This window comes from Nomascus leucogenys, unplaced genomic scaffold, assembly GCF_006542625.1.
Source record: "Nomascus leucogenys isolate Asia unplaced genomic scaffold, Asia_NLE_v1 001122F_53209_qpd_obj, whole genome shotgun sequence".
Classification (NCBI taxonomy): domain Eukaryota; kingdom Metazoa; phylum Chordata; class Mammalia; order Primates; family Hylobatidae; genus Nomascus; species Nomascus leucogenys.
Window position 1 is genome coordinate 1 of NW_022096924.1, and position 53,291 is coordinate 53,291.

The following is a 53,291-nucleotide window of genomic DNA, read 5'->3' on the forward strand; positions in this document are numbered from 1 at the left end:
CCAGAGAGGTCATGGGGGTTGCCCAAGGTCACACAGCTAGCAATAAAACCTGTGAAGCGGCAGAAGAGAGGTGTGGGGAGCATGGCGTTCCCTACTTCCACCCACCTGCGTTTTCCTCGTCCTCCTGCCTGCTGGGGTTCAGGGCCATGACCTGTACAGTCACAGAGTTTCGAGACACGGTTCCACCACTGTGTCCTGGAGGCCACACCTTGTGGGTCTGCATGTGTTTCTTAACATTAGACTTCTGGGCAAAGGCACGGCCACATGCAATGCACTGGAAGGGCTTCTCACCAGTGTGGCTGTGGAAGACAAGCTTGTCAGTGCCCTCCTGCAGAAATGGGGACAAGGCCTCAGCCCAGGAGCTCACAGCCACAAGGAAGGCCCAGAAAGAACATCCAGATGCCACTTGCCACATTCTGACACCACGGGGACGAGCCCCCTCGCTGAGGCAGGCAAACCAGAGATGGAAAGACCCTGGGTTCCGGGTCACATTACTGAGCTGCTCATCAACAAACCCTGGAGCCGCCCTCCTCTGGCCATCTCATACCATGAGAGAACATTTCCTAATTGTTCAAGCCCATTTAAATGAGGACTTCTGGCCTGGCACAGTAGTTCACGCCAGTAATCCCAGCACTTTGGGAAGCCAAGGCAGGTGGATCACTTGAGGTCAGGAGTTCGAGACCAGCCTGGCCAACATGGTGAAACTCTCTCTGTACTAAAAATACAAAAATTAACTGGGTGTGGTGGTGGGCATCTATAATCCCAGCTACTCAGGAGGCTGAGGCAGGAGAATCGCTTGAACCCAGGAGGCGGAGGTTGCAGTGAGCCAAGATTGCGCCACTGCACTCCAGCCTGGGTGACAGAGTGAGACTCCATCTCAAAAATAAATAGGGACGTCTGTCATTTGAAGGAGAAAACATTCGAGTTGTCACAGCATAGCACTTGTACCACAGTTTAACATTTTTCTTCCAATCAACTCACTTTTTTAAAACTTAAAATAATTTTATGGCTCACATATGTAATTCTAGCACTTTGGGAATTCTGAGGTGGAAGGATCACTTAAGCCCAGCAGTTGGAGGTTACAATGAGCTATGATCATGCCACTGCACTCCAGCCTGGATGACAGAGTGAGACCTTGTCTCTAAAAATAAAATAAATGAAAATAAAATAATCTTTAAAAAAAAGCTTCCTTTTGTTATTCTATGTGGAAAACCACTTGTCATAAAGTAACAAAAAAAAAAAAAAATGCAAGATCTAGGGCTATACTGTCCCATGAGGTAGACATAAGCCATATGGGTCTATTTAAATTTAAAATTCAAGCCCGGCATGGTGGCTCACACCTGTAATCCCAGCACTTTGGAAGCTGAGACGGGGAGAATCTTTGAGCTCAGGAGTTCAAGACCAGCCCTGGGCAACATGATGAAACCCTGTTTCTACAAAAAATGCAAAAATATAGGTAGGTGTGGTGGAGCGAGCCGTGTGGTCTCAGCTACTTAGGAGGCTGAGGTAGGAGGATTGCTTGAGCCTGGGGAGGTTGAGGCTGCAGTGAGCCGAGATTGCACCACTGCATTCCAGCCTGGGCAACAGAGCAAGACCCTGTCTCAAAAAAGAAAAAAAAATTAAATTCATTAAAATAAAATAAAATACAAAATTCAGTTTCTCAGTCTCACTAGCCACATTCCAAGTGCTCAGCAGCCATGTATAGTCAGTAGCTACCATACTGGACAGCACCAGTTTGAGCATTTCTTTTTTTTTTTTTTTTTTTTTTTTGAGACGGAGTCTCGCTCTGTCGCCCAGGCTGGAGTGCAGTGGCGCAATCTCGGCTCACTGCAAGCTCCGCCTCCCGGGGTTCACGCCATTCTCCTGCCTCAGCCTCTCCGAGTAGCTGGGACTACAGGCGCCCGCCACGATGCCCAGCTAATTTTTTTCTATTTTTAGTAGAGACGGGGTTTCACCGTGGTCTCGATCTCCTGACCTCGTGATCCGCCTGCCTCGGCCTCCCAAAGTGCTGGATTACAAGCGTGAGCCACCGCGCCCGGCCGAGCATTTCTTTTTTTTTTGTTTTTGAGACAGAGTCTCACTCTGTCACCCAGGCTGGAGTGCACTGGCACGATCTCGGCTCACTGCAATCTCCGCCTCCTGGGTTCAAGGGATTCTCCTGTCTCAGCCTCCAGAGTAGCTGGGACTACAAGCACCCACCACCATGCCCAACTAATTTTTGTATTTTTAGTAGAGACGGGTTTCACCATGTTGGCCAGGGTGGTCTTGAACCCCTGACCTCAAGTGATCCACCCACCTCAGCCTCCCAAAGTGCTAGGATTACAGGCATGAGCCACCGCGCCCAGCCCAATTCGAGCATTTCTATCGCTACAGAAAGTTCTATTGGACAGCGACAGCACTCGTGTAGACCAGTTCTCAACTGAAGCCAGTTTTGCCCTCCAGGGAACATTTGGCATTTTTGATTGTCACAGCTGTAGCTGCAGTACCACTAGCATCTAATAGTTAGAGGCCAGGGATGCTCCTAAACATTTCACGATGTGCAGGTCAGCTCCCTACAGGAAAGAATGATGTGACCCCAGATCCAAAATGTCAGTAGTGCCAAAGCTGAAAAACCCTGGTCTAGATAGAAGCTGTTGCCAGCCATGGCTGGAATGTGAGATTTGTTCTCTCTCTCTCTGTCTCTCTCTCCCTCTCTCTCTCTCTCCTTCTGTTATAAGAGATGAGCATGTATACCAAAGGTGTTAAAGACCAAATTATACCAAACTGAGGTTTTCTCTATGACTCCCTAAGGACTGAAATTGCAAAGGGAATAACTTTCCCACTACATTTTTCAGAACTTTTCAACCCCATATCCATGAACCACCAAAAATCATCTCATCAGCCGGGCGCAGTGGCTCACACCTGTAGTTCCAGCACTTTGGGAGGCCGAGGCGGGTGGATCACCTGAGGTTGGGAGTTCGAGACCAGCCTGACCAACATGGAGAAATCCCATCTCTACTAAAAATACAAAATTAGCCGGGCGTGGTGGTGCATGCCTGTAATCCCAGCTACTTGGGAGGCTGAGGCAGTGGAATCACATGAACCCAGGAGTCAGAGGTTGCAGTGAGCCGGGATCGCACCATTGCACTCCAACCTGGGCAACAAGAGTGAAACTCAGTCTCAAAAACAAAAAAAAAAAATCATCTCATGTACCAGTGCATCTCACTGTGTGAGAAATGCTGAACAAGCCCACCCTCCCCTTCCACAGATGGAAAAACTAAGGCCCAGAAGGGATTACTGCATGGTTAGTCTGGAGTGAGCAGAGAGCTCACAGAGTCCTATTTGCAGAGTATGGCAGCCCTGGTAGGCCAGCCTGTTCTGCAGAGGGGAGGCCTGAGACAGCACTAACACATCTGTGAAGCCCCTCTTGGTTCAGTGCTTTTCTTCCCCTACACGGCCCATCCCTGACCTTCCCAGTCTCTATGGGCAGGTCCCACAGCTTTCACAGGTCCCTCCCACAGCCTCTGAGATAGAAGAGGGAAAACCACCCGACCTGGACTACAGCCTGAACACGCAAGTGCAGCCTGGGTCACCCCACAGGCTAGGGGCTGAGAAGGGAGTCGCGTTTCCAGCACAGATGGTCCCAGCCACACCTGCCCAGGAGCCACCTGCCTCACCACGCATGTGTACCTTCGGATGTGCTGCTGCAGGTCAAAGTTTTTGGTGAATGACTTGTCACAGTATGAGCACTTGAGTTTCTGGGCCTTTGGCTTCCCTGCAGCTGAAAGACAAGTGGAAGGAGGGGACAATGAGGCTAGGGGTGCAGCTCAGGGTACCAAGGGCAGCCTCTGGCTACTGTATCTGAGCCAGACAATGTGTACCCCAGGGAAGTCTATGCCCATGCACAGGCCAGGGAGGAGACATGGGAGAGCTTCACAGGGCCTGGAGAGGAACGCCCAGGACATGCTCCAGCTGGGAAAGCAAGACGAATCCTTCAAAGGCTCCCCTCTGCCCTACAATCAAATCCACCCTCTTTGCCATGGCCCACAGCACTCTGTATCCCCTCACTCCTGACAACCTCATCATTCTCTCCATCCAGCTGCCGTGGACTCCTAGCTAACCTTGCTAACCTTAAAAGACTTCAAGCATGTTCCTGCCTCCGGGCCTTTGCACCTGCTGTTCCCCCTTGCCTGGAATGCTTGTCCCACAGATACCCACATGAATAGGTGGAATCATTTTCCAGCCTCTCCCTAGTTATTCGCAATCATAAGACCCATTAACCTCCTTCCTGGAGCAACCCAGAAATATTTATTTATTTATTCCCTGTCTGTCTCTTCCATTAAACTGAAGGCAGAAGGAATCATAGACCAAGAGACTAGATTCCAGTGCCTGACATGGGGCCTGGCACACAGATGCTCAATACATCATTGTGGAAGGAAGGAAGGGGAGGAGTAGTTGACTGGAAAGCTGCTGAAAATTTTTCAATTTCTATCCTCTCCATCTGCTGCCTGCTCTGACACCACCTCCCACCCCATACTTAGCATCTGCATTAGGATGGCAGATACTACTGCTTGCCTAATATCCACTCTCTCCTTCTTCACTCCTCACAAATCCCATAATGGGAGTATCAATGTCCCTAGCCAAAACAGACATTTCCCAGCTTCTCTTGCAGCTAGGTATGGCCATGTGACTAAGTTTTCATCAATGAGATATGGGCAAAAATATCAAACAGAACTTCTAGAAGCTGGGAGAAGCCCCTTTTATCCTTCTCTTTCCCTTCTTGTTACTGCCTGGAATATTAAAGTGATGACTGGAGCTCCAGCAGCCATCTTAGACAATGAGGCACCAGGATAACTGATACCATGTTCTGGAGGTGGTGGAAACAGAAAGATAGAAGAAACGAGGGTGCCTGGTGCCCATGCAGTCACATGATCCCCAGATTGTCTGGCTTTGGCCTTGACTTACACATGAGAGAAAGAAAATTCTATCATTTTGAAGTCATTGCTATTTTGAATTTTCTATTACATGCAACCAAACTTGAACTACCATAAAAGGGAAGACCAGAACCAAGCAGCTTGTGGATTGGCCAATGTTGAGGAAAGATGCCCATGGCAGGCTGGGGGCCCACCTTCCGGGAGTCCCCTGGCACCTTTAGCCCGTCGGGTCTTCAGCATTGGTGGAGAGTCAAAGGTGGCCACCGTGCCCCCGGTAGCGCTGGTCATGGGGGCAGCGGGGTTTGGTCCTTTGGGTTTGAATCCCTGTTTGCCAGGGCTGTACACTGTGGGGTGGGATATACTGGAGGCTCCACACACTGGTTTGGCACCTAGAAGGACAACACAGTCAGGGAAAAAGCCCTGCCAGGGGAGGGGAAGAGCTCCCAGCCAGGGGCACTCTCCCTGCCTCCCTGGTTGACCTCAGCCACTCTCCCCTACATCACCATTACAGCCCCTCCACCTGGCCCGGTCACCCAAGCCACTCCCAAGCCCCCTTAGAACTTCATGAAGCCAGGAGGCCAGAACAGCTATGGAGCCAGGCTGCCTGGGTTCAAATCTTGACTCTTCCACTTAGCACCGAAGTGACCTTAGGCATCTTTTTAATTTCTGCCTCAGTTTCCACATCTGTAAAATGGGACTCATCATAGTACCCCTCTCATGCAGTTACTGTGAAGATTAAATGAAGTAACATATTAAGGGCTTAGAACAGTGACTGGCACAGAGTGAGCACGCAATACACATTAGCTGTTATTATTTGCCATGTCTATTCTTATCAGTGGTACTTTGCCAGCATAAGAGAACTAGGTGGCTGGACATGGTGGCTCACATCTGTAATCTCAGCACTTTGGGAGACCAAGGTGGGCAGATCACCTAAGGTCAGGAGTTTGAGACCAGCCTGGCCAACATGGTGAAACCCCGTCTCTACTAAAAATACCAAAATTAGCCAGGCATGGTGGTGTGTGCCTATAATCCCAGCTACTCAGGAGACTAAGGCAGGAGAATCACTTGAGCCTGGGAGGCGGAGGTTGCGGTGGGCCGAGATCGCGCCACTGCACTCCAGCCTGGGCGATGGAGTGAGACTCTGTCTCAAAAAAAAAAAAAAAAAAGAGAGAACCAGGAAGTCAGAGGGGTCTGTGCTCCCCCAGCTGCTCCACTTCCTGACTGACACTACCCAATGCCAGAGTAGCAGGCTTCTCTTCACTGAGAACTGAAGCCACAAGAAATTACCAAATGAATTCTGAGGCATTCAGATTTTTCTTGCTCTATTGCCCAGGCTGGAATGCAATCATGTGATCTTGGCTCACTGCAGCCTTGACCTCCCAGGCTCAAGCAACCCTCCCGCCTCACCCCACTAAATAGCTGGGATAACAGGCACACACCACCACGCCCAGCTAATTTTTGTGTACTTTGTAGAGACAAGATTTCACCATGTTGCCCAAGCTGGACTCAAACTCCTGAGCTTAAGTGATCCACCCACCTCGGGCTCCCAAAGTGCAGGGATTACAGGCGTGAGCCACTGTGCCTGGCCTATTCATCATCCATTGGTCTTCCTGAGGTGCCCTATCCAAAATCTCTAGCCAGGCACAATGGCTCATGCCTGCAATTCCAGCACTTTGGGAGGCCGAGGAAGGAAGATCACTTGAGCAGAAGAGTTTGAGACTAGCCTGGGCAACATAGGGAGATCTCATCTCCACAAAACATTAAAAAAATTAGATGGGCAAAGTGGTGCATGCCTGTAATCCCAGTTACTCAGGAGGCTGAGGTAGGAGAATCACCTGAGCCTGGGAGATCGAGAATGTGGTGAGCCGTGATCATGCCACTGCACTCCAGCCTGGGCGACAGAGCAAGACACTGTCTAAAAAAAAAAAAAAGAATTCAACTCAGCAAAAAGCCCAAAGTTGAAAAAATATTTCAGACAAATACAAATAAATAGAAAGCTACAGTTGGAGTAATAAAATCAGACAAAGCTGAAAAAAAAGTAAAAAAAAAAAAAAAATGATAAAATCTGGGCGGGTGTGGTGGCGCATGCCTGTAATCCCAGCATTCTGGGAGGCTGAGGTGAGAGGATCACTTGAGGCCAGGAGATGGAGACCAACCTGGGCTAAAGTGAGACCCCATCTCTAATTTAGAAAAAAAAAAAAAATCCCTCTGGAGAAATACCTTGCCTGGTTTCTATTTTCCTGACCAAACCCTAACCAATACAGCACTCAATAAATACTTGTTGGGCAGGGTGCAGTGGCTCATGCCTGTAATCCCAGCACTTTGGGAGGCCAAGGCAGGCAGATCACCTGAGGCCAGCCAGGAGTTCGAGACCAGCCTGGCCATCATGATGAAGCCCGTTTCTACTAAAAATACAAAAAAATTAGCTGGGCGTGGTAGCTCACACCTGTAATACCAGCTACTTGGGAGCCTGAGGCACGAGAATTGCTTGAACCTGAGAGGTGGAGGTTGCAGTCAGCCGAGATCACACCACTGCACTCCAGCCTGGGCGACAGAGTGAAACTCTGTCTCAAATAAATAAATAAATACTTGTCACGTGAATAAATTCAGCCATCACTCAAGGCAGTACTGAGTAATTAATGTGACTGCCACTGGCATAGGCTCTTATTATCCTCAACAGCTTTTCAGGAGAGTTCCCATTTTAGAGGAGTGCAGACTGAGGTCAGACAGTCCAATGTAAGATATCTACTCTAGGAGTACTCTGCTAGGTGCTAAGGATGCAAAGTCTAATAAGACTCAGACCCTGCCCTCAAATACTCTCATCTACATGGAAAATCAACAGCAGCAGCTCCTTCTGTGCTGGTCCTCTCTGGGCTGGTCCCCTCTGACTACCACCAGCCACCAGCATTATCTCAGCATCCCATTAACTTAACTTTTTCTCAATGCAATAAATTCCCTAGAGAAGTTTGTTCTATGCTCCCAGGCTAGGGCAAATCCCCTCGCAGGCCCTCAGAACATCATGTGAATGCCTTGTGGTGGGATCTTCCCACTGGTCTGGGCTCTCTTTCCATAAAGAGACTACCTGAAAGGGCATGTCTGTGGCTGGATTCTATGGTGAGTCTGAGTTAGTGTGATTTCTAGTGCAGGTGGGTTGTAACCATATGCTCTAGCACTGGTGTCTTGGAAGGTTCTATGAACTCAGTGCATTTCAAGTAGACGGCCTGTAACTTAGAGCTCACTGGCAGGGAATTAGTATGGTACATTGATTGTATTATGGCACCAATTCTTTGCCCCTCCCTGTACCCATGCCTTTGCAGTGTGACTTTGCAGTTCCTCCCATCAAGAGGTGGCATCTATTTCCCTACCTGCGCTATCTAAGCTGGCCTTGTGATCTGCTTTGGCCAGTAGAAGTGATTCTGTGTTCTTACAAGCCTAAACCTCAAAAGGCCTTGGGCATTTCTGTCTGCATTTTTGCACCTCCACCATGGCCATGAGAACCTAGCGGAGGATGAGAGTCACACAGAACAGAGCTGAGTCACGCCACTTGTCCCAGCCCAGGCCACCCTACAGCAGCTGACAGCCAGCCAACGTTCAGACATATGAGTGAGCCCAGCCAAGACCCGCAGTTGCCTAGCTGGCCACTGTAAACACGTGAACAATAAACACTTTTGCTATATGCCACTGATGCCTGATGGATATTTCTTACCCAGCAATAGCTAACTGATACACCTAGCTTATTAAAAACTGTGAGAGACACTCAGGCAGATAATTTTTTTGAATCATTTTTCTTTTTTTTGCCCGAAAAGGTAGGCATTCTCTGACTGTTCTGAGCATTACCTGCAGGCAGCTTATATTTCTGCTATAACCTGTACTCCATTCTACCTTCTCATGGCTTGCATCTTACATGTGTGGGTGTGATGCTTTGATTAAAGTCCTTCTCCCCTGTGATGTGGTACACCCCATGAAGGCCGGGACCAGGTCTGGTTTTCATGGTATCCCCAGCACAGTGCCTGGCACACAGCTGGTGCTCAGGATGGGTCCGGGTTGGCCATGATGTCCATGACCAGTGTCTTCTTCCACCCTGCCCCCTCTGCTCACCTCCAGGGGTGGGTAGGGCTGCATCCCCAGCGCCTGGATCTCCACCGTTCCACTCCCAGGCAGGGGCGCGGCACCACTGTACACCTCCACCACACCATTCCCACTAGGGTTGGGACGCCCAGGGGGCCCAGGCTCTGGGGTGGAGGTGGTGGGGGCTGAGGTGGTGGCGGTGGGGGCAGTGGTGGAGGAGGTGGAGGAGGGGGGGGAGGCTGGGTGAGGTAGCTGGGCACAGAATGCATGTTCAGGCTGCTCTGAAATCAGAAAAGAAAAAGTGTTACAGCCTCTTGATACCAGTTGTCTTATTTATCGGGAAAGAAGGACATTTGCTTTAGCCAGCCAAGTAGAAAGAACAGCTACTCACCAGGCAGCTCAGGAGAGGGGCTAAGAGAGGTTGGGGAAACAAAGTCATGGGAGAATTCGAAGGAAGCCTCAGCTTGGTGCTGCTATCCCTTTTCCCTATGAAAGTAGGCAAAAATGGCCGGGTGCGGTGGCTCACGCCTGTAATCCCAGCACTTTGGGAGGCTGAGGCGGGTGGATCACGAGGTCAGGAGATTGAGACCATCTTGGCTAACGGTGAAACCCCATCTCTACTAAAAATACAAAAAATTAGCCGGGTGTGGTGGCGGGGGCCTGTAGTCCCAGCTACTTGGGAGGCTGAGGCAGGAGAATGGTATGAACCTGGGAGACGGAGCTGGCAGTGAGCGGAGATCGCACCACTGCACTTTAGCCTGGGCGACAGAGCAAGACTCCGTCTCAAAAAAAGTAAATAAATAAAGTAGGCAAAAATGACCTCATTCATGCAGAAAAGAGTTAATATAGCAGCCTAATGTTGCTATCTTAAGAAGGGCTTCCCTTTACAACTTGGACCCAGCAGAATGGCTCCCACAAAGAAGGGCGTTGAGAAGAAAAAGGGTCATTCTGCCATCAGCGAGGTGGTGACCCGAGAATACACCATCGACATTCACAAGTGCATCCATGGAGTGGGCTTCCAGAAGCGTGCTTCTCAGGCACTCAAAGAGATTCGGACACTTGCCATGAAGGAGATGGGAACTCCAGATGTATGCATTGATACCAGGCTCAACAAAGCTGTCTGAGCCAAAGGAATAAAAGAATGTCCCATACTGCATCCGTGTGTGGTTGTCCAGAAAACATAATGAGGATGAAGATTCACCAAATAAGCTCTATACTTTGGTTACCTATGTACCTGTTACCACTTCCAAAAATCTACAGACAGTCAATGTGGATGAGAACTAATCGCTGATCGTCAAATACCTCAAATAAACTTATAAAATTGAAAAAAAGAAAAGTGGGGGCTTGCTTGCAGCACTAGCTCGTGACTGGGATCTGAGAACCTGGTTTGTGGGACACCTCATTTGTTGATAAGGCTTGTTTTGCCCACCTGGGCACTGTTCTATTGTACCAGATTACGTAGACTGTTTGGACAAAATATGTGATTCATGGTGAATACTTCCTTTTCTTCTGGGAGTCTGGAATTTTGGTCATGGTGGCTGGTCACCTACATGACCAATCCCTAACAGAAACCCTGGCCTTGGGCTTGGTGCAGTGGCTAACTCCTGTAATCTCAACACTTTGGGAGGCTGCGGCGGGTGGAGTCCAGGAGTTCGAGACCAGCCTGGGCAACATGGCAAAACCCCATCTCTACTAAAAATACAAAAACATTAGCCAGGCATAGTGGTGCACACCTGTAGTCCCAGCTACTTGGGAGGCTGAGGTGGGAGAATCACCTGAGCCCAGGGAGGTGGAGGTTGCAGTGAACCAAAATTGCACCACTGCACTCCAGCCAGGGCAGTTGAAGTGAGACCCTGTCTCAGAAAAAAAAAAAAAAAAAACCCTGGCTTTGGAGTCTGAAGTGTGTTTCCCTGGGCAGAAACACGGCACCCATGTTGCTACACTTCACTGCTGCAGGAAGAAGTATGTTTTGTGCAACCTCTCCCCTCCTCCCCAAGACGGAGAACTCTGGATTCCTCCAGGTTCCACCTGATGTGTCTTTTTCCCTTGCTGATCTTGCTATGTTCCTTTGCTGTAATAAACCACAGCCATGAGTACAACCACCTCTGAGTCCCGTGAGTCTTTCGAGAGAATCATGAATGTGTGGGTAGTCGTGAAATGCAGTCAGTAACTTCTAGAAATTCATGCTACAAAAAAAATCAAGCAGGTGGGCAAAGATGTCTGTATATGGATGGTGACTCCAGCCATTTTCATAACAGCAAAAAACAGCAATGACCTACATGTCTACACATAGAAACTTGGCTAAACAGAAGATGGCCTATCCATATGGTGGAATCCTTTGCAGTTGTTAAAATGATGGTACTGCTGGGTGCAGTGGCTCACACCTGTAATCCCAGCACTTTGGGAGGCAGAGGAAGGAGGATCGCTTGAGCCCAGGAGTTCAAGATCAGCCTGGGTAACATAGCGAGATTCTGTCTCTAAAAAAAATTTTTTTTAGGCCAGGCACGGTGGCTCACGCCTGTAATCCCAGCACTTTGGGAGGCCAAGGTGAGCAGATCACCTGAGGTCAGGAGTTCAAGACCAGCCTGGCCAACATGGCAAAACCTTGTCTTTACTGAAAGTACAAAACTTAGCCAGACATGGTGGTGGGCACCTGTAATCCCAGCTACTCAGGAGGCTGAGACAGGAGAATCGCTTGAACCCGGGATGCGGAGGTTGCAGTGAGCCAAGATGGTGCCACTGTACTCCAGCCTAGGTGACAAAAGCGAGACTCCATCTCAAAAAAAAAAAAAAATTTTTTTTTTAAATTAGCCAAGTATGTTGGCACCATGTATGTAGTCCCAGCTCCTCAGGAGGCTGAGCAGGGAGGATTGCTTGAGCCCTGGAGTTTGAGGTTACAGTGAGCTATGATCCTACCACTGTACTCCAGCCTGAGTGACCTGAGCGAGACGCTGTCTCAAAAATAAAAACATGATGCTGGTCAGCATTTCATAAAGGACATGGGGTCCGCTTCTTCATTGTATTCCTTGGGTTCCACAGTAAAATATGTTTGGGAAAAAGAAAAGTCTCGGTTGAGAAAATCAAAAGGATTTCTATATGGCAGAAAGAATCCAGGGACACAGCAAGGGGAGAAGTAAAACACCTCCACCTTAGGCTCCTTTGGCCACAGATCCTTTTGTATTGAAAAATCCTGGCCAGGTGCAGTAGCTCACGTCTATAATTCCAGCACTTTGGGAGGCCAACACTGGAGGATCCCTTGAGCCCAGGAGTTCAAGATCAGCCTGGACAACAAAGGGAGACCGTCTTCTCTACAAATTTTTTTTTTAAATCCCCAGGGAGCTACTGTGCATTTTCTATTTTTCTAATGGACATGGTACACTTGTTAAGAATAAAAACAAGGCCAGGTGCGGTGGCTCACACCTGTAATCCCAGCACTTTGGGCCAAGGCAGGTGGATCACCTGAGGTCATGAGTTTGAGACCAGCCTGACCAACACAGTGAAACCCCATCTCTACTAAAAATACAAAAATCAGCTGAGCGTGGTGGCGCACACCTGTAATCCCAGCTACTCAGGAGGTTGAGGCAGGAGAATTGCTTGAACATGGGAGGTGGAAGTTGCAGGGAGCCAAGATCGCACCACTGTACTTCAGCCTGGGCAACAGAGCAAGACTCTGTCTCAAAAAAAAAAAAAAAGAACAAAAACAAAAACAAAAGTCAGGCTGGGTGCAGTGGCTCACGCCTGTAATCCTGTAATCCCAGCACTTTGGGAGGCCAAGGTGGGAGGATCACCTGAGGTCAGGAGTTTGAGACCAGCCTGGCCAACATGGTGAAACCCCGTCTCCACTAAAAATACAAAAATTGGCTGGGCACAGTGGCTCACACCTGTAATCCTAGCACTCTGGGAGGCCGAGGTAGGGGGCTCACCTGAGGTCAAGAGTTCGTGATCAGCCTGACCAACATGGAGAAAACCTGTCTCTACTAAAAATACAAAAAAAAATTAGCTGGCTGTGGTGGCACATGCCTGTAATCCCAGCTACTCAGGAGGCTGAGGCAGAAGAATCACTTGAACCCAGGAGGCAGAGGTTGCAGCCAAGATCATGCCACTGCACTCCAGCCTGGGCAACAAAGTGAGACTCCTTGGCCGGGCGTGGTGGCTCACACCTGTAATCCTAGCACTTTGGGAGGCCGAGGTGGGCGTATCACGAGGTCAGGAGATCGAGACTACGGTGAAACCCCGTCTCTACTAAAAAAGAAAAAATTAGCCGGGCACAGTGGCGGGTGCCTGTAGTCCCAGCTACTCGGGAGGCTGAGGCAGGAGAATGGCGTGAACCTGGGAGGCGGAGCTTGCAGTGAGCCGAGATTGCGCCATTGCGCTCCAGCCTGGGCAACAGAGCAAGACTCCGTCTCAAAAAAAAAAAAAAAAAAACAAAGTGAGACTCCATCTCAAAAAAAAGAAAGTCAAAATAGCTGCACTGTATTGACAAAGCCCCACATGTTCTGGGTCCCCACCTAGACGTAGCAGCTTCCCCATCTACAGCATGAGGAACAAGGGAAAGCTGATAGCCTCCCTCAGCAACAGGGAGAGCTGGGGCCAGGCCCCCTTTATTCTACAAGATTCTGAATCTGCAGGAGTTAACGTAAAGGTCTGGAATCAAGACCCTGTGAGAAGCCCACACCTTCTTACCTGCACAGGTGGGGGTCCCTGGGGCATGGGCTGGTCCAGGGATGTGAAGGCCGACATGGCAGACATAAGCACATCATCGCTCACCAAGATGTTCCCCTGCACCAGGGTCTGGATCAGTGGGGACGGGGGCACTGTGATGTATGTGGAGATCTGGACAGTGGGAGAGAGAGAATGAGTGAGAGAGACAGAGTGTGTGTGTGCGCATGTGTGCATGTGTGGACATGTCAGGCTCTGTAAGTAAGCCGAGGGCATGGCACAAAAGATCCAGGTTCTGGAATCCCACAGACCTGGATTCCATTTCTACCTCTGCTGTACCCTGCTGTGTGACCCTGGGCAAGTCACTCTACCTCTCTGTGCCTCCATTTAATAATCTACCGAATGAGGAGGATAAGACTAGGCATGGTGGCTCACAACTGTAATCCCAGCATTTTGGGAGGCTGAGGCAGGTGAATCACTTGAACCCAGGAGTTCAAGACCAGCCTGGGCAACATGGTGAAATCCTGTCTCTACAAGAAAAATATAAAATTAGCTGGTGTGGTTTTGCACGCAGCTGGTGTGGTTTTAGAGACTCTGTCTCTAAAAACAAACAAACAAAAACGGAAAGAAAGAAAAAACAAATGAGGAGAATAACTCACATCTCTCTGCAAAGTACATACCCTATGACTCAGTAATAATACTTCCTTGTATCAGCCGGGCACGGTGGCTCATGCCTGTAATCCCAGCACTTTGGGAGGCTGAGGCGGGCAGATCACGAGGTCAAGAGATCAAGACCATCCTGGCCAACGTGGTGAAACCCCATCTCTACTAAAAATACAAAAAGTAGCTAGGCGTGGTGGTGCATGCCTGTAATCCCAGCTACTCAGGAGGCTGAGGCAGGAGAACCGCTTGAACCTGGGAGATGGAGGTTGCAGTGAGCTGAGATTGCACGACTGTACTCCAGCCTGGCGACAGAGTGAGACTCCACCTCAAGAGAAAAAAAAAAACTTCCTTGTATCCACGCTAGAGAAACACTGAACACATGTCCACATGAAGTCCACAAGTATCTTAGGTCAAGAAGAATATCTGGGCCGGGCACGGTGGCTCACGCTTGCAATCCCAGCACTTTGGGAGGCCGAGGCGGGCGGATCACGAGGTCAGGAGATCGAGACCACGGTGAAACCCCGTCTCTATTAAAAATACAAAAAAATTAGCCAGGCGTGGTGGCGGGCGCCTGTAGTCCCAGCTACTCGGAGAGGCTGAGGCAGGAGAATGGCGTGAACCCGGGAGTCGGAGCTTGCAGTGAGCCGAGATTGCGCCACTGCACTCCAGCCTGGGCGACAGAGCGAGACTCCATCTCAAAAAAAAAAAAAAAAAAGAAGAATATCTGGTGCAACGCAGTGGCTCATGCCTGTAATTCCAGCACTTTGGGAGGCCAAGGCAGGCAGATCACTCGAGGTCAGGAGTTCGAGATGAGCCTGGCCAACATAGTGAAACCCCATCTCCACTAAAAATACAAAAATGGTGGCGGGTGTCTGTAGTCCCAGCTACCTGGAAGGCTGAGGCAGGAGAATCACTTGAACCTGGCAGATGGAGGTTGCAGTGAGCCAAGACCAGCCTGAGCAACAGAGTAAGACTTTGTCTCAAAAAAAAAAAAGGTAAGGGGGGTGAGGGGAATATTTTCTACTAGCAAAACTCACAGTCAAGCAGTGAGAAAAATGACTATGTTTTATGCCAGAAGATGCCTGTTTCAGTCTATATGTCCTATGGGTCTGCGGTGAATGCTTCATTGTGATGGCAGAAATGATACCTATACAATGAATGAAGATAATGTTCTAAAGGGATAAGGAAAGAAAAGGAAGCCAGTTGAAAATCTGACCCCTTGACCTGGTATCCTGAGACATGCCCAGCATCTTTTATGAGGGATCCTTTAGTCTCTCTGTGAGCCCCTATCCAGGGTGTCTTTGCTCCAGAACCGTGTTTTTGGCTGAGGACTCTGGAAGCTTCCCCAGATGCCTCCAGCCTGGTCCTCTGCTCTGGCCTCTGGAATTGGAAATCTACATTGTCTACTTCGTCACTGCCTCCGTTTAAAGGTCGGCAGGCATCTCCACTTCAACATGCCCAGCTGAACTCCTGACATCTGCCCAAAACCTTCTCCTCACAGCCTCCTCCCTTCAGTTAGTGGCAACTCTAAATCAGGAGTCCCCCATGACCCTTCTTGATCTCACACTCCTCACCCAATCAATTCACAAGTTTTATCAGCAACACCTTCAAAGTATTTCTAAAATCTCACACTTTCTCACCACCTCCACTGCCAACATGTTGGTCAAGCTACTCGCATCCACCGCCTGGATTTGCGCCACAGCCCCTCAACTGGTCTCCTGGCCTTCTCTCTCGCCCTCCCTCAAAACCTATTCTCTGTCCAGCAGCCAGAGTGACCTGACTAAAGTCACTATGTCCCTCCTTTGCTTGACAGCCTCCAATGGCTCCCATCTCATTCTCAGTAAAAGCCCCAGTGGCCGGGTGCGGTGGCTCATACGTTATCCTGGCACTTTGGGAGGCCGAGGCAGGGAGATCACAAGGTCAGGAGATCAAAAATATCTTGGCCAACATGGTGAAACTCCATCTCTACTAAAAATACAAAAATCAGCCAGGCGTGGTGGCACACGCCTGTAGTTCCAGGTACTCTGGAGGCTGAGGCAGTAGAATCGCTTGAACCCAGGAGGTGGAGGTTGCAGTGAGCCGAGATCGTGCCACTGCACTGCATCCTGGGCAACAAGAGTGAAATTCCGTCTCAAAAAAAAAAAAAAAAAAGGCCGGGCGTGGTGACTCACACCTGTAATCCCAGCACTTTGGGAGGCCGAGGCAGGCGGATCATGAGGTCAGGAGATAGAGACCATCCTTGCTAACATGGTGAAACCCCGTCTCTACTAAAAATACAAAAATTAGCCTGGTGTGGTGGCGGGCACCTGTAGTCCCAGCTACTTGGGAGGCTGAGGCAGGAGAATGGTGTGAACCCAGGAGGCAGAGCTTGCGGTGAGCTGAGATGGTGCCACTGCACTCCAGCCTGGGCAACAGAGCAAGACTCAATCTCAAAAAAAAAAAAAGCCATAGGCCGGGCGCGGTGGCTCACGCCTGTAATCCCAGCACTTTGGGAGGCCAAGGCGGGCGGATCACGAGGTCAGGAGATTGAGACCATCCTGGCTAACACAGTGAAACCCCGTCTCTACTAAAAATACAGAAAATTAGCCAGGCGAGGTGGCGGGCGCCTGTAGTCCCAGCTACTCTGGAGGCTGAGGCAGGAGAATGGCGTGAACCCCGGGGGGGCGGAGCCTGCAGTGAGCCGAGATCGCGCCACTGCACTCCAGCCTGGGCGACAGCGAGACTCTGTCTCAAAAAAAAAAAAAAAAAACCGCCAGACCCTACACGATCTGCCAAGCCCCTCCTGCTGCCTCTCCTAGCACCTCCCACCTTCCTACTTACTCACTCAGTCCCAGCCACTCTCACCTCCTTGTAGTTCCTGGAACAAACCCAGCACACTCCTGCCTCAAGGCCTCTGCATCTGCTGATCCCTGCACCTGGCTCCCGCTTCCTTCCCCAAACCAGCCGCCGCATAACTCATTCCCACACCTCCTTAGGTCTATCTGGTAAGTTCTTCCTACTTATTTAAGTAACTGCAGAAATTATATAGTACTATTGTTTTAGATTTTAAAAATAATAATATATTATCTACTTATTATTCTACAATTTGATTTTTCATACAAAACCTTTTACTTGCTATATAGTATTCTTCCTGGTCACCTCTTCACAGAGCCCTTCCCCAAGCACCACAGACAATATGGCAAAACCTCCCATCCCCGTCTGGCATCCCCTATCTCTCGGCATTTAACATGCTGAAAACAGTACATGTGCACCATCCATCTCGCCCCACTCCACAAGGGCAGGGACTTGGTCTCTCTTATCCATTGCTATAGCCCCAGTGCCCGGCACAGCGCCTGAGCATGATAGGCCCTCAAAAAAGACATGTTGAATGAATGAATGAACAAATACCTGGCGATTGGCAGGAGTTGGGGCCTGCTGGACCGCTGTGGGTGCTGCCGAAGGTGTGTAGATGCTGTTGGTGGCCAGTGAGACTGTGGCCAGGGCGGGGGCATTCCCCTGGCACTGTTCCCGTTTGTGGGTCATAAACACTGGCAGCGAGTTGAATTGCTTCTTACACTTCCCGCAGAGAAATACATCCTCGTCATCTGGGATCATACGCGCAGGGTGGTGGGAAGAGGCCACAGATGAAGGTAAAGTAATGAAAACAAAGCCAGACTATGTCAAGGGGCATCACAATATGAGACAGAGAACTGCAGCTGACCACAAGCAGCAATCTGGGAGGCATGCTGCGACTTGACATGCAGGTGTCAGCCATCAACTATGTGCTTCCTGAGAGTTTTCGAAACCACACAGGTGGGCCAGGCGCAGTGGCTCACGCCTGTAATCCTAGCACTTTGGGAGGCCAAGGTGGGTGGATCACCTGAGGTCAGGAGTTCGAAACCAGCCTGGCCAACATGGCGAAACCCCGTCTCTACTAAAAATACAAAAAATAATGAACTGGGTGTGGTGGCAGGTGCCTGTAATCCCAGCTACTCAGGAGGCTGAGGAAGGAGAATAGCTTGAACCCAGGAGGTGGAGGTTGCAGTGAGCACAAATCGAGCCACTGCACTCCAGCCTGTGTGACAGGAGCGAGACTCCATCTCAAAAAAAAAAAAAAAAAAAAAGAAACCACGCAGGTGGCCAGGCACAGTGGCTAATGCCTGTAATCCCAGCACTTTGCGAGGCCTTGGAGGGTGGATCACCTGAGGTCGGGGGTTCAAGACCAGCCTGGACAACAGGGCGAAACCCCATCTCCACTAAAAATACAAAAATTAGCTGGGCATGGTGGTGCGCACCTGTAGTCCCAGCTACTCAGGAGGCTGAGGCAGGAGAATTGCTTGAACCCGGGAGGCAGAGGTTGCAGTGAGCCCAGATCGTGCCACTGCACTCCAGCCTGGGCAACAGAGCGAGACTCCATCTCAGAAAAAAGGAAAAAAAAAAAATCCACAGGTTCCTGCAGGGATGGCCATATGCAGCCAGGTACCAATTAATTAGAAATCAAAAAACAGTAAAGTATGTTCACTACAAAGTTGAGAACTCCAGAATCTTTACCCTGTCTGAATTTATTCATCAGTCCCCAAATGAGCCACCTGATCATACTCCTCCATGCCTTTGCATCCACCGTTTGCCTTGCCAGGCTGCCTCTCTGAGGACAACTTGTTCTGCAAGGCTCAGCTTGACTGTCACCTCTTCCAAGAAGTCTTTTTTTCTTTTTCTTTCCTTTTCTTTTTTTTTTTTTGTTTTTGTTTTTGTTTTTGTTTTTGTTTTGAGAGAGAGTTTCACTCTTGTTGCCCAGGCTGGGATGCAGTGGCGCAATCTCAGCTCTCTGCAACATCCGCCTCCCATATTCATGTGATTCTCCTGCCTCAGTCACCCCAGCAGCTGGGATTACAGGCATGCGCCACCACGCCCGGCTAATTTTTGTATTTTTAGTAGAGACAGGGTTTCACCACATTGGCCAGGCTGGTCTCGAACTTCCTGACCTCAAGTGATCCACTCACCTCAGCCTCCCAAAGTGCTGGGATTATAGGTGTGAGCCACTGCACCAGCCTCTCCAGGAAGTCTTTCTAAAGCCAGCGGCTATAGTTCCTTCCTCTGGCACACCTGTCATATAACAGTTTTCTCATCAACACCAGACTGTGAGTCCCCTAAAGGAAGGACATGTGTCTTATTTATCACCATAACTACAATATCTCCTGGACACAGAGGAGGTTCTCAATGGATGTTTGTTGAATCAATGAAAAACTAAATGAATGATTAACTACAGTTAACACCACCCATTGCTGAGGGCCTACCACAGCTATGCGCTCACTGTGTCAAGCACCCAACATGTGGTAGCAGAAATGTCTAATTGTTACTCAATTCTAACTGTATCCTTTTTTATTTATTTATTTTTTTAAGAGACGGGTTGCCAGGCGAGGTGGCTCACACCTGTAATCCTAGCACTTTGGGAGGCCAAGGTGGGTGGATCACTTGAGGTCAGGAATTTATGACCAGCCTGGCCAATATGGTGAAACTCCAGCTCTACTAAAAATACAAAATTAGCTGGGCATGGTGGCACATGCCTGTAATCTCAGCTACTCAGGAGGCTGAGGAAGGAGAATCGCTTAAACCCAGGAGGTACAGGTTGCAGTGAGCCGAGATCACACCACTGCACTCTAGCCTGGGCAACAGAGCAAGACTCTGTCTCAAAAAAAAAAAAAAAAATTGGGCAGGGCGCGGTGGCTCACGCCTGTAATCCCAGGACTTCGTGAGGCCGAGGCAGGCGGATCACCTGAGGTCACAAGTTCGAGACCAGCCTGGCCAACACAACGAAACCCCGTCTCTACCAAAAATACAAAAATTAGCCGGGTGTGGTGGCAGGTGCCTGTAGTCCCAGCTACTCAGGAGGCTGAAGCAGGAGAATCACTTGAACCCGGGAGACGGAGGTAGCAGTAAGCCAAAATCATGCCATTGCACTCCAGCCTGGGCAACGTGAGCAAAACTCCGTCTCAAAGAAAAAAAAAAAAAAGAGAGACAGGGTCCTGTTGTGTTGCCCAGGCTGCAGCACAGTGGCTATTCACAGGCATGATCATAGTGCACACCACTCTCAACTTGTATCCCTCTTATAAAATAATACAAATTTCAGTGGGAAACATGGCTTCATAGTCAAATAATATATTTCCTAGGCTTCTCTGCAGCTAGGAATGTCATGTGACAATTCTCACCAATGGGACAACAATAGAACTATACCGTATCTGCATCTTCCTCATAAAAGGAAAAGGAAAGGGCATGGACAGGGCACTGTGGCTCATGCCTGCAATCCCAGTACGTTGGGAGGCTGAGGGAGGAGGATCGCTTGAGCTCAGGAGTTCAAGACCAGCCTGGGCAGGTTGAAAAAAATAGAGACCCTGTCTCTATTTTTTTTTTTTTAATTAAAGAGAAGTTTTTTGGCCAGGCATAGTGGTTCATGTCTGTAATCTCTGCATTTTGGGAGGCTGAAGTGGGTGGATCACCTGAGGTCAGGAGTTCGAGACCAGCCGGGCCAACATGATGAAATCCTGTCTCTACTTGGCCAGGTGGGGTGGCTCACACCTGCAATCCCAGCACTTTGGGAGGCCGAGACGGGTGATCACGAGGTCAGGGGGTTTGAGACCAGCCTGACCAACGTGGTGAAACCCCGTCTCTACTAAAAATACAAAAATTAGCTGGGCGTGGTGGTGGGCGCCTGTAATCCCAGCTACTCAGGAGGCTGAGGCAGACGGATTGCTTGAACTCGGGAGGCGGAGGTTGCAGTGAGCCGAGATCGTGCCACTGCACTCCAGCCTGGGCGACAGAGCAAGACTCCATCTCAAAAACAAAACGAAAGGGTATGACTTCCACTTCCCTCTTTCTTCCCTTCATGTTGGCTGGAATGTGCCAATCAAAGTGGGAGCTACAGCAGCCATCCTGGGCTGCAGCTTGAGGGCAGTAGAGCCACAGGAAAGAAGGAGTCTGAGTTTTTTTTTTTTTTTTTTTTTTTTTCTTGAGACAGGGTCTCGCTCTGTCGCCCAGACTGGAGTGCAGTGGTGCAATCTCGGCTCACTGCAAGCTCCGCCTCCCGGGTTCACGCCATTCTCCTGCCTCAGCCTCTCCAAGTAGCTGGGACTACAGGCGCCCGCCACCACGCCTGGCTAATTTTTTGTATTTTTTAGTAGAGACGAGGTTTCACCGCGGTCTTGATCTCCTGACCTCGTGATCCGCCCGCCTCGGCCTCCCAAAGTGCTGGGATTACAAGCGTGAGCCACCATGCCCGGCCTGGAGTCTGAGTCTTACCATGCCCACACCAAATGCCCAAATGCCCATCAGGACTTCACATAACACAAAAACAAACTTTAATCTTGTAGAAACCACGGTAAACTTCAACAGCTAGAACCAAATCCCAAGTACTCTCATAAGATTCCTATGAGGCAGAACAATTGTCCCCATTTTACAGGTGTAGGAAGTGAACCACAGAGAAATTAATTCACTTGTCCAGGGTCACAGAGCTAAGAACTATAATAATTCAAACCCAGCTATTGATCTCCCTGTCCCTAGTGTGATTCCCAAGTACACAAAAATGTTTGTGGAATGAATAAATGAACACAGTCTCACGTAGAAACTTCCAAAAGAAGGCCCTTACAGGCCGGGTGTGGTGGCTCATGCAGGTGATCCCAGCACTTTAGGAGGCTGAGGTGAGCAGATCACCTTAGGTCAGGTGTTTGAGACCAGCCTGGCCAACATGGTGAAACCCCATCTCCATTAAAAATACAAAAATCAGCCACGCATGGTGGCACACGCCTGTAATCCCAGCTACACGGGAGGCTGAGGTATGAGAATTGCTTGAACCTAGGAGGTGGAGGTTGCAGTGAGCCAAGATCGTGCCCTGCACTCCAGCTTGGAGGACAGAGTAACACTCCGTCTCAAACAGAAAAAAAAAAAAAAAAGGAAGACCCTCATAGGCCTGGCCAGTAAACAGGAGAAATTCATGCTCAGCCTATTCTTTCCACAGAAGGGAGGCTGAATAATCACTTCCAGGGCAAAGGCACAGGCATTGTTGTCAGGCATTGGGGCCCTTAGCCATTCCCTGCATCATGATCCCATCTCCCCACATTTACTAAGCAATTGAGAGTGGTGTCCTCAGAGCTAAGCAGAGAAAGCTGTGAGCCCAAAGATCCAGGCTGGGAGGTGGGGGAGAGGTTCAGACACCAGAGCAGGTCCTGGGGACCACAGCAAGCATTTCACTCCCACAGCCCAGCACGAGCTCCACCTACTCTTCACGGGCAGCCATTCACTCTCCCACCGGTGAACCTGAGCAGATACTCACCCAATGGCTGGATAGCAGGGGGCGCGTTGACACTTTGGCCTGTCGGATCAGGGACTGCTCCTTGGCCATCCAATAATGACTGGACAGCCAGAACGGTCTGATTGTCCATTCCTGAAAACAGAAATGCAGCCTCTTTGGAAGGCAGGCCCGGCATCATGCTCTGACATCACCCTTACAAGCCAGACCCATGGCAAAACCCCTGTGGCGGCTGGGTACGGTGGCTCACACCTGTAATCCCAGCACCATGGGAGGCTAAGGCGGGAGGTCGCTTGAGCCCAGGAGTTTAAGACCATTCCAGGCAGCAACATAGTAAGACTCCACCTCTACAAAAAAATACAAAATTTAGGTAGGCTTGGTGGTGCATGCCTGTGGTCCAGCTACTAGGGAGGCTGAGGCAGGAGGACTGCTTGAGCCTGGATGGTCAAGGGTACAGTGAGCCATGATCATATCACCTCACTCCACTGCACTTGCTCTTGACAGAGCAAGACCCTGTCTCAAGCAAGACAAAACCCCATGGCAAGGATGGCTGGCTATGCCCCAATATACATTCTCTTCTATTTCCATTGTGAGACAGCCCAAGATTTTGGACTACAAAGATGGCCCCCAAATAAAGGTTACACTTCCCAGGCTCTCTTATAGTTACGGAATGACTAAGTTCTGGCCAAAGGAATGTAAATGTGCTATGTGGCAGCTTCTGGAAAGTTTTCTTAAAACTGCCTGATATGTGACCCTCTTCTTTGTCCCATCCTCCTTTCCACTTTTCAGAATAAGAATATGGTGATAGCAACTCAATCCACCATCCTGGATCATAAGGACAACCTTAGGATCGTAGGATAAAACGCTGGATGGAGCCAGGCGCGGTAGCTCACACCTGTAATCCCAACACTCTGGGTGGCCAAGGCGGGCAGATCACCTGAGGTCAGGAGTTCGAGACCATCCTGGCCAACATAATGAGACCCTGTCTCTACTAAAAATACAAAATTAGCTGGGCGTGGTGGTGTGTGCCTGTAATCCCAACTACTTGGGAGACTGAGGCAGGAGAATCACTTGGACCCAGGAGGCAGAGGTTGCAGTGAGCCGAGATCATGCTACTGCACTCTAGCCTGGGCAACAAGAGTGAAACTCTGTCTCAAAAAAAAAAAAAAAAAAAGCTGGATAAATCCTGGGCCTCTGAGAACCTTGTAGAACACAGCCATCCTCCTATCCTAGACTGCCTTCCTCTGGACTTTCATGTGAAAGAAATAACCTTCCAGCCTGTTGAAGCCACTGCGACGTGGGGCCTGTCTTACTCATGGCTGACTCTAATCCTAAGCGACAGAGTCCCTCCAGAAATCACGTTAGCCAGTCTTCCTCATGCACACCCCGCAACCCCACAAATCTGTGTGCACGCAGGCGTCCTTGCCTTCCTTATTTCTCAATGTGTGTCTGTCTTTTTTGTTCTGCAATAAACAATAGACTCTGAATTGGTGGCTGGGGGATCGAGAAACTGACTTCTTCCATGTTTTCTAATCAGTTATCACCGTTGAAGTTCACAGTAGTACACTGTTCAGCCATGTCACTAGCCGGATGACAGGCCTCCTCACATCTCAGTGGCCACCAAGGCACACTGCACTCCTCCCAAAAGACTCAGATGGTGCCTCCTCTCTATGACCCCACAGCCGATGCTCTGCCTCCAACTTCTCAGCTCTTATCGGGATGTCTGCCCCAGCTTCTAACTGCAATGCAAATTGAAACCACCAGACCAGCTATCTCTGGCCGGGCGTGGTGGCTCACGCCTATAATTCCAGCACTTTGGGAGGCAGGGGCGGGTGAATCACGAGGTTAGGAATTCAAGACTAGCCTGGCCAAGATGGTGAAACCCCCTCTCTACTGAAAATATAAAAATTAGCTGGGCATGGTCGTGGTGCCTGTAATCCCCGCCACTAGGGAGGCTGAGGCAGAGAACTGCTTGAACCCGGGAGGCAGAGGTTGCAGTGAGCCGAGATCACGCCACTGCACTCCAGCCTGGGTGACAGAGTGAGACTCCGTCTCAAAAATAAAATAAAATAAAATAAAAAATTGAAACCATCCGCTCCTGCAGCCAAACTGAATCCATGCTTTCCCTTGTCACAATGCAGGCTGTGTCCCTCCTGACGCCGCCAGCCCTCCCCTCCATATCCTCCTGCTCCTCAGAAGCCACTCTCCACCAACTCTCACCACACTGTGCCTGGGAACCATCCACAGCTACACACGATCAGTCTCTCCAGAGTGCCCTCCTGCAAACTCATGTTTCCATCTCTCCTCCCTTCAATGGCAAGTATCCCATGAGGGTCACCTACACCCTCTATCTCTTCTACCACCTTCCAGTTCTCCTCCCCCACTCTAGTGGGCCTTAAGCCCTCCACCATCTGGAACCACCTTTGAAAAAGTTGCAAAGTGAGAAAATCGTAACAGTGAAAGACACCTGACCTAACGTACTCCCATCTTGCCTTTAACCTCCAAACTGCCCTTAGTAATCCCTGGGTTTGGGCCAAGATAACTATGGAAGAAATTTAGTTTACAGTTTAAATGATAATAGCCCTTCCCCAAAACTAACCCTCCTTTGTAAAGCTAATGAAAGACCATGAGGTTAGGAGGATAAGGGGAGCCTAAATTCTGGTAAGGTGTAGACATAAATATTACCAGCCATTATTCCAGAGATCACAAGATGTGCAACTTCCCCAATTACTCCTGCAGATAATATCATTATCATTATTATTATTTTGAGATAGGATCTCCCTATGTTGCCCAGGACGGTCTCAAACTCTTGCGCTCAAGGGATCCTCCCACCTTGGCCTCCCAAAGTGCTGGGAATACAGTCATGAGCCACCACACCTAGCCAACTTTTTTTTTTTTGAGACGGAGTTTCACTCTTGTTGCCCAGGCTGGAGTGCAATGGTGCAATCTTGGCTCACTGCAACCTCTGTCTCCTGGGTTCAAGACTCTCCTGCCTCAGCCTCCCGAGTAGCTGGGATTACAGGCATACGCCCCCATGCCTGGCTAATTTTGTACTTTTAGTAATGACAGGGTTTCTCCATGTTGGTCAGGCTGGTCTCGAACCCCTAACCTCAGGTGATCCACCTTGGCCTCCCAAAGTGCTGGGATTACAGGTATGAGCCACCGCACCTGGCCCCAACATCATTATTATAGAACCTAAGATTGGCCTTTTGAGATATCTTTTCAGATTTTTGCATTTCTGACAACCAGTGCCTCCACCCAGACCCGCCAATGAGTCCTGCAGCCCCACCCAGAAGCAGACTCTGCATGTAGGAGGACCATTTTCCACAACCCTATGATTGCACCTTCAACCAATCAGCAGCACCCATTCCCTTGTCCCCCAAACTATCCTTGAAAAAACCTAGTGTCTGGCCAGGCGTGGTGGCTCATGCCTGTAATCTCAGCATTTTGGGAGGCCAAGGCAGGCAGATCATGAGGTCAGGAGATCAAGACCATCCTGGCTAACATGGTAAAACCCATCTCTACTAAAAATATAAAAAATTAGCCGGGCATGGTGGCAGGCACCTGTAATCCCAGCTACTTGGGAGGCTGAGGCAGAAGAATGGCGTGAACCCAGGAGGCGGAGGTTGCAGTGAGCTGAGATCGCGCCACTGTACTGTCCAGCCTGGGCAACAGAGCGAGACTCCGTCTCAAAAAATAAAAAATAAAAAATAAATAAATAAATAAAGATAAAAAACCTAGTCTCTGAATTTTCTAGGAGGCTGATTTGAGTAATAACACAATTCCAGTCTCCTGTTCAGCCGGCTCTGTGTGAATTTAACTTTTTCTCTATCGCAATTCCCGTCTTGATAAATTGGCTGTATCTGGGCAGCAGGCAAAATGAACCCACTGGATGGTTACAGTTCCACCAAAACACTTTCCCCATCATCACCAAAGACCATCTGGCAGCACCTGCCACTCCCTGAAACACTCTGTTCTTGGCTCCAGGGCACAGCCTCCCTGGGTCTTCTCTACCTTTCTGTGCCTCCTTTACTATCCTCTCCTGGCCACCCCCTAAGTGTTTCCATTTTGCGGAAACACTTTGTCCTTTGTTCCTTTGTCTGGACTCTCTCTCCTCTGCCTCTCATGCTGTCCCTGGGCAGTCTCACTCACCCCAGTCTACTTCCTTCCAATATCTGGAGTTTCAAGCCTGGGGTTCAAGCTCTCCTGAACAAACTTCAGTGAATCTTCTACCATTTTATGCAAAATTGTGAGTGTTTTAGCATTTGTGTGCAAATCTGTATACAAATGTTCATAGCACTTTTAGGTATAATAGTAAAAAATTTAGCCTGGGCAACATGGTGAAACCCCGTCCCCACTAAAAATAGAAAAAATTAGCCGAGTGTGGGGGCGCGCACCTGTAGTCCCAGCTACTTGGGAGGCTGAGGCAGGAGAATCGCTTGAACTTGGGATGTGGAGGTTGCAGTGAGCCAAGATCATGCCACTGCACTCCAGCCTGGGCAACAGTGAACATTTTGAGATGGAATCTCCCCATGTTGCCCAGGTGAAAACCTGGTGGTCTTTCAATAGCTTTACAAAGGTGGTTTAGTTTTGCGGAAGGGCTATTATCATTTAAACTGTAAATTAAATTTCTGCCGAAGTTAGCTTGGCCCAAGCCCAGGGATGACTAAGAGTACTTTGGAGATTAAAGGCAAGGTGGGGATTGGTTAGGTCAGGCGTCTTTCTCTGTCATGATTTTCTCACTGTTACAATTTTTGCAGAGGCAGTTTCAGAATGGTGGGGGGCTTAAGCCCCACTGCAGTGGGGGAGGAGGGCCAGAAGGTAGTAGAGGAGATAGAGGGCGTAGGAAAAGGTTCAGAAGAACATCTGAACTGTTTCCAGTTTTTACCTTTTTTTTTTTTTTTTTTGAGACAGGGTCTCAAAAAAAAAAGTAAAAACTGGAAGCAGTTCAGATGTTCTTCAGTGAGTGAATGGTTAAATGGTGGAATAGCCATACTATGGAATACTACTAAGCAATAAAAAGGAACAAACTATTGCTATACACAACAACTTGGATGAATTGCTAGGGAATTATGATGGGTGAAAAAAGCCCATCTCAGTGGTATACACTTTATGATTTCATTTATATAGCATTCTTGAAATCACAAAATTTTACAAATGGAGAAGATTAGTGGTTGCCAGGCATCAAGGATGGTTGGAGAAGGGGAGGATTTAGGGTGTGGCTATAAAAGGGCAACTCTTTGGAGTGATGCCCCTGTTCTGTATGTTGACTGGTGGTAACACACTGTAGTTTTGCAAAATGTTACACCAGGGGAAATGGGGTCAAGGACACGTGGGATCTCTCTTTATTATTTCCCACAACTGCATGTGAATCTACAGAAAAAGTGATTTCAAAATAAAAAAATTTAAACAAATGCAGGGTGGTACAGTGCCTCATGCCTGTAATCCAAACTTTGGGAAGTCAATGCGGGAGGATTGCTTGATGCTAGGAGTTCAAGATCAACCTGGGCAACACAGCAAGACCTCATCTCTAGAAAATTTAAAAAATTGGCTGGGTGTCCTGGCATGTACCTATAGCTACCTGGGAGGCTGAGGTGGGAGGATCACTTGAGCCCAGGAGTTTGAGGCTGCAGTGAGCTATGAATGCACTACTGCACTCCTGCTTTGGAGACAGAGTGAGATCCTGTCTCTACAAATAAAAATAAAAAAGGCTGGCTGGACACAGTGCCTCACGCCTGTAATCCCATCACTTTGGAGGCCAAGGCGGGCGGATCACTTGAGGTCAAGACTTCAAGACCAGCCTGGCCAACATGGTGAAACCCCGTCTCCATTAAAAATACAAAATTAGTCAGGCATGGTGGTAAGCGCCTGTAATCCCAGCTACTCGAGAGGCTGAGGCAGGAGAATCGCTTGAACCCAGGAGGCAGAGGTTGCAGTGAGCCAAGATCGCACCACTCCAGTCCAGCTTGGGTGACAGAGACTGTCACAAAAAAATAAAAAATTAAGTTAAATTAAAAAGGCAGCCTCAGGGCCGGGAGCGGTGGCTCACGCCTGTAATCCCAGCACTTTGGAAGGCCGAGGCGGGCGGATCACGAGGTCAGGAGATCGAGACCATCCTGGCTAACACAGTGAAACCCCATCTCTACTAAAAATACAAAAAATTAGCCGGGCGAGACGGCGGGCGCCTGTAGTCCCAGCTACTCGGGAGGCTGAGGCAGGAGAATGGCGTGAACCCCAGCGGGCGGAGCCTGCAGTGAGCCGAGATCGCGCCACTGCACTCCAGCCTGGGCGACAGCGAGACTCTGTCTCAAAAAAAAAAAAAGGCAGCCTCGGCCAGGCTCAGTGGCTCATGCCTGTAATCCCAGAACTTTGGGAGGCAGAGATGGGTGGATCACTTGAGGTCAGGAGTTTGAGACCAGCCTGGCCAACATGGTGAAACCCCCTTCTCTATTAAAAATACAAAAATTAGCCAGACGTGGTGGCATGCATCTGTAGTCTCAGCTACTCGGGAGGCTGAGATGCAAGAATCACTTGAACCCAGGAGGTGGAGGCTGCATTGAGCCAAGATTGCACCGCTGCACTTCAGCCTGGGAGACAGTGTAAGACCCTGTCTCAAAAACAAAAAAAGGCAGCCTGTGTAAAACTGAACTCAAATTAAATGTCATCCTCCACCCCAAAGTTTGTTCTTTCAGTAATCCTCATCAAGGAGAACAGGGCACCAGGGCACCCTCTGGGGCGGCACCCCTTGGGTCTTCCCTCAACCCACTGCTCCCCCTCCCCACTCCCCATTTCTGGTTCTTCAGCAAGTCTAGCCTATTCTGCCTCCCCAATACATCTCAAATAAACTCTCTTTCCATCCCCACAGTTGTTCCCCAGCCCAGTTCTCTGCTGTACAACCTCAGCAGCCTCCACCCCGACCCCTGACTGCCACTCTGACCCCCTCCAGTCTGTTCCAGAGCAGCTAGGGTGAACTTTATAAAACATACATCACATTGTGCTGCTCCCCTGCTTAAAACCTTTTGTTAGCTCCACACTGATCCCAAGATAAAGTTCAGCTGCTCCATCAAACCCCACCTCTAGCAGCTCACCCACACGGAGCTTCTGTGAATACCAGACCTTTCTCCCCAGGGCTTTGAAAACGCAGTTCCGCTGCCTGGGCCATTCTCATGCCCTCCTCCCCTAGATCTTCACAGTCCTGCTGCCCTTTCTTCACCCAGCATGCATCCCATTGTCCTAGGAACTGATTTCTCTTTAACTGTCTTCATTACTCAATACACAAACACATTCTTGCAGTAAAAATTCAAGCAATGAGGAAGTCCAAACAGCCTAAAGAGAAAGTAAGCCTCATCCCATTCTACTGGCCTCTGGGAGGGAACTACCACTGACCTTGGCCTTCCTGATCCACCACCTCCTGCTTACGTTATTCACAGTAGGAATGGCCGGCTGAGGTCATCTTATTCTACATGACCTTTTCCATAATTCTATAATTTCTATAATTGCTTGTTTTATAATTCTCTCCTCCACCAGACTGCAGGGCAGACTACAGGGAGTGTCTGGCTCAGTCAGTCTTCTGAATCGGAACCCCACTAGATGGAGACAGGGCTACCCCGCCCCCCATTTCCTGGTGCGAATTGTGATCCTTCAAGAAGTTAAGGGAGTCCTGGAGCAGTCGCTCACGCCTGTAATCCCAGCACTTTGGGAGGCTGAGGCGGGCAGATCATTTGAGGCCAGGAGTTCAAGACCAATCCGGCCAACATGGTGAAACCCCGTCTCTATTAAAAATACAAAAAAATGGCCGGGCGCGGTGGCTCACGCCTGTAATCCCAGCACTTTGGGAGGCCGAGGTGGGCGGATCACGAGGTCACGAGATCGAGACCATCCTTGCTAACACGGTGAAACCCCATCTCTACTAAAAATACAAAAATAATTAGCCGGGCGTGGTGGCAGATGCCTGTAGTCCCAGCTGCTCGGGAGGCTGAGGCAGAAGAATGGCGTGAACCCCAGGAGGCGGAGGTTGCAGTGAGCCGAGATCGCTCCACTGCACTCCAGCCTGGGCAACAGAGCAAGACTCCGTCTTAAAAAAAAAAAAAAAAAAGGAAATTATCCGGGTGTAGTGGTGCACGCCTGTAGTCCCAGCTACTCGGGAGGCACGAGAATCGCTCAAACCTGGGAGGGGGAGGTTGCAGTGCGCCGAGATCGCGCCACTGCACTCCAGCCTGGGCGACAGAGTGAGACTCCGTCTCAAAAAATAAAAAAGTACAGGGAGTGGCTGAGATCTCCTAGGAAGCTGCAGGACTCAAAGCTTCAGCTTCATCCCGCCAGGCCAGTACTTCGAGTTTGCACCCTATCTGTATACTCAACTCATCTCACTCCTCCAAGACCATTCTTGGTCTGTATTTCCCACAATATCTATTCTGAGCCATGGCCCCGAGTCGCGAAGGCTGCTCCTCCTCCTTGACGCCCAGCAGGTGCACACATGGAGGTGCTCAGTGTTTGCTGTCTCCAAAGCCCACAGTTTTGAGCCCGAGTACCAACCCCATCCCAGGTTCTTGCAGAGCACGGAACAGTCCGTCGGCACCCAGCGTTTGCTGGCCTGGGTCTAGGAGCACCGCGTCCCGGCCGGGCACCGCGCCAGCACCCACGGTGTCAGCTGAATTTGTAAAACTGCACCGGCCACGGTGCACATTGCAGGCGCCAGGCGTTTGCTGGCTTGGGTCCCTAAGCTCTGAGTCCAGGCTGTGCACACAGGTGGCGCCTCTGCTGCTGTGGTCTGATTTTGAGACTACGTCCTAGCACGAGGCATACTTCCTCAGAAGTTCTTCGTGGTCAGGCCGCCGAGGCCCTCCTGCCCGCAGCTGCGACCGCACCCCCGTCCCGGGCCCCGCGCGCCGCCGAGCCACCTCCCTGGCCGCGGCTGTTCCAGACCGCCCCGCCGTCGCCTCCCGCGCGGTTCCCTGCAGGGAGCCCCTCCCGCGCCCGCCCGAGGCCGCCCAGGCTGGCGCTGTTCCGGGCCCGAGCCCCCTCCCCGCCGGCCCGGCTCTCCCCAGCTGTTCCGGCCTCGGAGCATCCCCGCCGGGCCTCGGCTCCCGCGCTGTTCCCGCCCGCGCCCCTCCCGCCCCGCGGCTGTTCCGGCCCCGGCGCCCTCCGCCCCGCGGCCGCCGCGCGCCCTAAGCCGGGCGCTGCGAGGGTGCGGCGGGAGGGGGCGCAGCGCGGAACAGCCGCCTCCCACGGCCCCGCCGCCGCTCACCCTCCAGGGCCTCAAAGATCGCCTGCGCCATCTTGGAGCCGCCGCCGTCGCCGCCACGGGAGCCGAAGCCCGGCTACGCGAGCATTGTGGGAGCCGCGGCGGCTGAGTCGGGGCCGCCAGGGGGCGCCCAGGAGCCGCCGCCGAGCCCCCAGCCCTGGAAACCCAACCTAGGCTCGCGGGACCCCAGCATCCCTGGGCTGCCCTGGCTCCACTTGATAACCCAGTCACCGGGCCACCGAGTGTGGACCCCGCCTCACTTGAACGTCCAAGTCTACACCGACCTTATATCCGCCGCACACGCGGAACTTCCCATCCCTGTTATCTAAATCCACATCCCCATCTCACCGGACTGGAACCCCCAACTCTGACACAGAATCCCCCATTCCCACAGCACGTGAGTTCTCCAGGTCTGCAGCACGGATCCCATTTCCGCTGAGCACAGTATACCCCGACTCTGCAACAAACCATGACCCCTATCCCACCTCACCCAGACCACCCAGCTGTCACAGGGATCCCCAAACTGTGCAACATAGATTCCCATCCCTCATCCCCTGTTAGAGACTTCCCGCCCCTACTACCCCGCTCAACTCTGCCTGTTGGGAGCCCGCCTCAGCCTCCAGAATAGCGGGGACTACCGGCACATGCCACCATGTCCTGCTAATTTTTATTTTTATTTTTATTTTTGTAGAGATCAGGGTCTCACTATTTTGTCCAGGCTGGTGTCAACTTCTGGCCTCCAGCGATCCTCACGTCTCGGCCTCCCAAAGCACTGGGATTACAGGCGTGGGTCTCCGCGCTGGGGATCCCATTATCTCTTAAGTAACTCCATCTCTTCACCCTCCATCCCTGCTTGTCAGGACCCCATTTCTGTCACATAAACCCTCAACACCCACCCCAGCCACTCCTAGCCCAGCCTCCGAGGGGTCCTTTCCAGGTCGCACAGAATGAAAGGTGCTCCTTACTGAGACTTCTCCCACACACACAGACCCCTCTCATCTTCATTCATCCTCCATCAACTGCTTATTAACGGCCGGCTACGCACCAAGTCCCGTAATAGCTCTAGAGACACGGTGGTCCTTTCCCATGGAGTTAGAGGTGGGAAAAAAGACCGACATTAGGCCAAGCGCGGCAGCTCACGCCTGTAATCCCAGCACTTTGGGAGGCCAAGGCAGGCGGATCACGAGGTCAGGAGTTCGAGACCATCCTGGCCAACCTAGTGAAACCCTGTCTCTACTAAAAATATAAAAATTATCTGGGCATGGTGGCACGTGCCTGTAATCCCAGCTACTTGAGAGACTGAGGCAGGAGAATTGCTTGAACCAGGGAGTCAGAGGTTGCAGTGAGCCGAGATCGTGCCACAGACCCCAGCCTGGTGACAGAGCAAGACTCTGTCTCAAAAAAAAAAAAAAAAAAAGACTGACATTAAATCTTAAAGGTTATTTAATTACAATGTGTATGCCAGCCACAGTGGTTCACACCTGTAATCCCAGCACTTTGGGAGGCTGAGGCTGGAGGATCACTTGCATCCAGGAGTTTGAGACCTGTCTGGGCAACATAGTGAGACCCCGTCTCAACAACAACAAAAAAAAAAGTAGCTGGGCATGGTGGTTTGCACTTGAGTACCGGCTACTCAGGAGGCTGACGCAGGAGAATTGCTTAAGCCTAGGAAGTAGAGGCTGCAGTGGGCTATGATCTCACCACTGCACTCAAGCCTAAGCAACAGAGTGAGACCCTTTCTAATAATCATAATGTGTGATAGTGGTTTCAAAGTACCCTTGGGCAACAAGCAAGAGTTTAGGGAGTGCATAGAGGGAAGGGGAAACCAAGGAAGGGGCTATTGTTAAAGAAAATTTAGGCCGGCACAGTGGCTTACGCCTGTAATCCCAGCACTTTGGGAGGCCAAGGTGGGCAGAGCACCTGAAGTCGGGAGTTTGAGACCAGCCTGACCAACATGGAGAAACCCCGTCTCTACTTAAAAAAATAATAATAATACAAAATTAGGTGGGCATGGTGGTGCATGCCTGTAATCCCAGCTACTCAGGAGGCTGAGGCAGGAGAATCGCTTAAACCCGGGAGGCGAAGGTCGCGGTGAGCCGAGATCACGCCACTGCACGCCAGCCCCGGCAACAAGAGCAAAACTCCATCTCAAATTTAAAAAAAAAAAAAGAAAAAATTATTTACCTGGGTGTGGTGGCTCCTCTATAATCCCAGCACTTTGGGAGGCTGAGATGGCGGGAGGATCGCTTGAGCCCAGAAGTTGGAGACCAGCCCAGGTAACATAGTCAGACCCGCATCTCCACAAATGATTTTTAAAAATATTAGCCAGTTGTGTGGCACATGCCTATAATCCCAGCTACTAGGGATGCTGAGGTGAGAGGATTTCTTGAGCCTGGGAGGTCAAAGCTGCAGTGAGCCATGATCATGTCACTGCATGCCAGCCTGGGTGACAGAATGAGACCCTGTCTCAAAAAAAAAGAAAAAAAATTGTTCAATGATCTTTGCTAAAACACAAACACAATAAGGAAGCCTTTATTCAGAACTACTGTGATAGGTACCACTACAAAGGGGCCTTGCAGTGGGGGAGAGAGACCGGGCTCAACTCCGAATACAGAATAGGCAAGTGGGAATTTATAGCCGAGGAATATCATGGGGGCTGGGGGTAGGGAGGTCAGTGGATAGAAAATTACCAAGAGGAAACATCAGGGGTAAGGGGGATTCTGGCTAAACCGACCTAACAGGATTCTTGCTTAAGATGGGCTAGGGTAATCAACATCACGTAGGAGATGGTGACAGATGAGGAACCTGATCAGATATCTAGGATGATTAGATATTAAGGATGGGGGTTCCTGCTAAACTGACTTAAAGCATTCTTTGTGAAAACTAGATTTTACAGGAAGTGCACAGGTGGGCCTAGCAGAAGATTCCAAAGTCTGACCAAGCAGTTAGAGCAAGCAAAGAATCTTTGTCACCATCAATCATGAATCTCTCCCATGATCATGGCCACATCCTCATACAACGGGACCACCATGGATTGGACTCTAAATGTTCTCATTGGTTTTACTAAAATACCTATTTTAGCCTCAGCTAAATAAATAACAAACATCATAATTTTCATTTTCTTGTATTCACTATATAACTCCTACAATTAAAAATTATTTGTTTGCAGCTGGGCATGGTGGCTCACTGCTCTAAGCCTAGCACTTTGAGAGGCCAAGGCAGGAGGACTGCATGAGCCCAGGAGTTTGAGATCTCTGAACTACAATTTTTTTAAATTGTTTTTTTCAAAGTTCCTCTCCCCTTGGGGAACCCTGCTAGCCACTGTTCCTGACAAGTTGTCTCTGTGGAGACAAAAGTGACTCTATGTTGGATGCTAATCCCCCATGTTGACTTCTGATCAGCCCCAGTCCCGTGAATGCCTCCTGATTCCTACTTTATTTACTGTCCCTAGTCAACCTGATGTTATTGCACAAATTATAAGCTATATGCCGCCCTGATGTATTGCATAAATTATAAGCTATGAAACATACAGCATTCGTGTCTGCTCTGGAAGTTTCCTTTAATTGTCTTGCAGAGAGCACTTAAAACTCTTTCCCTGTGGAATATAAGCCCTAAGTCTGGGGGTAACAGAGGGAGAGATCTCCCTGTCTTGCTGCCGCCCAAGCCCATACTGCTTTTAAGGTCCCCCATTAAAACACCCTTTACTGACAAACTGAATTTGTCTGCCTCATTTCCTTGGTTTTTGGCTCCATTGGCATTTGGGGACCACTTTGTATATATGGCCCTTTCACAGAATAGCCTCACAGACTCTCTGCCTATTCACCCCCTCAAGGCCCATTTCTGCCGGTGAACTCCCTGTACTTCCCTGAACACTACCCCTGCGCACACCACTGCTACCCCGTTACCTCCATTTCCCTTCCCATTCCCCGCTGCACAGTGAGCCCTGAGCAAATGCTCCCCACAGAAAACCCACCCTGCCAGGGGCAGTGGCTCAAGCCTGTCATCCCAGCATTTAGGGAGGTAGAAGCTGGAGCATCGCTTGAGCCTAGGAGTTCAAGACCAGCTGGGGCAACATAGTGAGACCCCATTCTCCACAAAAAGGAGAAAAAAAAATCCACTCTTCCCCAAGACACCACACCCTACCTCCCCTCCTGGGAATCTTGGAGGGCACACCCCAAGCTGTAAGCACCCCCTTCCATTGCCTCGCTGGCAGGGTCAAGTCAGGGTTCCTTCCTCCCTGTCTCTAACATGCTCACTGATCCAGTGGCCTCAGATTCTCCCCTCTCCCCTGCAGGTTTCTCAATATAACTATTCTGTTTGTCTGCATCACCAAAGCCTGCAAAGTATACCTATTGTTTTTGTTTTATTTATTTATTTATTATTTTTTGTTTTTTGAGACAGAGTCATGTTGTGTTGCCCAGGCTGGAATGCAGTGGCCAAGCTCTGCCCACTGCAACCTCCACCTCCCGGTTTCAAGAGATGCTCGTGCCTCAGCCTCTTGAGTAGCTTGGACTACAGGCGCCTGCCACCATGCCCGGCTAATTTTTGTATTTTTTGCAGAGACAGTGTTTCACCATGTTGGCCAGGCTGGCCTCGAACTCCTGAGCTCAGGCAATTGCCCGCTTCAGCTTCCCAAAGTGCTGGGATTACAGGCGTGAGCCACCATGCCTGGCCTGTTTTAGTTTTATTATTCAAATAAGAAATGAATACGTTCACATTTATTTGATTACTTCCAAAATATTTGTTGAGCACCTTCTGTGTGCTAGACACCGTTCTAGATGCTGGGGATGCAGGCATGAATCAAAAGACAAAAATCCTTGCCTTCATGGAGTCTTAGTCTAGCTAGGTGAGATGGGCTGTAAACAAGGGGAAAAAAAAAAAAAAGAGAAAGAGAGAAATTTTCTATTACTTTAAATACTTTTTTTCCGGAAGGAGGGGAAGTTACTTTTAGACAGAATGGTCAGGGAGAGTCTGTCTGAGAAAGTGGACCTGAGAAATGAGCTGGAGTCAGCAATGTGAAAAGAGAACAGAAAGGTAGAGAGACCAACAAGTGCAAAGGCCCTAAGGCGAAAATGAAAAGAGGCCAAGAACTGTAAAGGGGCAGCCGAGGGTAATAAGTGATGTATGGGTAGAGGGAGATGAGGATGGAGAGATGGACTGGGCCACAGGAGGGTGGAGATTTTATTCTGAGGGTGATGAGAGGCACTGGACAGTAAAAGATTCACCAACACAAGCCTTCGCAGCTTCCCGTATATTTCCTTTTTTTTTTTTTCTTTTGAGACGGAGTCTTGCTCTGTTGCCCAGGCTGGAGTGCAGTGGCACGATCTCGGCTCACTGCAACCTCCGCCTCCCGGGTTCACACCATTCTCCTCCCTCAGCCTCCCAAGTAGCTGGGACTACAGGCATCCGCCACCACGCCTGGCTAATTTTTTGTATTTTTAGTAGAGACAGGGTTTCACTGTGTGAGCCAGGATGGTCTCGATCTCCTGACCTCATGATCCACCCACTTCGGCCTCCCAAAGTGCTGGGATTACAGGCGTGAGCCACTGCGCCTGACCAGCTTCCCATATATTTCCATACCACCAGGTGCATATGCAGAGTAGATTTCATCTATGCTGTTGCATAGATGCATATTGCATATGCTGTTCTCTCCTGCTGAAACACCTAGAACAATAGGAGCTTGGCCAGGCGCCATGGCTCACACCTGTAATCCCAGCACTTTGGGAGGCCCAGGTGGGCAGATCACCTAAGGTCAGGAGTTCGAGACCAGACAAGACTCTTGTCTCAAACCGTGTCTCTACTAAAAATACAAAAATTAGCCAGGCATGATGGCGCATGCCTGTAATCCCAGCTACTTGGGAGGCTGCGGCAGGAGAATCACTTGAACCAAAGAGGCAGAGGTTGCAGCAAGCTGAGATATGAGCTACATATGCGGCTGGGCGCGGTGGCTCACGCTTGTAATCCCAGCACTTTGGGAGGCCGAGGCGGGCGGATCACGAGGTCAGGAGATCGAGACCACGGTGAAACCCCGTCTCTACTAAAAATACAAAAAAAAATTAGCCGGGCGTGGTGGCAGGCGCCTGTAGTCCCAGCTACTCAGGAGGCTGAGGCAGGAGAATGGCGTGAACCTGGGAGGTGGAGCTTGCAGTGAGCCGAGATTGAGCCACTGCACTCCAGCCTGGGCGACAGAGCGAGACTGTCTCAAAAAAAAAAAAAAAAAAAAAAAAAAAAAAAAGAGCTACATATGCCTGTAGTATACCTGTTGTCTCAGCTACTTGTAGCCGAGATCTGGGCTACAGAGCAAGACTTCATCTCAAAAAAGAACCCCACCACCACCCCCCCACACACAAATTGGACCCCAGGGCTTGGCACAGAGGCAACTCGGGAAATGCTTGACTGAAGGCTTGACTGATGGAACAACTGAATGAGTTTCAGGGAGGTAGAGCCCCACCTCTGGCAGGCTGCCCAGTCAGGCTGCCCCCCCCCCAAACTTTCCACCCCTTACTGGCATCTCTTCATCCACTAAACACTTATCAGTCACATGTCCAGTTCCCTTAGGGCTACCTGGTTGGCACCAAACAGAATCCAATCACAGTTTAGAGACTCCTGGGGTAGGTAATGTAATAATTCCAGGCAAGGGGTCAAGAAGGGAGGAGGGAGAGTGGGAAATGTCCAGTGTCCCACTCCACAGTGAGTGCTCCAGCCACCCCAGAAAAATTAACTTCTCTATGGGGAGGGAAGAATCTCATGCTTAAATCAGACTCCCAGCTACAAGGGGAAGAATGTGCCGACACACAAGGCAATGCTGGGTCCTGACATCTTGTTAGGTTGGTTGGTGTTGGTAGTAAGCAGCAAAGCATGTGGCTGTTTGTGGGCGGCAAGCCACCCAGGCGCCGAGGCAAGAGACCGAGGACACGAGCTGTTCCAGTATAATGAAATATAAAACAAGAATAGTTATACCAGATATAGATCTTAGATATGATTATATATGAATATCAATAATCATTAGTTGGTAGTAATTACTCTTTATTCCAATACTATAATAATCCTCGCTCTATAATCTTAACCTAGGAAAATCCAGGCCATACAGAGATAGGAGCTGAGGGGACATAGTGAGGTGTGACCAGAAGACAAGAGTGTGAGCCTTCTGTATGCCTAAACAGGGCCACCAGAATGGCTCCTTGGTCTAGCGGTGACGCCAGCGTCTGGGAAGACACCCGTTGCCAGACGGACCGTGGTCTAGCGGTAGCCTCAGTGTCACGGAAAAACACTGGCTACTTAGCAGACCAGGAAAGGGAGTCTCCTTTTCCCCGGGGGAGTTTAGAGAAGACTCTGCTCCTCCACCTCTTGTGGAGGGCCTGACACCAGTCAGGCTTGCCCGCAGTTATCCAGAGGCCTAACCATCTCCCTGTGGTGCTGTGCTTCAGTGGTCACACTCCTAGTCCGCCTTCATGTTCCATCCTGTACACCTGGCTCTGCCTTCTAGATAGCAGTAGTAAACTAGTGAAAATACTAAAAGTCTCTGATATGCAGAAATAATGGCGTAAGCTCTCTTTTTCTCTGTCCCTCTCCCTCTCTGCCTCGGCTGCCAGGCAGGGAAGGGCCCCCTGTCTAGTGGACACATGAGCTTACCTATCATTGGAGATGACTCACACTCTTTACCCTGCCCCTTTTGCTTTGCATCCAATAAATAACAGTGCAGCCAGACATTTGGGGCCACTACTGGCCTCCGCGCATTGGTGGTAATGGTCCCTCGGGCCCAGCTGCCTTTTCTTTTATCTCTTTGTCTTGTGTCATGTGCCATCATGCCTGGCTAATTTTTGTATTTTTAGTAGAGATACGGTTTGAGACAAGTGTCTTGTCTGGTCTCGAACTCCTGACCTTAGGTGATCTGCCCACCTGGGCCTCCCAAAGTGCTGGGATTACAGGCCCTTGTGTCTTTATTTCTACACTCTCTCGTCGCCGCACACAGGGAGAAGCCCGCCGACCCTGTGGGGCTGGTCCCTATAGCTGTTATGGATTGAATTGTGTCTTCCTCGCAAAATTCATATGTTGATGTCCTAGCCCCTAGTACCTCAGAATGTAACTGTAACCTGAGTCTTTAAAGAGCTAATTAAGGGGCTGGGTGCGATGGCTCACGCTTGTAATCCCAGCACTTTGGGAGGCTGAGGTGGGCCTTGGAGTTCGGCAAGATCAGGAGTTTGAGACCAGCCAGGCCAACACAGTGAAACCCCATCTCTACTAAAAATACAAAAAAAAAATTAGCTGGGCATGGTGGCGGGCACCTGTAATCCCAGCTACTAGGGAGGCTGAGGCAGGAGAATCACTTGAACCTGGGAGGCGGAGGTTGCAGTGAGCCGAGATTGCGCCACTGCACTCCAGCCTGGGCGACAGAGCAAGATTCTTGTCTCAAAAAAAAAAAAAACAAAGGTTAGGGCCGGGCGCGGTGGCTTTAGGAGGTCCAGGCGGGAGGATCACTTGAGGTCAGGAGTTCAAGACCAGCCTGATCAACATGGTGAAACCTCATTTCTACTAAAAAATATAAAAATTAGCTGGGCGTGGTGGTGGGTGCCTGTAATCCCAGCTACTCAGGAGGCTGAGGCAGGAGAATGGCTTGAACCTGGGAGACGGAGGTTGCAGTGAGCCAAGATCACACCACATGGCACTCCAGCCTGCGTGACAGAGCAAGACTCTGTCTCAAAAAAAAAAAAGAAAGAAAGAAAGAAAAGAAAGCCCTCAGGAAACAATCCCTGGCACACAAGCAGTACTCAGTACTGTACTCTCTGTAAGTGCTTACTGGGCAAAGGTGAACAAACAGGCCCTTCCCTGAGAAACTCAGAGTTATGTAAAATTAAAAAGGTCACCAGATAATAAGCATCCCCATTATTGCAACTCTATCCTTAGCACCCTGCAGGGCCCCTTGAGGGCAGAAACTTATTCATCTATGTGAGAAAGGGCTTAGCAAAAGAGAGCACCCAGGAAGAACTTGCCAAACCGAATAGTTTCGAAACACCTTCTGATGCCGTGCCATGTGTCAGGACTTAGTGACTGACTCCTCATGGGAGCAGTAGGAGTAGATTTCTAGAAGTTCTGTTTGGTTCCTTTTCAAATCTGCCATGAAATAAATAGTTTTTTGCTCCCAATATTGATTTTTTTAAGTTTTAAATTTTGTGAGCACAATTTTTTTTTTTTGAGATGGAGTCTTGCTCTGTCGCCCAGGCTGGAGTGCAGTGGCACAATCTTGGCTCACTGCAACCTCCGTCTCCTGGGTTCAAGTGATTGTCATGCCTCAGCCTCCCGAGTAGCTGAGACTACAGGTGCCCACCACCACGCCGGGCTAATTTTTGCTTTTTTTTTTTTTTTCCTTTCTTTCTTTTTGAGATGGAGTCTTGCTCTGTTGGCAGGCTGGAGTGCAGTGGCATGATCTCAGCTCACTGCAACCTCTGCCTCCCGGGTTCAAGCGATTCTCCTGCCTCAGCCTCCTGTGTGGCTGGGACTACAGGCACGCGCCACCATGCCCAGCTAATTTTTGTATTTTTAGTAGAGACGAGGTTTCACCATGTTGGCCAGGCTGGTCTCGAACTCCCGACCTCAGGTGATCCACCTGCCTCAGTCTCCCAAAGTGCTGGGATTACAGGCGTGAGCCACTGCGCCCGGCCTGTATTTCCTTTTTGCCAAGAGTTTGGAGAGCACATTTACTCGGTTATCATCTCAAAACAGGTTCCCAGTTCATAGCTTGAGCTTTCTTGATCTATTATATCAGGCTCTACTCCCTGGGGTACAAAAAAACTCACCAATGATCACAGCTTCCTAAGGAAGAGCTTTAAAAAAAAATTCCTCTTTCTTTCTCCTTCAGCTGTTCTGCTTAGCACCAAGGCAGCCTTTTCTGTAGTTCCTTGGGGCTGGTGTTGTGGGTTGTGCAGCGGATTCATTTCTCATTAGACTTGAGGGCGACACCCTTTGGGGCTCAGCTTAATGTGAGGAGATCTGCCATATGGCTCCCCACCTGGGGAGGCCCTGGATTTTCACTTGTGTCCCTCTTGCCCTGTGTGGTTGACAAGCTGAAACTTGCAGGTTTAATATTGGTAAACGCCCTCATGTCATAAGTAGCCTTGGTGCTCCAATATCCCAATCTTCCTGTTAAGCATTTGGTTACCAGCTTTCAGTCCATAATTGGCCTGAGCATTCCTCATACTTTTTTTTTTTCTTTAAGACGGACTTTCGCTCTGGTTGCCCAGGCTGGAGTGCAGTGGCGCGATCTCGGCTTACTGCAACCTCTGCCTTCCGGGTTCAAGCGATTCTCCTGCTTCAGCCTCCTGAATAGCTGGGATTACAGGTACATGCCACCATGCCCAGCTAATTTTGTATTTTTAGTAGAGACAGGATTTCTCTGTGTTGGTCAGGCTGGTCTTGAACTCCAGCCCCAGGTGACCCACCTGCCTCGCCCTCCCAAAGTGCTGGGATTAAAGGGGTGAGCCACCGTGCCCGGCCACATTCTTCATACTTTTAAGCACTTCAGTTTGATACGGGGTCTCAGTCGCCCAGGCTAGAGTGCAGTGGCGTGATCACCGCTCACCGCAGCGTTGATCTCCCCAGGCTCAGGTGATCCTCCCACACCTGTAGTTGGGACTACAGGTGTGTGCCACCAGGCCTGGCTAATTTTTGTATTTTTAGTAGAGATGGGTTTTTGCCATGTTGCCCAGGCTGGTCTCCAACTCCTGGGCTCAAGAGATCCACCCACCTTGGCTTCCCAAAGTGCTGGGATTACAGGCGTGAGCTACCTACCACACCGGGCAGATCTTCAGCGTTTTTTTGTTTTTGTTTTTATTTGTTTTTTAGAGACAGGGTTTCACCATGTTGGTCAGGGGTGGTCTCGAACTCCTGGCCTCAAGTGATCCGCCTGCCTCAGCCTTCCAAAGTGCTGGTATTACAAGCATGAGCCACTGTGCCCAGCCAAGGAACTTCAGTGTTTTTAAGAGGATATTTTAATATATTATCTAACGTAGTCATTATCTTCAGAGAAAGGATGAACTGAATAAAGTAGCCTACCATCACAAAAGAAAAATCCCGGAAAACCCAGTTTCAGTGACAAAATAGGCCCAGCACAACTCCCTCCTTCATTGACCTCTGAAATTGTCTCGAGACCGAGCAAATAACATCACCGGTAAATACCATATGGCCCAAGTACCAGGGGACACCCTCACAAGTCACAGCCACCACTCGATGTGTAGCTGTTATTCAGTGACAACTCCACATAGTGACATCATATGTTAATGTCACCCATCAATGCTCTGGGAGATGACAACCCAAAACTATGTGTTGCTTCAACAAGCAAGTGTTGAGTACCCACCATATGCCCAGTGTTGGGGTTACAGCAGAAAACAAGACAAATAAGATTTCTTCCTTCATAGAATTTACAGCTGGGTAAGGACAACGGACAATGAACACATAATAAACAAGTCTAAAGTGTCAAAAGTTCTATGAAAAAAAAAAAAACACATAAGAACCAGGGTGGCCGGGCACGATGGCTCACATCTGTAATTCCAGCACTTTGGGAGGCCAAGGCGGGCGGATCACAAGGTCGGGAGTTTGGACTAGCCTAGCTAATATGGTGAAACCCTGTCTTTATTAAAAATACGAAAATTAGCCGGGCGTGGTGGCATGCACCTGTAGTCCCAGCTTCTCAGGAGCCTGAGGCAGAAGAATTCCTTGAACCTGGGAGGCAGAAGTTGAAGTGAGCTGAGATCACACTACTGCACTCCAGCCTGGGCGATAGATCCGAGACTCAGTCTCAAAAAAAAAAAAAAAAAAGCCAGGGTAATGAGTCAGCGTGGACAATGCTACTTCAAACTGGATGTCTCAGAAAGTCTCTCTGATGAGGTGGCATTTGAGCTGAAACCTGAAGGATGAGAAGAAGCCCGTCATGGGAAGAGCCCAGGATGGCGAATACCAAGCAGGGAACCAGCAAGTGCAAAGGCCCTGAGGTAGAAGGGTTCTTGGCCCAAGGAACAGAAAGGAGGCCGTTTGGCTGGGAAGCAGTGAGGTGGCAAGTGCTGGAACGTGGGGTCAGAGGGAGAGGCAGGGACCAGATCACAGGAGGTCTTCTCTCCTGGGCCTTGGGGAGGAGTTTGGATTCTAAGAATAAGTGGACGCCGGCTGGGCTCACGCCTGTAATCCCAGCACTTTGGAAGGCCGAGGCAGGTGGATCACCTGAGGTCAGGAAAGCAGCCTGGCCAACATGGTGAAACCCCGTCTCTACTAAAAATAGAAAAAATTAGCTGGGCATGGTGGCGGGCGCCTGTAGTCCCAGCTACTCAGGAGGCTGAGGCTGGAGACCTGCTTGAACCCTGGGGGGTGGAGGTTGCAGTGAGCCGAGATCGCGCCACTGCACTCCAGCCTGGGTGGACAGAGCGAGGCTGTATCTCAAAACATACATACGTACATGGAAGCCATTGAGGGGCCATGTGACTGACACTCTGAGAAGATCGCTGTGGTAAAGGATATCCCAGTCAGAACTGTCTCGCGTAAAGATGGGGCCCTGCTCCTCCCTGTATCATCACCTGTCGCCCATCCCATCTCTAAGCAGGGCCCCACCTCATTCAGGAGCCCTCCTTCCAAGTACCCGCCTCCTTCCAAACCCATTCGTGAACCCAACATGGCCCAAGGGAAAGTGCCTTCTGATTGGACAACTCGTGTGTGTGACCTTGGGCGGAGCCCACTGTGATTGGCTACAAGCTTTCCTTTCTCTTCCACTCAGACAACTATTTCGATGAGTGCTATTGTACCATGAGACAAGTACGCTCTCTGATTGGTCTTCCATGCATGAGTGACGCAGAAACAGCCTATAGACGCCACGAGTCGGCGGCGCTACCGAGGGGCTGTGGGCGCTGCAGGTGGAACTTAGGGCTGTCAGTGCGCTTCCAGCTCGTCACGCCGACCCCGCGCGCAGCCCGCACTATGGCAGCCCCGCCGCAGCTGAGGGCTCTGCTCGTAGTCGTCAACGCACTGCTGCGCAAGCGCCGCTACCACGCTGCGTTGGCCGTGCTTAAGGGCTTCCGGAACGGGGCTGTGTGAGTGGGGCCGTCGGGCCGGGCTGGGGCTGAGGGATGTCCTGGCTGGGGTCAGAGGCGCGAGTTCGAAGTCCGATTCCTCGGTGTCGTTTGTCCTGGAGCAGTCCTCGTGTGTCTCTAAGTCCCGGAGGGCACCATCTGTGCAATGGGAGCTGGATTTCGGGTTGCGCCCCTTCCCGGCTCTGAACTGGGGTTCCCACTGCACATTTTCTGGGTCTTACTACCTTTGCAGCCTCGCCCTCTTGCTTTGACTCCTCCCATGCCAGCTCCTGTATCCCCTCATTTGGGTTCAGTTCACCTCGCCTCTCTGTGTGCCTTTGGGCCTGACTGGCCTCAACGGCCCCATCTGCACAATGGGGAACTGGACTCTGGCCTCTAGCTGGCAGGCGGATGCCTCCTGTCTATCCTGTCCCCATGAAGCTTGCCCATGGGCTTGCATCCTGCTTCTCACTCCTCACCTGTAGGACTCCAGCGCTAAGTCTCATTTGGCTCAGGGGGCTGCTGGGACGTGACAATGAATGTAAAAGAAGCTGCAGCTATCCTGGCATCTTACCTGCAAGAGAGGTCTTGGGGTCATTGCCCTGGCTGGTGCCTAGAGGGGAGCTCAGTCTCCTTTAAACCTAGTGCATAACAGCCACCATTTATTGAGGGCCTATAGTGCCAGAACTGGGGACAAAGCAGAGAACAAACCAGAGAAAGTGGTTTGTGTCCCCCAGAATTGGCATCCTAGTGGCAACGTGGGATGGTGGGAAGGATGTGGTTGCCTTGGCTTGAACCCTGGCCCCACCTACCCGTGTGATCTGGAGGAAGTCATTTAGCCTCTCTAAGCCTCAATATCTGTAAAATGGGCATGGTACTAGTACTTATACTATCAGGATTGAGTCAATATGTGTGAAATGCTTAGCACAGGCTGGCCACAGTGGCTCACACCTGTAATCCTAGCACTTTGGGAGGCTGAGGCGGGCAGATTATCTGAGGTCAGGAGTTCGAGACTAGCCTGGCCAACATGGCAAAACCCCATTTCTACCAAAAATACAAAAATTAGCCGGGTGTAGTGTCACATGCCTGTAGTCCCAGCTACATGGGAGGCTGAGGCAGGAGAACTGCTTGAACCCAGGAGGTGGAGGTTGCAGTGAGCTGAGATTGCGCCACTGCACTCCAGCCTGGGTGACAGAGTGAAACTCCATCTCAAAAGGAAAAAAAAAAAAAAGTAAGTTTCATCAGGCCATAACTTTATCTATTTTGTTCCTTGGTGTATTACTAGCACCTGGTATTTAGTAGTTTCTCAAATATTTATTGAATGAATGAATAAGTGTGCAAGATCAGAATTGCCATTGTCCCCATTTTCCAGATGAAACGGCTGTAGCTCAGAAGTAGACCCATTGCTCATGGCCACAGCACTTGGTCACGGTTGGAGCCAGGATTCAAACCCAAGGATGCCTGGCACCAGTGCCAGGCTCTTGGCTCCCATGGACACTCAAGAGTCAGGTTCCACTGGGTCTGGCCAGATTATATCAGCCATTCCTTCATGTGCCCTGAGATAACAGATAACATCAGTGACCCTTTTGCCAAGTTTTTTTTTTATTTTTTTTAGATGGAGTGTTGCTCTGTCACCAGGCTGGAGTGCAGTGGCACAATCTCGGCTCACTGCAAGCTCCGCCTCCCAGGTTCATGCCATTCTCCTGCCTCAGCCTCCCGAGTAGCTGGGAGTACAGTAGCTCCTGGGACTACAGGCACCCGCCACCACACCCGGCTAATTCTTTGTATTTTTAGTAGAGACGGGGTTTCACCGTGTTAGCCAGGATGGTCTCGATCTCCTGACCTCATGATCCACTCGCCTCAGCCTCCCAGAGTGCTGGGATTCAGGCATGAGCCGCTGCACCCAGCCCCCCACCCCACTTTTTTTTTGTTGAGATGGGGTCTTGCTCTGTCGCCCAGGCTGGAGTGCAGTGGTGTTATCTCGGCTCACTGCGACCTCCGCTTCCTGGGTTCAAGCAATTCTCCTGCTTCAGCCTCCCAAGTAGCTGGGACTACAGGTATGTGCCATCATGCCCAGCTAATTTTTTGTATTTTTAGTAAAGATGGGTTTCACCATGCTGGCCAGACTGGTCTTGAATTCCTGATCTCATGACCACCTGCCTGGGCCTTCCAAAATTCTGGGATTACAGGTGTGAGCCACCGCACCCAGCGCCCCACACATCTTTTAAAAAATTTTATGTTGAAATAATTTTAGATTTATAATTTCCTCATTTTACACAATTATTGCTGTGCTGCACACACATCTGTACACCTTGCCCTAATAAATTGTGCCTCCATATCAGTGTGCATAAAGCTGCCTCATTCTTTTTTTTTTTTGAGACGGAGTTTTGCTCTGTCACCTAGGTTGGAGTGCAGTGGCGCGATCTCGGCTCACTGCAAGCTCCACCTCCCAGGTTCACGTCATTCTCCCGCCTCAGCCTCTCCGAGTAGCTGGGACTACAGGCGCCCGCCACCACGCCCAGCTAATTTTTTGTATTTTTAGTAGAGACGGGGTTTCACCGTGGTCTCGATCTGCTGACCTCGTGATCTGCCCACCTCGGCCTCCCAAAGTGCTGGGATTACAAGCATGAACCACCGCGCCCGGCCTTTTTTTTTTTTTTTCGAGACGGAGTCTTGCTCTGTTGCCCAGGCTGGAGTGCAGTGGCACTATCTCGGCTCACTGCAACCTCCACCTCCCAGATTCAAGTGATTCTCCTGCTTCAGCCTCCCAAGTAGCTTGGATTACAGGTGTGTGCCACCACGTCCAGCTAATTTTTGTATTTTTAGTAGAGATGGGGTTTCGCTATATTGGCCAGGCTGGTCTTGAACTCCTGACCTCAGGTGATCCACCCGCCCGGCCTCCCAAAGTGCTGGGATTACAGGCATGAACCACCACACCTGGCCTTTTTTTTTTATTTTTTTAAATTTAAAAATAGGGTCTTGCTCTGTCGCCCAGGCTGGAGTGCACTGGTGTGATCATAGCTCACTGTAGCCTTGAACTCCTGGGTTCCAGGAATCCTCGCACCTCAGCCTCCCGAGTGGCTAGGACTACAGGTGCACAACACCATACCCAGCTAATTTTTCATACTTTTTGTAAACATGGGGTATCACTACGTTGCCCAGGCTGGTCTCAAGCTCCTGGGCTCAAGCGATCCACCCACCTCAGCCTCCCAAAGTGCTGGGATTACAGGCATGAGTCACTGCACTTGGTCAAATTTTTTATTTTTTGTAGAGATTTTTTATTTTTTGTAGAGATGGGGTCTCACCATGTTGCCCAGGCTGGTCTTGAACTCATGGCCTTAAGCAATCCTCCTACCTTGGCCTCCCAGAGTGCTAGGATTACAGGCATGAGCCACCGCACCCAGCCTTAGACACAGGTTTGATTCCAGTCTTTTGTTTTTTCAAACAAGCCTGCAGTGAACATTCATGTATATTTTGGGAGACAATAGTATGTGGCTCATGACCATTGTCTCAAGGAGGCTGTCAGGATTTTTAGACCTTGTAGCCCGGTAAGACCAGGGTCGGGTACCTGGAGAACTTAGTCAGGGATGGGGTAGGGGTGGAGGTGTCCAATAAAGAAGAATAAGAAAAGAAGAGACACTAATATTGATTGAGCTAGGAACTTTTACATGTGCGTAACTGCCAAAAGCCATTCTGTAAAATGGAGAATACCTTTTGTTGATGGGAAAAGGGAGGTTCAGAGAGGTTAACTGATTTATCCAAGTTCACACAGCAAAATATGGCAGGGCTTCAGCACTAAATACCACTGTCTTTCTTCTATTCATCTTAGTTAAAACAATAAAAGTAAACATGGTCTTGTTCACATCATTCCTAGATCCCTAAATGAGGAAGGGGAAAGGAGGGGTGGGGAAGAGGTTTGAATCTTAAAAAGAGGCAATTATGTAACAATTATGTAACATTTAAAATATTTAATAATTTTAAAAGCAGTACTTAATCATAGATAATTCTGGAAGTCTAGAAAAGTTTAAAAAGCAACCAAAAATAAATTATATACTCCTCCAGTGCAGTGGGCATTGCTAGTAACAGTGGCATATTTCCTTCCAATTTTTTATTTTATTTTATTTTTGTTTTTGAGACAGAGTCTTAGTCTGCTGCCCAGGCTGGAGTACAGTGGTGTGATCTTAACTCGCTGCAGCCTCTACTCCTGGGTTCAAGAGATTCTCCTGCCTCAGCCTCCTGAGTAGCTGGGATTACAGGTGCCTGCCACCACACCCAGCTAATTTTTGTAGTATTTTTAGTAGAGACAGGGTTTCACCATGTTGTCCAGTCTGGTCTCAAACTCCTGACCTCAAATGATCTGCCCACTTCAGCCTCCCAAAGTGCCAACCATTTTATAAATGCATTTTTACAAAGTTGAGGTCCTCCTTTGTATAATAGTTAGAAAGAGGTACATTTTGAATAGGTACAGTGTTACCTAAGAGCTGTTTTAGGGAATTTGTTAACTTTAAGATGAGCCAAGCTGAAGACAGAACCTTCTAGAAATGACATTGTCATGGGTAAGGGCTGTTCTGGCATCGGTCAGTCAACTTATTTATCAAGCACATGTTATATGTCAGGTACCATGTGGGGTGCTAGGGACTATGCAGACGACAAGCCAGACACATTCCCTGTCTTCACAGAGCCCACAGTCTAGCACAGGAAAGAGATCATTATGATAGAATAAATACTTAATAACCGAGTCATTAAATTGGGAAGATGAAGTGCTGGAGAGAAGTTTTGGGATCTGTGGCAATGAAAATTGCCCAAACCTAGGCTGGAGCATCAGGCGGCCTTTGCAGAGGGCCCAGCTGAGACCGGAAGGCTGAGGGAAGGTGGCTGGGGAGGAGCACGCCAGGTAGTAGGAACCGCCAGGCCAAAGCCAGGAGCAGAGAAGAACCTCATGTGTCAGATGCAGTCCAGGAAGGACAGTATGGCTGGAGCAGCAGAGGAGGGCCCTGGGGTGAGGTAGGGGCAGTGAACAGGGGCCAAGGCTGTAGCACTTGGAAGGCTGCAGGGAAGAGCTTGGAATTTGTTCTGTGAGTAGTGGAAAGATGTTAGAGGATTTTAAGCTGGGAGTGATGTGATGAGATTGATGTTTTTAAAAGATGAGACTGGCTAGGATGGGCAGGATGGCTCACGCCTGTAATCCCAGCACTTTGGGAGGCCGAGGCGGGCGGATCACCTGAGGTTGGGAGTTCGAGACCAGCCTGACCAACAGGGAGAAACCCCGTCTCTACTAAAAATACAAAGTTAGCCAGGCATGGTGGCACATGCCTGTAATCCCAGCTGAGGGAGGCTGAGGCAGGAGAATCGCTTGAACCCGGGAGGCGGAGGTTGCAGTGAGCGAGATCATGCCATTGCACACCAGGCTGGGCAACAAGAGCAAAACTTCGTCTAAAAAAAAAAAAAAAAAAAAAAAAAAGAGACTGGCTGCAGTGAGAATGTCAGGATGGAGCAGAGGGAGCAATTCCACAAAGCCAGTTGAGCAAGGATGGTGGACCTTTTACATGTACCATCTCCTTCCATCAAAATTATGGGGCCGGGCACAGTGGCTCACGCCTGTAATCCCAACACTTTGGGAGGCCGAGGCGGGCAGATCACCTGAGCTCAGGAGTTTGAGACCAGCCTGGCCAACATGGAGAAACCTTGTCTCTTATACTAAAAATACAAAAATTAGCCAGGCATGGTGGCACGTGCCTGTAATCCAGCTACTTGGGAGGCTGAAGCAGGAGAATTGCTTGAACCCAGGAGGTGGAGGTTGCAGTAAGCCAAGATCATACCACTGCACTTCAAGCCTGGGCTACAGAGAGAGACTCTGTCTCAGAAAAGAAAAAGAAATTACAACCAGCCCTCTGAGGTTTAACATCCCTTTTTGAGGTGGGTGGATCACCTGAGATCAGGAGTTCCAGACCAGCTAGGCACATGGTGAAACTCCATCTCTACTAAAACACAAAAATTAGCCTGGCATGGTGGCTGGCGCCTTAATCCCAGCTCTTGGGAGGCTGAGACAGGAAATTTCTTGAACCCGGAGGCCGAGGCTACAGTGAGCCAGATTGCACCACTGTACTCCAGCCTGGGCGACGGAGTGAGACTCCATCTCAAAAAACAAACAAAAAACATCCCTTTTTATGCTGAGCGTGATGGCACAAACCTGTAGTCTCAGCTACTCAGGGAGCTGAGGCTGGAGGATTGCTGGAGCCCAGGAGTTCAGGGCTGCAGTGAGCTATGATCGTACCACTGCACACCAGCCTGGGAGACAGAGTGAGGCTCTGTCGCTAAATAATTAAAAATAAACATCCCTTTTTATGGTGGGAAACTGAGGCTGAGAGAAGTTAAAGGACACGCCTGAGACCATACTACCAGGAAGTATCAGATCCAGGATTTGCATCCAGCATGATTTCCCCTCCCAAAGTGGTGTTAGAATTTGGGATGGGGGGAGAGAACAAGGGGTCAAAAGGACAGCCCAAAAGAAAGTGCGACACAATGACATTATAGTAACTGTTTTCTTCTGTTTCTACAGCTATGGAGCCAAAATCCGGGCCCTCACGCGCTTGTCATGACCTTTCTCTTCCGGAATGGCAGGTACACATCCCTCAACTGGGAGAGAATGTGGTCAGCCCTCAGTGCCAGGACAGTCGTAATAGCTTCCTAGTGGGTCTTACCCCTGTCCCATCACGCCTCCTAGTCCAACTCTTGTTTTGTTGTGTTTTTGTTGTTGTTGTGTTGAGATGGAGTCTCTCTGTCGCCCAGGCCAGAGTGCAGTGATGATCTTGGTTCACTGCAACCTCCGCCTCTGGGGTTCAAGCGATTCTCCTGCTTCAGTCTCCTGAGTAGCTGGGACTATAGGCACCCGCCACCACACCTGGCTAATTTTTGTATTTTTTAGTAGAGATGGAGTTTCACCATATTGGCCAGGCTGGTCTTCAACTCCTGACTTCAGGCGATCAGCCGCCTGGGCCTCCCACAGTGCTGGGATTTACAGGTGTGAGTCACCGTGCCCAGCCTGAAGTCCAACTCTGATCCCATTATCCCTGCTTGAAAACTCCTGTGCCCTCCAAGGAAGCCCAGTTCCAGGCCTGACCTTCAGGGCCTTCTGCAGTCTGGCCTCAGCTGACCCCCTGTTTGTGTCCACCTGGGGTGCCCTTGGCACACAGAACTCGCTGCCATTCCATGCACATGCCATGTGTAGCTCCACCTGCACACATCTGCTCATGCAGCACCCCGCCAGGAGTGCTTTGGCTCACACTCCATCTTTACTTCCCTCCTGGCAATCCAGACCAGTTCTCTGAGGATCACTTCCTCCTCAAATCTCCCTGATCTCTCGTCTCTCGCTGAAGCGTCTTCCCTTTCCTCTCATCTCCCGTAGCTTTCCCTTAAGGCACTTCTCAGAAAACGGGTTGCGGTCTAGTGTTTAATGCATATAGGCTCATGTGGAACATAGAGGAATCATGCACCTGGCAGCCTCCAGCCAAATCCAACTTGCAAGATGTGCTCATTTTGTATTTTTATCTTTTTATTTTTTCTGTTTGTTTTGTGTTTGTTGTCCTCAAGTCATTTTTGAAAAAACTGAACTCATGTGTTATATCAGCAGATATTTATTTTGAGCATCTGCTATGTGCCAGACACTGGTTCTAGGTACTGGGGATACAGCAGTGAACAAAACAGACAGTGACTCCTGCTGACATTCTAGCAAGGGGTGGCAGAAAATAAACATAGTAGCTGGGCGCGGTGGCTCATGCTTGTAATCCCAGCACTTTGGGAGGCCGAGGCAGGCGGATCACGAGGTCAGGAGATCGAGACCACGGTGAAACCCCGTCTCTACTAAAAATACAAAAAATTAGCTGGGCGTGATGGCGGGCGCCTGTGGTCCCAGCTACTCGGAGAGGCTGAGGCAGGAGAATGGTGTGAACCCGGGAGGCGGAGCTTGCAGTGAGCCGAGATCATGCCACTGCACTCCAGCCTGGGTGACAGAGCGAGACTCCGTCTCAAAAAAAAAAAAAAAAAAGAAAAAAAATAAACATAGTAAGGAGAGTCTGTGGTATGTTAGAAGGTGCTGTGGTTATGGAAAAGCGAAATTAGAGCAAGGAAAAAGGGAAAGGGCATCAGAAGTGCTGAGGGGACAGGTTGCAGAATTAAATAGGGAAGGCCTCTATGAGAAAGTGACATTGGAGTAAAGACTTGAAGGAGACAGAGTTGTCCAGGTGGATATGAGGGGAAAGAGTGAGTGTTCCAGGCCATGGGCATAGCCACTGCAAAGGCCTTGAGATGGAATCCTGCTTGATAAGTGTGAGGAGGCTGGAGCAGAGGGGCTGAAGGGGAGAGAGGATAGAGAGGCGGGTCACAGCTTTGACCTGGGTTGGTCCCTCCAGCTTTGGGTC

At 49.9% G+C, this 53,291-nt stretch overlaps 3 pseudogenes across 1 annotated transcript; 2 read left to right on the forward strand and 1 right to left on the reverse strand.

Annotated features, from left to right (window-relative positions):
* Nucleotides 1-105: 105 nt before the first annotated feature.
* On the reverse strand, nucleotides 106-32,022 carry LOC105740670 (annotated as a pseudogene). Its single transcript, XR_004029196.1, has 8 exons — nucleotides 31,829-32,022; nucleotides 22,606-22,716; nucleotides 17,691-17,887; nucleotides 13,665-13,814; nucleotides 9,012-9,262; nucleotides 5,108-5,302; nucleotides 3,670-3,760; nucleotides 106-299 (listed from the first exon to the last, which is right to left on the reverse strand). The product of XR_004029196.1 is annotated as a zinc finger protein 341-like (transcript).
* LOC105740669 lies at nucleotides 9,789-10,374 on the forward strand (annotated as a pseudogene).
* Nucleotides 32,023-44,693: 12,671 nt separating the features above from the next.
* On the forward strand, nucleotides 44,694-51,565 carry LOC115834099 (annotated as a pseudogene).
* Nucleotides 51,566-53,291: the final 1,726 nt, after the last annotated feature.